The sequence below is a fragment of the Juglans regia genome, chromosome 5 (genome assembly GCF_001411555.2).
Source record: "Juglans regia cultivar Chandler chromosome 5, Walnut 2.0, whole genome shotgun sequence".
In the NCBI taxonomy this organism is placed as follows: Eukaryota; Viridiplantae; Streptophyta; class Magnoliopsida; order Fagales; family Juglandaceae; genus Juglans; species Juglans regia.
The window spans coordinates 21698501-21770589 of record NC_049905.1 but is presented as its reverse complement, the minus strand read 5'-3'; the positions used below and the strand labels follow the sequence as shown (position 1 = coordinate 21770589).

Sequence of the window (72089 nt, the reverse complement as noted above, 5' to 3'; positions counted from 1 at the left end):
TAGTGTATACAAACAAGTATATATAGATATATATATTATAATGATATAGTGATACTAATACTATATGTTATACATTATGTAATATAAATTATATAATATCTTATATATAATTATAATATATATTATGATATATAAATATAATTTATATTATTATATATTATATAATATAAAAAATATTATATATAATATTAAAAAAATTAATTTAAATATATAATATAGTAAACCAGTTTAGTCCTAAAAATTATAAAACCGAAACCAGACTTGTTCCGGCCGGTTTTTACAATTTAGAAACTGGTTCCGGAAGATTCCTCCGGTTCGAGCCGGTCCGATTTTTCAATTAAAATTTACATCCCTAATTGTTGACCATAGTCGCAAAAAATTAATTCCGATCTGATGCGTGTTTTAGTCTTTTTTAGTGATATTAGGTCGCCACTAAATACATTACCAATATGTAACTACTTGCAGAGACACTATATTGTCGCAAACGGATATTATTTAAAAACAAAAAACAAACAAAACGATGCATTTTGCAGCCTAAACACTTCCCCTTTCAATCTTTTTCCTCTTATTTCTTCTCCCCCCACAACTTACAGCCTCTTCATGTGCAAGAAGATCATACACTTAGATCCTCTTGTGCAATCTTTCCAAAGACACGACCAGTGTTACATAGATTTAGTCTTTTAAATTATGCAAAAAACAGAAGTACAAAACTCTCCAATTATGGCTAAAAGTCGAAGGACTATTGTAATAGACAGCTAAAAATTCAATGGTGGAATTTTTATTGGATTTAGAAACCTCATGAAAGCCTCCTAAGTTTTCATGAATCGACTGATTGCATAGGTTCTAATCTGTTAACATAGTCAGCGTTATCACTCACTATGGTGTCAGAAGTGAGATTTTAATTATTTGAGATAGTTAGAAGTGTCAGAATGGGTTATGGTCTATGCTATTAGACTCAATTGATTATTTAAGATTTTATGGCACTATAGTCAATTTTTATATTTTCAAATGAAATGTCTCAGTAAGCACACAAAGTGCAGTGTTTTCAAAATCACAGTGTGAAATGTCTAAATTAAATTAGAGAAGTTTTATTTAGGCAATTGGCAAGATCTTAACCACACATAGTGAATAGTATTAGACACTTGGTACCATGAGTAACGTTTGATGGATTTGAAGGGATCAAGCTGTGAATTCATGCTACCTAAGCAAAAATCATATTCCATCCAACCAATCAAATTGTGTCAAACAAAAGAGGATTTCCACCCTAGTAAATTCCTAAATAGTTGGGATCCAACCAAGAACTCAAAAGCATGGTGGAAATCAAAATCCTAAGAGGTTTTATCCAAACCATAAAGTTGACCTCTAAAACCTAATTGAATCGGTTTCTAGTATTGTGTTTAATCACTTGATTAAATTACTTCCAAATGCTATTAATATTTCAAATTTATGTTATAACATCATTATCCAACCTTGTTAACCTTGGATAATTGATTGGGAGAAGAGAAATTAGATTTGGGTTTGATAGCAACCTAAATCCTCTTAAAAGCTGAAATTAAGGTCCATTCGGTTAAGGCCCATTAAAACCCATGAATTTGGCCACATTAGCATTGCTTCTTGGCTAAGATTTTTTTACCTCCACATGCCTAACCATATTGTTCAAGAGAACCTAGAAGACTCTTGAAGTAAAAAGCTAAAGAGCCATGTCACTTTTTTACTTCTGCACTCCACTTAGAGAAACAATCTTGGGTTGATATTTGTATATTATATTGGGAAGAAAAAGCCTACATTCAAGCTTCATTTTAGACTTATCATCTTTCATAACTAGTATAAAAAGCCATTAAGCCCCCTTCCAATGAAAATCATCCCTCCTTTACACTTTGCTTTGATGCCTGATTATAAGTTTTTTTAAGTGTTTCCTCACCACATTTACTTCATTAAAGTTGTTCTTTTTTTAGTCTAGTTTACGTGGAGATCTTATTTGTTTCATATGAAGATCATTGGGTCGGTCGAAAGTTGTTTAAACCACAAAAAGGTCATTCTAAGCGATAAATTGGAGAGTGTGTTATATTTTGGAGTTTTTGACCAAGTTAATAGATAGATCTTGGTCTAAACTTTTTATGGAATACTGTTAACATGTGTATATGATTATTGGTTGGGGATTTGTTGCATGATTAAAGGTTTGGACGAAATAGTTTCTTAGATCTAGAAACTTGGAAGAGAGGAAAAACCGTTTCTGTTTTAAGAAAGTTTGGATCTTTTGTGATTTAAACCTAGTCCAATGATTTCGATAATTTTATTGGAGGATCCTAAGCCTCTTATATACATGTTAGAATATTAGTTTTAAGATATTTGATGTTTTATTCAAAGTTATGAATTTTTATGCAAAGAGATATTCATATAGACCAAGTGATGATGTTCTTGACTAAATTCATGTTTTGGTTATTTTTAGCCATATGATCTTGAGTTTAAAGCTTAGATCTATTTTAGGACACATTTTAAAACTATTTTAAGTTTTGGTTTGAAGATCACATTTTTTTAAGTTATGGATCAAGAGGTTGATCAAAACAAGTTAGAAACAAAAATCTGTTTTTGATTTTAGAAGAAAACTGAAAAGTTCAACTATGATTTTAGTGATTTTGATGACTTTTGTTTGTGATTCAAAGCATGATTGTTCTTAGAAATATATTATGAATATGTTAGAAGCAAGATTTGGTTTTTTACAGTTCTTGGAGATACTTTGAAATAGATCAAACCATATGATTCAAGGGTTTGCCTTTTTAGTTAAAAAGTTTGGATCATTTTTCTAAAAAGTTTGGTATTGATGACTAGCATATTTTTAGTTGATGTTTTGAGTATATTTTTAAAATTAGGATAGGTTGAATTTTGTTTCAAAATTTGATTTGATCATGAGTTTTGAAATTTGAAGAATTGCAACAAAAATTAAGGGAAAAAACCTATGCAAGTTTCGGCCACTATAGAGTTTTAATGGTTGGGTTTAGTTTTAAGTTTTTCAAAATTGATATTTGAGTTTAGGACAAAATTTACATGAGGTATGTGAAATTTGGTAATTTTTGGACTTAGGATGCAAAATCCTTAAGTTTGGGGTAAAATGGTCGTTTTTTCACATGTAGAGGGTAAAATGGTAGTTTTACTCTAAGTTGATCTTTTTATATATTTCTAATTGTTAGTGATTAAGTTCTACTTTCTAGAAATCACTACTTTCAGTTTCTCGTGATCGCGCTTTAATTTTGTTTAAAAAAATGAAAATCGAGGTAAGTTAGATTTTAACTTTCTAGTAGTTTAATGTGTATGGATGATAAGTAAAGGAATTACAGTATATGTATGTATATGTGTCATGCCAGTCATTACATATTTATTTGTTATACAAAATTTATTCTATCACGAATTATTCATCTATTACACTATATATTCTGTCACGTATTACTATACATTGCAAATAGTGTGAATACATACAGTATAAGGAGGTTCTGTCTTAGAGATTGGAACTTAAGCAGATCAATATGACCCTTCAATCTTTCATGAGAATTTACTTAGTGAGTATTATTCATTCATACAATAAAATTCATCAAGACAATGTCAGAAAGAATGAATATGTCAAGTATGTCATGTTAAACTAGGTATGTCATCTATTACATGTATGTCATGTCATGTAATATGCATTGTTGCAAGTATGTTATGTTAAGTATGTTATCTGTTACATATTATGTCATGCTACGAAATATTTCTATATCGAGTAAGTCATGTCTTATGAGTTATGTTCAAGTCATGTTGTATTATGTCAGGGCTTCTGTACTTTCGTATTTCAGTCATGCTTCGTCTTGGATACAATTTGTGTATTTCGAGAATAGTCATGTCAAGTGATTTATGTCAATCACAAACCTAAGTGCTAGGATTGGGTAATATCTCAGTGAAACACCTTTGTTCATGCTGGAGTGTTCAAATAGGTGTAAAATTTCCTGAGTTACAAAATACAGTCAACGGGTAATGGGCGGGGCCTAACAAGCTGGTTATTGGAGCACGCCAGACACTAACGCCGATGGAGCCACATTTAACCCCTCTCCTCTTCATTCTCTGTCAAGCTCGCTAACGTAGCCAGCCTTCTGGCTTCCCTTCCTTTGTATGTGCAAGTACCAGCTGTAGGCTCTACTGCCTCACGTGATGTTACTGTGCCATCATCTTCTTCACTCAACCATGCAGCTTGTAACACCCGAGCCTAGTCAGGCTGCTTTACAAAATTTTGGATTATAGTTATGAAAAATCGTTTGGGATTACGAGTAAAATTTTTAAAAGAGAGTTTGGGCCTGAGATATTTTTGGCAGTATATAAATTTTTTTAATAGGTTTGATAATTAGGTTTTAAAGTCTTTAATGGATCAAATGGATGTTCATCAGAAAAATTTATGGGATAAGTGTATTTGTTTTAGGTTGAGTCGAGACTCAAAACATAAATAAAACCCATACAGTAACCGCATGCATGATCAGAGTCGTGGGCCAAGTCTATTTATTTATTTATTTTTTTTTTTTTATTTTTAGCCTAAGGAGCCCAGTCCCGTGGGAGTACCCAGAACACGTCGCATGGTTCCATTTCCATGCATACCCTTTTCATCCCCTTCCTCTAGGTTTTCTCTTCACTATTTATATCTTCAATATATATTTATATGTTAAACATCTCAACCCTAGTTTATGTGCCACTGCCATCTCTTCACGCTCTCAGCCCTCCATACTTATATGAGCCTCCACCCCCCAACCTCAGTATAGACCACAACCATTCTCTGTAAAACACCAACCGAAGGGCTCTGTTTGCTTCCAGTAAACCGCCACCCCAAAGCTAATCTGCGTGCCGCGATGCCGCCAAGCACCGTCCGTGTCAGTACCTCAGCCTCTCTCTGTTCACCACCCAGGTTGTGCGCCACCACCCCTCCGAGTACCCCTTCCAGTTCTCAGCTATCCCCACCCCCTGTTTTTACACCAAGAAACAGAGGAGTGTTTTCCCACCATCGTGCGCCATCAACCTGCCAACCCGCACCACCAACCATCGTTCGGTCACCTTCGGTCTACCGCACGCCACCTTGGTCTCTCGGTAAGTCACCGACACCCCCTCTCTATAGCTCCCCTTTCAGCTTTGCTCTCCCTCTATTTTCTCTCTCACAGTATCCCCCTCTCTCTCATTTTCAGCTCTCTCTCTCGCTCTCTCTCTCTCTCTCTCTCTCTCTCTCTCTCTCTCTCTGTGCGACGCCATCAGAAAGACATCACCACCTTTGTCCAACGTCCGTCCCACTCCCGTGGTGCCGTTGCCTCGATTTTTTTCGTGGGTATGTCCTTGTCATCACTCGTGTGTTGCCTATTCTAATTTTAGTTTTGTTGTTAATTACAGTTACTTAAAAAGGGAATTATGGTTGTCTCGGGTAACTGGTAGGTGAAGGGCATTTTTACCATTTCACCCTTTTTGTTTAAAACATCAGCTAAGTTGATATTTTTTCAACTGAAACGTGGGCTGCATGCGATTTTTTATGGTTACACGAAGGCACATGTGAGTTTATTTTGCTAAGCTGGTATTTTCAAGAGACTACTATTTTTATCGGATTGGTTATTAAATAAATATTGATAAATTTTTTTGGAATGATCAGTAAGTGCAAAATCTTATAATGAATCCTTGTAAAAGAATATTTTTTTAAACAAAAGTATGATTATCTACTTATAACGATTTCGATATACTTATGTTATTTTAGTTTTATAAATTATAGTTAGATCTCAATTGTAAATAAGTTAGAATCTTATAAATAAGTTAACATTTAATGTTTTAGTTGGACTAAGTGCCTTAGGGTACAAGGACTTTTAGGAGAGTCATTTTGGTAGTGTTGATATGTTATGTGGCTATGGTATTTTGAGTAATGATTATTCCTAGTCTTTGTAGAAATGTTTATGAATTTTATCTAGGCACTTATGATGTGCCCTTATGTAGGAACATGGATATTTGTGTTGAACAAATATGTTAATATGTTATGGAGAATCTGGTTTATTTTTAAAAGTGTTATTAGAGATGATTTTTGGCGACATGAGTTAACTCTCCGGATCCTCAAAGACGGGGTGTTACACAGCTTTTCCAAACTCATCATCAATATCATTGCCACCAGCTCCTCAAGCTCCTTCCACAGCTCCATCTATCCATCCGATGTGCACAAGGCTACAAAATAAAATTTGGTGTCCCAAACAGTACACTGATGGTAATATTCCATACTCTAGCCAAGTCCTTACGGTGATTTTCGCATCTACCCCTATCAAACCAATGTGTTTCACCACTGCAAATAAAGACTCAGCATGGACGCAAACCATGAACAAAGAGTTTGACACTCTTCTCCAAAACCGCACCTGGTCACTTGTCCCTGCCACTTCCACCATGAACATTGTTGGCAACAAATAGGTCTACCACCAGAAGTATAATGCCAATGGTACTGTCCAGCACCACAAAGCCCGTTTAGTGGCCAAAGGGTTTCACCAACAGCCAATACTTGACTAGAGTGAGACTTTTAGTCTCGTAGTCAAGCTACAAACTATACAGCTCATTCTCTCCATTAGCGTCATTCGTTGTTGGCTCATTCGACAGTTCGACGTTTCCAATGCCTTTCTGGATGGTAATCTCTTTGAAGTAGTCTTCAAGGCCCAACCACAAGGTGTACATATCATGTGTGCAAGCTGCATAAGGCCATCTACAGCCTTAAACAAGCTCCATGCTCATGGTATTTCAAAATCAGCAGTCGTCTCCTTGAACTTGGCTTTGTTGCCTCCAAAGTGGACAATTCCCTTTTTATCTATTGTTAACACTCACTGGAATTCTATGTTTTAGTTTATGTTGTCGGTATACTTGTTATTGGTTCCTCCATGACTGTCATGCATACACTACTCCAAAGCCTATGCATTGGTTTTCCGATTAAAGACTTAGGGCAACTTCATTTCTTTTTGGGTGCAGAAGCACATTTCCAACACAATGATCTTTTTTCTCTCTCAGTAGAAATATATCCAAGAAAGACCAACATGCATAATGGTCTATTAAGGGTTGCAATATGTGATATGACCCGTGGATCCAACACGGAATTAGTAAATTTGGATTTGATGTTCTATAGAACTCATTTGGCTTCAGGGAATTCTCAACAATCTTGGCATTTCTCTACATCAACCACTAGGGGTGTAACCAGTCCGGTTCGGTCCGATTTTGGACAAAATCTAGGACCGAACCGGTATATAGCGATTTTGTATTTTTCAAAACCGATTATGCATCGGTTACCCTCCTAAATCGATACTTCCGGTTTTATCGGTTTTCGGTCCTGTTCGGTCTGGTTTTTCTATTTTTTTAAAATGTAAGTTTCACAATTTGTTATTAAAAAGTTGTTTATAAAAAAAAAAAAAACTGATTTAAAAAAAACTGTTTTATACTTTTATTAATATATTAGACTATATAATAATATTAATATTAGAATATTGGTATAGTTATAAGTTATATATTAGTATTAGTTATAAAGTATATATTTAATATTAGTATTAGTTATAAACTTTTAGTAAAAAATTTTAGTATTAATTATAAGTATAACTATAGTCATTAGTCAATATTAGACTATTAGTATTAGTTAAAAACTTTTAGTGATTTATTATTAATATTTTATGTAATAATTTATAAATTATAATAAGAAATTATTTGCTTTTGACTGTCGTCACGAAGCTTTACTCGAGAGGTAAAAACATCTTAGTACCATCTATAATCTGACATCTGATGACAGCGTAGATTATTTAACTGGTCGCTTACACGACTGGTTATGTTTGATGGTGTTCCAATTAAATGCTTTAAAATAGTGTAAATCAAAGTATTAATACAAAACCTGAAATAGCCAGATTCTCTTCAAAAGGACCCAAACTAATGAGTCTGACGAAGAATTGGTATTCAAGACCTACTCCTCCTGATTTACAATTTGAAGAAAAAGTTTTTCAAAACCAATCTTCTTATTCTGTAGATAAAGTTTATGAATGGAATATTGATGGATTATCTGAATAAGAAATCCTCAATACCATGAGTAAAATATCTTTAGTTGCGAATGCTTATATTAATAACAATATTAGGCAACCTGATATTGTTATGATTTTAACACAAGAGTTTTCCAGTATTTTAAGACATTGGTGGTATAAACACCTACCAAAAACAGCGGAAAGAGAAGGGGAGACTGAAGAAGAAAAGAAGGAAGGGAAGCAAGTAATCAAATTAGAGTATGCACAATTAAATGCATGCGGTTAAACCGACCATATGCATGTATGCAAAACAAAATAGATAATATGAACAAAAAAATTAACATAAATCTTAGTGAAATTACAAAGCTTTCAAAATAGGTAGTGCAGATTTGCACTTACAATGATCAGAATAAGATGAGAGCAAAGTATGGTAAGAGAGAGTAGGAGGATAGAATGAGGCGAGTGAGCTCTGCCTGATTCTGAAGCAATGTTCTCCTTTTATAGCACAAGGAGTTCCTGTTTACAATAATTAAAGAGAATAGTGAAAGTAAGTCCGTGAGTGAACAGTAAGTACTGTTTGAGCACGGGTATGAACTGGTTGTCAACTTTATGTGTTCAGCTGTCTGGGTGACTGCTTTTGGCATGTAGTGACAGTGCAGAGACCATTATTGTGTCGTTGCGGAATCTGCTTTTGGCACAAAATGTTAAGTCATCAAAAGAAGGGCTCGATCAGTCTGAGATAGTCAGCCTTTCAATAGTGAACTTTTGTTTGAAGAGCTCGATCAGTCTTTTGGATGGTCAGTCTTCAACAATAGTATGATCAATCTTTAGATAGTCTTGGAGTATCTGGAGAATCATGGCCAAAATATTTGTAAGGATCATTAATGGAAGCCTCTGAGGATGCTTCTGAATTATCTTCTTCTTCAGAATATTTTCTAGAGATTTCCTTAATAGCTAAACTAAATTCTTTTTTGAAAGTCCTTCAAGAGCATTCTTCTTAGAGGACTTTTTCTTAGAGGAACTGCTGATAGCTTTCCCTCTATGGGAAGTAGTTGGCGAAGCAGGGGCCTGGATTTGTGGATATCCAGTTGAAACAAGAGAACCATATGTGATTTCTGGGAATTCCTTTTTGTCCTGCAAATTTGGAGCAGTTTGGGGGAAATCTCTGATCACATATTCAATTATTTGTTGGGTATAGGGAAACCTATCCCACCACTTTGTGCAACAATACCTAACCATGATATCAGCATGTCTTTCATATTTCTATTTCATTATTCAAGGTACTTTGTACTTCTGACAAAAATGGAGAATGTAAGGAAATTTTTGCATATGCCTATGAAGTTTAGTGGTTGCTACATTGCAATAACATTTGTAAGCTCGGAGGAGCTCATCAGGAAAATTTTTAGAGATTGGTCCGAATTGGTCCCACCAACGGAGGAACCAGTAGGGCAGTTTTCCTTTGAACTTCTTGTCAAAATTGAAGAACCATGAATGACCCATATCTGGTACTTGGAAAAACATGAATCGATGCCAGGCAGTGATATAGTCATGATAAGTGAAAGTAGTGTCTGTTTTTTCCAGTCTCTTAGAAGTAGATGGGTTTGTTCCCCGTTGTTCTTCATTGAGTACTTGGAGGATGTAGGCACTGTGATAAATTAATTTGTTGTTTTCAGTTTTATCATAAATTGGCTTTATGATAATCGAATTAGTCTGGATTAGAATACTAGAGTAATATTGGAGGTTCTTGGTAGAATCTTCAGGAATCCAATGAAATCTAGGGGGAAAATAAGATGTAGCAATTTTGAATAAATCTGTTTGGGCAGATCTATTCGGCTCAATGTAAAATAAGTGAGTGGGGTATGCTTTTTTAATGTACTCAGCTTTTTATTTTGGGAGGAAATACTGAGTGGTAGAGGCAGGAGTAGTTTTTGACGCAATTAACTTGGCATAGGGGTCAAAACTAGTAGCAAGTGTTGAAGCAAAAGTGGGTGGCTGGATTATTTTACCAAGAGGGATAAACTTATTGGCAATTTGCAAACTGTTTGAAGCAGAGGTTGAAACAGTCTCATTCTTGATAGTCTTCTTATTAGGAATGGGCGGGGGAGGAGCAGTCTGTTTTTCTTTTCCTTTTTTCTTGCTCATCTTGTGGATTCTGCAAGAATTCACGAGTAAGAAAATCAGGAATAGAATTTTGAGATCCTTTGATATATTCAATATCAAAATAAAAAACACTTAAAATAGCTTGCCAGCGTGCAAAAATATGTTTTGATGCAATGTTTTGAACATCTTTTTCTAAAACAAATTTAGCACTTTTGCAATCAATCATTACTAGGAATTTTTTATCAAGTAAATTAGATTGAAATTTGGAAATACATAGTACCATAAATAAAATTTCTTTTTTAATAGCACTATAATTTTCTTATGCAGGGTTCTAGACTCCAGAATGGAAGCGAACAATTTGTTTAGAATAGCCTGGTCAAACATGTTGTTTCAGAATGCCTCCATAACCAATGTCTGAGGCATCAGTTTCAACAATTTTAAATGAATCAAATGTAGGGATTCCAAGACATGGAAGAGTTTTAACATGTGCCTTGATTTTCCTTACTAGAATAGTATGGGTTTGTGTCCAAGGAGGAGGATTGGAAAGAAGTCTTTTGAATAAAGGACGACATTGTTTCCTCATATTCTTGTAGAAATCAGCAACATAATTGAGAGATCATAAGAACTTCTGCAATTGTTTTGTTATCAGTGATGACATCAGGAAATTTGTCAACAAATTCAATAGCTCATTGGATGGGCCTGATTTTGCCTTCAAAAATATCATAACCAAGGAATCTAATGTTGGTTTGGAACAATTTGATCTTTTTTGCAGAAACAACAAGACCATTTAACCTAATGATGTCAAGAAACGAATACAAATGTTTTCAATGTTCATCAATAGATTTTGAAAAAAAAGAACATCATCTATGTAGACGATGGTAAATTGGGTGAACGAATTGAAAATGTCGTTCATAATATTTTGGAATTCACTAGGGGCACTTTTGAGACCAAAAGGCATCACATTCCACTCGTAGTGACCAAAAGGGGTAACAAAAGCAGTCTTATACCTATCCGACTCTGCTATCTGGATTTGCCAAAATCCAGATTTTAAGTCAAACTTGGAGAAGACTATGGCATCACTTAACCTGTGAATTAAGTCATTTCTGTTTGGAATAGAATACCTAATCCATTCTAAGATTTTATTCAAAGGCTTGTAATTTATGACTAGATGAGGAGTACCTCTCTCTAACTCAGCATTTTTTTGGATATAGAAGGCAAGACAAGACCATGGGGACTTGCTTTGTCTAATTATCCTCTTTTTAAAAAGATCTGCAATTTCTTTTTGGCAAAATTCTAAAGTCTTGCTATTCATTTGAATAGCATTGGCTTTAGTCGAAATAGTATTTTCATCAAATCCTTTGATATAGGGAAGAGAAACGATGTGTTTCTTTCTATACCAAAAAGCATTGGGTAAATCAGAACAGACATCAAAGACTAATTTTTTGTTGAAATCATCGATTTTTGAAAGTAATAAAGAGGAAGATAATTAATCCGAAATCTTTTTATATTTGATCTCCTGTTGGAGGAAGTTCAAATGTTTTTATTTTGCAAGAATCAACGATTTCAAACTTTTATCTTGATCAATTTCAAAACAAGAAGCAAATTTGAATTTAACTTTCTGGCGCCGAAAGGATCAGTAGTAATACCATCTTTCTGAGTCAAAAAGGGATATAAAGAAGAGATAAAAAGAATACCCAAAATTACTTTGTCAGACATATTTCTGACCAAGACAGAAGGTATTTTAAAACAAACTTTGTCTTGGCAAACATGAGCATTATTAAGCTCATAATTGATCTTCATTTGAGATCCATTTGCTGAAAACAATCTTTTAGTAGATTTCTCAAAAGTATTTGCTAGGGATTAATCATTCCTGAATGCAATTCAGGTCTGATCCGGAGTCAATTAACTACAGAAAAGTGAAAATCATGAGAAACGACAATGGTAACTCTTGATAACCATTTAGGAGGAATGATTTGACGGATTAAACATATCTGGTTGTCAGTGGGCACATTATTTTCCTTGAACCAGAATCATTTGTTTGTTCATTGTCAGAAGGAATATCTTGATCAAGTTGTTTGTCTATTTTAAACAACAAAAATTCTTGTTTTAAAACTTCATTTTCAGATTTGAGGTTCTTTACCTCAGATCTGAGTTCAACAAGTTCTTTTTTAATAGAATTTATTTCATGTTGTAATTCAGAGGTGGAAATCTCCTTGGGTTTTTTCTTTTGAAATCTCTCCAAGGTTTCTTGAAAATTAATCATTTGCTTAGAAGCCTCTGGTTCTTGGCGAACCATTGTCTTCTTTAATTTAAGAAGATATTCTTCTTTAAGGTCAAGATTAGTAATTTGGGAGATCAGGGTTAGCAAGAGATTCTCTTGTTCCTCAGCCTTTGTTAAAACATTAATTGTCTTACTAGGAGGCTTACAACAAGTATTATCACAATTGCAACCCAGCTTTGGGTCAGAAGGATCAGGAGTTTCAGTTTCAGAGTGATATTCTAAATCACTAGAACTGAACTCGAAGATATCCGATGATGAAGACGAGGCTATTTCTAGGAGTCGAAATAGTTCTTCTTTATCATGGTGATCAATATCCAACTGATTAAGCTTCTTTTTTAATTTTTTGGCTTTCTTGGCATATTTATCTGCAAAATGCCCAGTCTTGCCGCAATTAAAACATTTTCCTTATCCAAAATCTTTCGTCTTCTTTTTCTTAGAAAATGTTTTAGGAAAATATTTTTTATAAGTTTTCTTATAAAATTCATCACGGGGTTTTCTCCTTGAACCACCATGAGGTTTAGAAAACCTATACTTTCTTTTAGATGGAGCAAAAAATGGAAGGCCAAATTGTTCACAAAAAGTTCCCATTTCATATTTGGCTTTCTTGCTATTTTTCATCTGTTCCCGAAGCATTCTTTGATCATTACACATACTAATGCCAAGTTTCTTAATTACACTGAAAATATCACCATAGGTGTAATTTTCGTAATTGAAGAACCCAAAGGCATTAGTAAGTTCTTCCTTTCACTTTGTAAGCAAATAAACGAGGTAATTCATTAATAAATTTCTCTTTCCAGTAAGGCTTTTGACTGTCGTCACGAAGCATTACTCGAGAGGTAAAAACATCTTGGTACCATCTATAATTTGAGATCTGATGACAGCGTAGATTATTTAACTGGTCGCTTACACGACTGGTTATGTTTGATGGTGTTCCAATAAAATGCTTTAAAATAGTGTAAATCAAAGTATTAATACCATCAGGGTGTGCCATCTCAATAGTTTCATAAAAAATAGTTAACCCTTCTTCATTACGCTTAATAGCTTTCTGAATGGTTTCCTTGGTGTCATTAGTTAGGTGTTTATCCCACCAATGTCTTAAAATACCGGAAAACCTTGTGTTAAAATCATAACAATATCAAGTTGCCTAATATTGTTATTAATATAAGCATTCGCAACTAAAGACATTTTACTCATGGTATTGAGGATTTCTTGTTCAGATAATCCATCAATATTCCATTCATAAACTTTATCTGCAGAATAAGAAGATTGGTTTTGAAAAACTTTTTCTTCAAATTGTAAATCAGGAGGAGTAGGTCTTGAATACCAATTCTTCGTCAGACTCATTGGTTTGGGTCCTTTTGAAGAAAATTTGGCTATTTCAGGTTTTAAATCAAGATCTTCAAAATTTCTATCAATTAAGTCCATGTCCTTTTCTTCAAAGGATTCATCGTTGGATGATTCTTCTGTGGTTTCAACGAGAACAATTTCTTTTCCATTGCTATTTAAAGCATTGGTAGAAGGCTGTTCTTTCTTAAGATCAGCAATCATTTGATCTATTTTTTCCAGAGTTTTGGCCTGAGGGGTTTTAAAATCAATTTTTGGCCGTTCTTCTGGTAAAATTATCAAAGGTTTTTCAATCTTTTTCTTTGACTGATCTTTGGGAGGAACCAAAGGATTTTCAATTTTGAAAACAAGATTAGAAGTAAAAGTAGGATTTTCAACCTTTTCTTCAATCCTATCTAACTGTTGTCCGATCGTGTGGAGAGCAAGGTTTACAAAATTATTCTGATGAATAATCTTTTTTGTTTCTCTTATAACCTTGTCCTTATCAGAATCTCTGAAAACAGTTTCAAGGATTTTGAAAGGAGAAACAACTACTTCTGATCCTTTAAAAGGAATAAGTACTGTCTCTAAAGGCGGATGACTGGCTTGAATGACAGTCTTGCTTTCTTCTTTGACAAAATCAGTTTTAACAACATTTAAAATATTTTTAGAAACATAGTAATTTTCAACAAAATCGAAGAAAAGAACATGCCTTTGGAGCTTATTCATTTCTTCTTTCCATTTGCGTTTGACACGTTGCTTTTCAATTTGTGAAAATTTAGTATGATAAGCTCTTTGCTTATCACGGTTTTTATAAGATACAAAATCTTTAAAAAGAGTTATCACAGTTTTTATAAGATTCAAAATCTTTAAAAAGAGCAACCAAATCAAATTCAAATGGTTTGTTTAAAACAGTTAAACTATGGTGTATAGGAGCAACAGGAGCTACCATATCTGAAGCTGTGGGAGACACAGAAGAATTATCTTCTTCTTTGTCAGCTTCATCGTGTATGGGTTTACTACTAGAAGATTCTCCTTCTTTAGTAGTATAATAAGCCGATGTGACCTGTGAGGACGTGGATAGTCCTTTTAGCTTTAAAACAGGATTAACAAGTTGGGCTGTTTGGACTGAGTCTTCCAGAAATTATTTGAGATGTTGATCTCGTCTAACTGGATTTTCAGAAACAGAACCCGCAAAAGAGGATCGAGATCCAGCAAAAGAATTTCTTCTTAGGCTAGATTGATCAAAACTAATTTTAACAGTCTCGTTAACATATTGTTTGATGTAATCAAGATTACAATCAATAGTAATATTTTTGACAGGAGGAGCTTCATTTTCCAAAGTCCATTCGCTGGGAAGGGTTATATCTCTCCAGTAAATTCTCTTTGGAATTTGGATATTTGCATCTGGTGTAGAACTCTGGATCAGGAGAGTGCTACCCGCAGAAGGTTTTGCAATTGCTTTTGGATCTAAATTCGTTTTTAAAAGACGATAATAAATCTGAAAAATTAAACCAAGAGGTCTACTGTCTTTGATCATGTCATAACCAGAGGTTAATATGTTCAAAGTCAAAGCCTTAATAATATGTTCATCATCAAGAGAAAGAGTTAAATCAGGAAAACAACTAAAATGAACTAGTCCTTCAGAAAGAGAGGACTGGATCATTCCAAGAATACTAGTTTCAAAATTGTTGAATCTAACATCTCTTAAATAGAAAAGTACAGATGCATTAATCCATCTTCTGGTTAGAGGTTTGGCTACAATCTTTACAGAACCAACATGCAAGTATTTGTAACCATTTTTCAAATATTTCTCAATGTTAGACCTTTGAAAAAGATAACATTTTTCTTGAGATTTTAAAAGAGCATAAGTTTGTTCGACCGTTCGAACATTTTGAGAAACATTAAAAGTTTTTTGGACGCAAAAGGTCTGGTAAATAGTATTAACAGGAAGTTTGGGAATTTCCCAATTTTCCAAAACAGGGGGAATAGAAATTGCCTCTTCAAAAGAGCAGTCTTCTTCATTCACTATGTCTGGTGGTCTAGACGACCTGGAACTAACAGTTGAATTAGATCTGAACATCCTATTCATTTTGTTGCTAGACAACATCGACCTTCGCACTTCAGAAGCCTGCGAACATCATCTTTTCCAGACCCGACAACCCAAACTGCCCTCACGCCCTCTGGCAAACGGGACTTACCAAGGGTACTAGACAGACAGAAAAGATATTGAACCAACCAAAGTAAGAACTCAGGGTGAGAGTTGTGGAACAACAAAATAAATGAAATGAAAAGAAGTAATTACAACAGTTAGATACCAGATTGGCTCTGATACCAACTTCTAGAAATTGATTGAGATGTTGATCTCGTCTAACTGGATTTTCAGAAACAGAACTCGCAAAAGAGGATCAAGATCCAGCAAAAGAATTAATTCTTAGGCTAGATTAATCAAAACTAATTTTAACAGTCCCGTCAACATATTGTTTGATGTAATCAAGATTACAATCAGTAGTAATATTTTTGACAGGAGGAGCTTCATTTTTCAAAATCCATTCGCTGGGAAGGGTTATATCACTCGCCTCATTCTATCCTCCTACTCTCTCTTACCATACTTTGCTCTCATCTTATTCTGATCATTGTAAGTGCAAATCTGCACTACCTATTTTGAAAGTTTTGTAATTTTACTAAACTTTATGTTAATGTTTTTTGTTCATATTATCTATTTTGTTTTGCATACATGCATATGGTCGGTTTAACCGCCTGCATTTAATTGTGCATACTCTAACAAGAAATTATTTCATATATGAATATATATAATTTTATATAATCACATAAAAATTTATTATTATACATAATATATAAAACTTATATATATATATATTAATATATATAATATTTTGTATAAAACTTATATATACAATAATACAAATATTATTTTTTATGTGTATTTTTTATCAACCGGTCTGGTCCGATCTGAAAAATCATAAAACTGGAAACGGAATGGAACCAGCCGGTTTTCACATTCTAAGAACCGGTCCCGGACCGGAGAGGTTCAAAACCGGTAAAACCAGTCCGGTCTGGACTGATTTTCCAGTTTTTCGGTTTGAATTTACACCCCTATCAACCACCTATTTTTGGCATGACAATATTGATGCCACATACCTTTTTGTCTATCTCATTTTTCATGTTCGCACCAAGCATATGGCTATTGATTTTTACTTTGTTCGGGAACGTGTTATTCGTGGTCATCTCAAGGTACAATTTATCTCAGGCATGGACCAATCCGTGGATATTCTTACTAAGCCATTGGTTGCACCCAAATTTGTTATTTTACGAGACACGCTCAATATCACTGCTACTTCATTGAGCTTGAGGCGGCTTATTAGTGCTCCAACTAAAGGACCCGACAATCATGCCAAATTAATAGCCAAGAATTTCTCTATAGTTGGTGACAACTTACTCACATATTCAAAGTCACCTGCATAGCTTCAAGTCTAGCCACGAATGAAATCTCCATGATTCTAGAAGCTGTCTCTCCAACGTCCACTTTGTTTTTTTGTAATATATTATTCCATTAATTGCATTATTGACTCTGTATTTATCATAGCACGTGTACATGATATTGTGTGTGTGCAATAAATCACTATTTTATACCTTCTTTAATTAGTTGTTGTGAACTAACCCAAATAAAACTAATCATCATACTCCACATGCAATAGTTTTCAGAGTTAGTAGGTGGTTCCTCAAGTTTAGCTATATATACAATTAACTGGTTATTGGAGTAACATGAATTTGGAGTGATCTGGGGTAGCCATGCATTTGTTAGTTTAGAGGTTTCTAATTGGAATTTGGCCTTTACTTGTGTTGGATCGAGATTAGACTGCTGGGGGAAACACATTGTGTACTTATTGCAAACTGAATGTGTGGCGCCCTTGACCCCCACATGTGATTTGGTGAAAGTCGTAACACCTGGATGATGACTACACAGATCATACACCCATCGCCATGTGCATGTGTGTGCAAATAAGGAAAATGTGTACAACATAAATAACGTAGCGAAAAAAATAAGGCAATCATAACTAAGTACCAGAAAGATTAAAAATGATACAATGCGAAACAAAATCCTCCAAGAGGTTAATACAGTAACCCAGCTGAAATAAAGGAAATGAATACAAAGAGGTCCAACAACAAATAACAGGTAAAGTCCCAAGCCATCACTCTTTAGGTGGGGCAGGTTCCACCTGCTCATAACCCTCCTCTGCATCAAAGTCTGCGATTCCATATAACGAAACTGTAGGTAGGAATATCAAAATGAAATTTCACAATCATTTCCAAAATGCATTTATTAGAACCACTCACACGAAAAACCCATCCGTACCTAAAAACACATCCATTTATTATGCATGCACCATGGTCTCCCCTAAGGACCATGTACATACCCTGACTCCATTCATCACACCACGAGTAATGACCGTGCATGTGACTTTGTAACGAGCGAGGTCCAGTTTCGTGCCCGATGGCACGAGCTTAATAAGCAACACACGCTAATTATATAATTAATCATCATAAGTGACATACAGGTGCTGTTGAATGATATATACAATATTGTGCTAGTGATTAGAGGAATATAAATCCTAATTAGATACATTTATTATGAGATTGTAAATATCATATGACAAACTGAAAAAAAAGTTTTAACATGACTCAATAAATCTCATTAAGCAAGCAATTGTAGTGAAAGAATGCACTTTTGTTTATGCGTATACAGTAAATATAGTTCATATAAGTTATAATATGTTAGTCAAGTGATTAAATTCTACTAATTGTTTTATAGAATCTATAGTAGTTAGTGGATAGGTTTTAATTGTTTCATTTACTAGTTATAGAATTTTCATTAAATTTTAAAAAAAAATTGTAATTTAATTTATTTTTAATTATTCAAGTTTATTGAAAAAATAAACAAGCTTGATCAGTTCGTTCTTGGTAATTTTAAAGATTTTGCAGGTACAAAATAGCATATAAGTATGTAATAGCTAACAAAAAACAAAGAACTCGAGATAGAGGAAAAACTACTGAATGCCACATAGAGGAAAAACCTGATCCTTCTGTGCAATCTGGCCAAAGACACTGTGAATGCCACATAGAGTTGGTCTTTTAAGTTATTTAGGTATCGGAAATATGAATCTCTCCAATTACGATTAAAAGCCAAAGGACCACAAACCGCCCCAAATCCCGTAATGAAGCTAAACATCACAGTAATATGAAACCATGGAATTGTACGTCCATCTTTCTCATTCTGGATGTCCTTGTCTTTGCTGCCATTAGTAATATGGTCACAACGAGGAAGTGGGGCGCCACAAAGTCTAAGATTCCCCTCATATGCAGAGGTATCAAAACGTTGGAGTTGAGTGCCCGAGGGTATTTGCCCATGGAGATTATTGTTAGCTACACTAAACGTAGCCAAGAAATGCAGACAAGCAAGTGATGCTGGTATTTCACCAGATAACTGATTTGTTGAGAGGTCTAGGTCTTCCAAGTCTGTAATTTCTGATATTTGGTCTGGAATGTTACCTGTGAAGTTGTTATGACCAAGTTGTAGTGCACGAAGCAACTTCAAACGTCCAATTTCAATGGGGATATTGCCACTAAGACTATTATTCTCAAAGGATAATTGTCGGTACCAGTAGGAGAGGGAGTTGGACTGGCCAATTACCTTATTATTTTCTATGAAATAAATCGGTAAAAGCAAATAATCATTGTCTCGTTGATAAGCCTGTGCTGATACCAATGAGGGCAATGCACAAAGTTCCTTAGGGAATTCACCTGATATGAGGTTGTGACCCAATTTTAAAGCCTTGAGCCTCGGAAGGGTCGACAACCAACCCGGAATTGAACCTGTGATACGATTGCCTGTTTGTCCCAGAATTTCTAGCTTGTTGAGCATAGATAGCCACATAGGCAATTGACCGGTCAGTTGGCATAAACCAATATCCAAAAGTCGAAGATTTTGAAAACCAACTATGTCATCATCATTCGGCAATCTCTCGTGCAGAAAATTGCTTCCTATTAGGACAACTTCGAGACTATTGCTACGCATCAGAATTTTGATTGCCGCCGTGATGTTGGTTAGATTTTTGAAACTAAGTGAAAAATAAGATAAATATTTCAGTTGAGCAATCTCTGATGGGATTTGCCCCTCTAGTTGGTTTCCGGAAAGTCGAATTGCACTGAGGGACTTGTAGGATTGAAAGCTTATTGGAAAGCTACCAGTGAAGCCATTATAACCGAAGTCAAGAATAGTAAGCTGTTGAAGACAGGAGAAATTAAAGTTGGAGATATTTCCTTCAAACAAATTGAATCGTAAATTCAATTCAATGATATTTGTGCAATTCATCAATGATGAGGGCAAAGAACCTGGAAAGGAGTTTGTATGAAGAAGCATGTGCTTTAATTTGGAAAGCCTCCCAATATTTGGAGGTAACTTGTCGCTCAATCGATTTGCATACAGCTCAAGGAGGGTGAGTTTGGTTAGGTTCACAATGTCATCACTAATGGGTCCGGAAAGATTATTGGAAGGTAAAGATATTTCTTCTAATGCTGTCACACTATATAGATCATTTGGAAGTAACCCAAAGAGAGAGTTAGAGCTTGCTCTGAAAATCTCTAGTTTGGAACATGCTCCTAGTCCCAAAGGAATTTGGCCAGTATGATTATTGAAAGAGAAATCAAGGAGCCTGACAAAACGGGAATTCATGCAAAGATGAGAAGGAATGGGGCCTTGGAAACTATTGTTGCTGACATTGAGCTCGATCAAGTTCCAAGCTCGTTCGAGGAATGATGATTGGATTGTACCATGGAAGTGATTGCTAGACATGTCAATTATTTGAATAGAGGGAGGCCAACCATGATGAGTAGATGAGCCATTAGATGAAAATAGCAAAGATACATCTCCAACTAAATAGTTGTAACTTAAATCAAGAATCATGAGTTGATTCAAGGATGAAAAGAATCCACTAGGGAGAGAACCTGAAAGTGAATTGTGGGAAAGATTTAGGTGTGAGAGATGCATAAGGTTTCCAAGAAAATTAGGAGATACACTTCCTGTTAGGCCTTTAGAAGGCAACCAAACATGGGTGACCTGACCTTTGTGATCACAAGAAATACCTTCCCAGTGGCAGCAATCGTTCGAAGACCAATTTAAAGGAGGAGAGGACGTACTGACCTTTAAGGACATGAGAGAGTTGAGATATGCTTGGTTGCATGCATTATTTGCAATGAGAATGACAAGGAGCTGAAGCAAAATGAAAAGGAGATCATGAGGAGTAAAGCAGAGCATTTTTTTGTTTGATAACTAAATTGAAGCACACAAGGAAATCAGTTTGATCCTACTATTTATAGAAATTTGATCATATTCTTTTTACCATGCAGTTTAGGTCTTTCATTAGGGCATTATAGGGACTTGGCTCATGCCATTTACGTAGGACTGGCCAGACGAGAATATTAAGAATATAAATAGGGATATTGTGATGATGCCATATTCTGATTAGTAAAAAGGTCATAGGTGATCATGTATGAGATCTCACATTACTTGACAAGAAAAAATTCTTGATCTCCATAATGTTCCACCGGAGCTCATTACAATTTTAACCAATATTGGATCGACTCATTTAATTAATTAATTAAGTATTTTCTTATTAAAAAGGTAGACATTTTTATTGACTTTAGTCTCATTTGGGTGGGAGCAAGACCATGATACAAAGCTAAGACAATAACAAATTAAGCTTTCCACTTCTTACGCGACAAAATAAGGGAATCCCTTCCTTCATTCCCAGTTTTTAAGTGCCCTTCAACACTTTCCCAAGAAAATTACCAACTATCTGATCAGTATTCGTCCGTGGATGGAAGTTCAAAATCCCAGCTGTGAAGATTACACGAGTGATTTGGATTTAGAAATAGGTTGAGATGAGTTGAGATGGTTTATGAATCGTAAAATAAAAGTTAAATTATTTATTATATTTTGTGTAGAAATTTGAGAAAGTTATTTTAAAATTTGAAAAAGTCAAATTATTTATTATATTTTGTGTAAAAATTTGAAAAAATTGTAATGATGAAATGAGATGAGTTGATGTGGGTTGAGATGAGTTATAAATACAAATGAGACCTTAAATTGGGGTTTGGACAGTGAGATAAGATGAAATAATTTTAAATGAAAATTAAATAAAATATTATTAAAATATTTTTTTAATATTATTATTATTTTAAAATTTTAAAAAGTTGAATTACTTATTATATTTATTATGAAAAATTATAAAAATTATAATGATAATATAAAATGAGATTAGTTGAAATAGTTTTGATATTCGTCTTGAGAAAATTACATAAAATTTGAAATTCGAGAAATTAAACTGATTTAGTTAGATAAATTATTTATTATATTTTATATAAAAGTTTTAAAAAATTATAATAATTATATAATATAAATTCAAATAATTTTATATAACAGACCAACCAAATTACTAACAAAAAAGTATAGGGAGACAAATCTATGATAAAAAGAAGGGCCATACACTCGTAAATCGCGTCAACGGTAGTTGGGGCCTGACACTGACGGCCGAATGGCAACGGGGACGGCCCGAATTCGAAGAGTGGGGCACGAATGACTGTATCAGACCGACTTTTTGTTTTTTTGTTTTTTTATGGCCACCTAATACTTAATTCTATGTCTTTAATCTTACAGATAATCTTATCTGTAAGTCATCTCAGCTCATCTCAATTCATCTCAATTCATCTCACTACTATTCATTATTATTCAGTAACTTTAACTCACAAATCTCACTACTATTCATAACTCATCTCATTATTATTCACAACCCATCTCATTACTATTCACAACTTATCTCAACTCATCTCAGCTCATCTCAAGTCATCTTCGAATCCAAACGTATCACATCGATTTTTTTTTTTTTTAAGGCCACCTAATATTTAATTCTATGTCTTTTAATCTTACAAAGACAAAATAAAATGAGATGAGATATAAAGAATTGATATAAAAATTAAAAATAATATTTTAAATATGATTTTGTTGATTGTTTTGACTGAAGTATTGAAATAAGATATTTTAAAATTGATATCATTTCGAAAATTGTTTTGAAATAATTAATATATAAATAAATTATATATATAAATATATATAAATTATATTTTAAAATAATAATCTATATATATGAATAAATTATATATATAAATATATATAAATTATAAATAATTTAATCTGAATTGAGAGTTAAAAAATGAATTTACATTTTGAAGAAATGAAAAAAACAAGTAAAGATTGAAATATCGGTCGGTACAGATCGAAATATAGGCTGGTATAGGTGGAATCGACCGAAATTTTGACCAGTACGAAACTATATCCTTCTCTTTACTGGCTAACTCATGAAAACGAAATATTTCGACCATATCCGTTAGTACAGTACGAAATTTAAAATTTTAGCTAAAAGTTGAATAAAATATTATTATAATATATATTTTTATTTTAAAATTTAAAAAAATTAATTTTTTCTATATAAAAATTTCATAAATTTATAACAAATATATCAAATGGAATAAATTAAGATGACGTGTGAAAACAAACAAGTTCTAACAGTATAAGGATAACTATTACAGTAGATTTTCAACGCGAAAACTGTGTGTGCATACCTTCAACGTCCATCTTTATCAATGCAAGTCTAATCACAAGTCGCACATTAAAATAAGACGCATAATGAAACGCGTAAATGAAGTAATTTCTTTGAATGGTACGGTTCTGTCGACTCTTTATACAATTCATTCAAGGAAAAAGTTATGCTTATAGTTGGTCTGCTGGTAATTTATTTTTTTTAATTTTTTTTTTACTTCGTAATTAAATAAATTTTTTTTAATAATATTTTAAATTATTTTGTTTTTTTAAAAATTATGTAAAAAAAATATAAAAATATAAAAAAACACATAATACATTAACAGGAGCCCACAACGGAGCTCCCACCAGTGGGCGTAGACCCACCCTTTATTAAAACGCGTACTTTGGACCTATGAATGCATGCGAAGGTTCTGTACAATTTCTCTACATGTCTTGCATTCAATAGGATGATGCCAAATAGCCTCTGATTTGACTTCAACTTTGACTTGCCTGAGCAAAGTTGGATTTAGATTTTTTTATTCTATATTTTTTTAGCTCATTTAAAATTTTAATTTGATAATTTTAAATTTTCACTAATCAAATTTAGGCTTTCAGATTTCAATTTTTTTAAAAAAATATTTTTTTAATTTCAATTTTATTAAAGCATAATCAAAATTAAAAAAATAGATCATTGTACAAATTTATATATTAATATTATATGTTATTATATGTTAATATTTATACATTAATATTATATGTTATTATATTTAGTTATTATATATTAGTAATATTACTTGTTATTATAAATTTATATATTTGTATTTATAGATAATACATTAGAATTAAATGTTATTATACGTTTTATATAATTGGTATTATATGTTATTATACCAAGAAAGAATGTAAGCCCTTATTACATAATTATACATTACTAGTACATCTCCTTTCATAGTCGTCAACATTAATAATGCATGCAAAAAGAAAGAAATTTAAAACGCATAGGGCCAATAAATTTGCACACCAAGATTCTACGTAATTTCGTTTCTCCTTGACTCAATAGGAGGATAAGGATAGTCTTATTATTCTTCTATTATCTTTTTATTATTTTTATAGTATATTTGAAATTTTTATATTTTTTTAACATTCTTAATCATTAAAAAAAATATACGATTTCTCACTTTTTTAACTATTAAATAAAAAATAAAAAATAAAAGTTATACTGGTAATGGTCAACCTAAGAAGAAAAGTTCAAAATAGATGTAGCATCAACTCGGTTATAGAATGCATTACTAGTGCGTATGTACGCAATTTCGAGGGTGGCTTCCACCCACTTTAGAACTTTTCAACTAAAACATAAATAGTCACGTACACTGTTAGACCCGTCGAGCGTGTTGGACAATCAAATGATTGAGTGGGTTTGGATAAAGAGATGAGATAAGATATTTTTTTGAAAGTTGAATAAAATATTATTAAAATATAATTTTTTTAGTATTATTTTTATTTTAAAATTTGAAAAAGTGAATTGTTTATTATATTTTTGTATGAAAATTTGAAAAAATTATAATAATAAGATGAGATGATATATGTTTTGGTATCCAAACAAATCCTTAAGCTCGTTTGGATAATAAGATATTGACATGATATGAGATGAGATGATTTTAGATTAATTGAATAAAATATTATTTTTTAATATTATTATTGTTTTGATATTTAAAAAAATTGAATTGTTCATGATAGTTTATATGAGAGTTTAGACAAATTATAATAATAAGATGAGATGGATTGATAGTGTTTTTATATCCAAACCGAGCCTTAAAGTTAACAAGAAGTATTTGAGCCTTTTTTTTAGTATTTTTTTTAATTTTCTTAAATGATTATTATCATATTAATCTTACAGAATATTAATATATGAGTAGTGTTATTATGTCTTCTCAATTTGTTCACTTGGTGTGCCCCTAGTACAAATTGTACTTTTTTAATTTTTATTTCGAATATTTAAAAAAAAAAATATCAATACACTAGTAGTTTTCAATGTATGAGCAGTTAAAATGTATAATAGCATTATTCTTAATATACATACAGAATGTGTCTGTCTTCCAAGCAGATCATAAGATAATGATGCAATTTCATTTGCACGTTCTCATTGATGAAATACCATATCATAACATTATTCTTAAATACATATATATGTTTATTTAAGCCTTGTTTATGGTAACCTATCACAGGTCTTTCTATGTTCATTCACTAGTCACGTGCTCAATGAGTAACTGCTATTTCGGAAATACCATAATTTAAAAAATAAAATCATATTGCATTGGTCTTGATTTATTTATTAAAAATGATGTTTTAATTGAGAAAGTTTTTAAAATTGTTTTTATCAATATTTGGAAAAGAATGGGACTTGTTAAAACTTATTTTTAGGAAGAATATTTGAAACTTATTTTTAACCAAGAAAGCCTGAGCCTAAAAGAAGGGATCGGCTCAACCTTCACCAACTCCATTGGATATATAATAATAAAAAAAACCATAAAGCCTGAATCCATACGTTTTGCCATTGACCCAATATATATAGTCGTACGTATTGTTTGGAGTAGCCAACAATCTATATATAGATTGAACATGTCCGATACCCTGAACAGAGCATTCTCAGTAAAATTTTTATTTTTGTAAAATTTGAAAGAAATAGTTCAATATAGTCTAATGGATTATGTATTTTATAACTAATATCCAGTTTTTTACAATACCATCTCTACATCTATAGAATACTATTTAGTATTTACACTTGAATAAATATTTAATTCATTTCTCTCTTTACTTTTTATTCTTCATTCATTTCTTTATCTACTTTCTATTTTTTTATTTTATTTGAAATAAATATAATATATTAAAATGTATAATATTTAAATGATATAAAGAAAAAATAGATAAATTGATATATAATATATTGTAAAAATTAATATATAAAATAAAAAAAAATAGATTTTGATGATATATTTTAAAAAATGGGATGAAAAATCCATTAAGAGTTCTATGTATCAATTTGCAAATCTAGCGCGAATAAGATCTTAATCATGGACTTTCACACACACTCTCTCTCACAGTGTCAGGGGAGGAGGCTCCTTTCGGTGTTAACACCTACATGCATGCATACATACATACATAATCCGGGGTGCATTGTTATCTTGATATATAGAGGATGGCAGCTTCCCTCATTACTCATTGAAATGATGTTGTGACAGTACAAGAATACCATATCATGTATATTTCAGAATACTTAAAAATTTTATATCCAAAATTTGTCCTATATATCTATGATCTATATATGCCATGTTATTATAAATTAGTTCTTACAGAAAATAATTCTACTAGTATGCAGAAAATAAGAGATTTTTCCCTTCAATATTTGCTTGTTTAAAATCAGCAATTGGAATTGAAACATCATCTATCAACATAGCGCGCAGTCTCCTTTCATAGTCATCATCGCTATGAATAATGCCAAAAGGAAGAAATTTATTGTTTTTAAGATTATTAATATCTTTTTGTATATTTATAATATTAATCGAGTTATCCGTGTTTTTATAACATTCATTCACCTCATTAGCGGCCTAGCTAATAGTGGGAGATTTTATATGACATTATTGACAGAGCATGAGAGTGAAATAGCATCTCTAACTATTCCCCAAAATGCAAAATCACACATCTTTAATGATATCATGCACGGTAACTTCAGCAAGCCTAAACGGTGAGTGCTTTTTTAAGTCCCCATGAACTACATATCAACTCACGAGAATGTATCTCAAATGAAAAGGAATTAAGAAGATGGTTGGCACAGACCAAATTACTAGATTCCTCTACTTTATATTTAAAAGAATAACGTTAGATATAATTTTAAACTGTTTAAATCTTGCATACTCTTAAAAAAAAAAAAAATGAGATCCATTATTAAAAAATAATTTTTATGTATGACATCTTATATGTATCCATTTCTTCTAAAAGTAGTACTATGCTGGACTTATACACCAGGACTATAAATATCATTAAATAGATGAAAAATAAGCAGTGTTACTCTTGTCATGATGGTCGGATCTTAATTGAAGCTGCTAAATATCTTGTTTAGATAGTTTTAGTGTGTTGGTTTCGATAATTTGGAGTACATGAATTGTATAAATTACCTCTTACACTTTGAGAATATAAAGTCTACCTATTCCTTAATTAATGTCATAAATGATCAAAAGCAGGAAAACTAAAGTGATTACAAATTAAGTTGCTGAGTGAGAAAAAGAAGTGGTCAAAGATTGAAACATAAAGTCACACTTATAGCCTTCTCTTCAATCTTGCTAAAGATACTGTTATTACATAGAGTCTATCTTTTAAGTCATTAAGAAATCGAAAATATGCAATTCTCCAATCAGTGCTAAAAGCCAAAGGGCCACAAACCGCCCATAATCCAGAAATGAAGCCATGCACCACAGTTATATGAAACTGTGGAAAAATATAAGAGATGGGAAAATCTAAGAGCACTCTCATTGGATTAGTTAAATTAAAGTATATTTTTGATGAATGCAAGATGAATTTAACATTTAGCTATTACATTCACATAAGTTTCTACATTGGAATAGCCATTTTTTCATTATATGATAATAAAATAATATAAAATGAATTTAACTTTGACTATTCACATCAAATCTCCAAATTGAATTATCCATTTATTCATTATATAGTAATGAATAATTAATAATTTTGAAAATTTTTTAATTTTTTTAATTATGAATTTATTTTATTTTATCATATTTTACTATTCATAATATTATATATTAATTAGTAATTGTATTCTAATTATATTTTTTCAATTTTCATTTAAAATAGAGAGAGAAATAATTTATATTAAAAGGAGAGAGAAAGAAATAATATAAAAATGATTTGATGAATGAATAGTGTGTTCCAAATTTGAAAATTAGTTTAGACTTTACTGTAGCTATATTCCAAATATTTGAAATATAGCTAATTCAATGTGAGAGATTTTATGACCTAATAGCTAAATTCTCATTGGATTTAACTTTTAGCTAATCCAATGAGAATGCTCTAACCACCATTATTAATAATTCATTGAAGCCAGCTGATCATCTTTAAATGGTTGACCTTTCGACTGAATTGTAATATTTTGAAAGAAAAAAAAATCACCGAGTTGTTTACTAATTTGAGGATCTAAAGGAATAGAGAAATAAATATATATAAAGTGAGCTCCACAACATATATTTATTGTTGCTAGGGGTGCAACCGGTTCGGTCCGGTTTTGGACAAAATTTAGGACCGAATCAGTGTGCACCGGTTTTACATTTTTCAAAACCGATGATGCACTAGTTTTCCTCATAAACCGATACCTCTGATTTTATAGGTTTCCGGTCCGGTCAAATTTTCATGTTTAAATAATTTGCACTTTTTCATAAAAAATCTGTTTCATTAAAAATCTGTTATTATATAAAAAAAAATTTGCTATGTAAAAAAAAATCTTCCATAAAAAAACTGCTATAAAACAAAATATTATACACTTGCAATAAAAAGAAAATTATTTATGATGTTAGTTGTTAATTTGTTACTAACTTAAAGAATGTCAATGTACTAATATTATATGTAATATATTATGGAATATATATTATATATTCATACATTGATACTAAATTGTTACTAATACTATATACTATACTAATAGTGATATTAATACTATTTATAGTTATAGTGATATAAATATTATTTGTAGTTATAGTGATGTTAATACTAACATATTAAGTTAACTATACTATTATACATATATTATGCTATAAATCTTATAATATATTAATATATACTAATACTATATATTATACTATTTTAGTGTTACTACTACATATAGTGTATATATATATATATATAGTTTTCTCGGATATGCAATTCGAAGTGTATACAATGCATATAGGCCTCGGATAGTCATTAAAGACGAAACATATAATTTTATTAATATCCTTGATAGGATAAATTTTCAGAAATTGTATACTAATGTAACAGTCTCTAGTCTTACTTCATGATATAGTCTATCATGAATTTTCAGACGAAACGAATAACCATTAGAATTTTCTTAACAATGTATACAAAGAAATATATATATATATATATATATATATTATAATGATATAGTGATACTAATACTATGTGTTATACATTATGGAATATAAATTATATATTATATAATAATACATTGATACTAAATTATTACTAATACTATATGCTATGCTAATAGTGATATTAATACTATATAATAATATATGGTCATAGTGATAATTATATAATATCTTATATATAATTATAATATATTATGATATATAATTATAATTTATATTATTATATATTATATAATATATAAGTATTATATATAATATTAAAAAAATTAATTTAAATATATAATATAGTAAACTAGTTTAGTCCTAAAAATCATAGAACCGGAACTAGACTTGTTCCTGCCGGTTTTTACATTTTAGAAACCGGTTTCGGATGATTCCTCCGGTTCGGGCCGGTCTGATTTTTCGGTTAAAATTTACACTCCTAATTGTTGCCCATAGTCGGAAAAAATTAATTCCTATATGATACGTGTTTTAGTCTTTTTTAGTGATATTAGGTCGCCACTAAATACATTACCAAATATGTAACTACTTGCAGAGACATTCTTTTTTCTCTTATTTCTTCTCCCCCCACAACTTGCAACCTCTTCATGTGCAAAAAGATCGTACACTTATATCCTCTTGTGCAATCTTTCCAAAGACACGGCCAGTGTTACATAGAGTTGGTCTTTTAAATTATCCAAAAAACAGAAGTACAAAACTCTCCAATTACGACTAAAAGTCAAAGGATCATTGTAACAGACAGCCAGAAATTCAATAGTGAAATTTTTATTGACTTTAGGAACCTAATGAAAGCCTCCTAAGTTTTCACGAATTGACTAATTGCATAGGTTCTAATTTGTCAACATAGTCAGTGTTATTACTCATTATTATGCCAGAAGTGAGATTTTAATTATTTCAAGTAGTTATAAGTGTTAGAATGGGTTATGGTCTGTGCCATTAGAGTCAATTGATTATTTCAGATTTTATGGCACTATAGTCAATTTTCATATTTTCAGATGAAATGCCTCGGTAAGCATACCAAATGCAGTGTTTTTAAAATCACAGTGTGATATATCCAAGTTAAATTAGAGAAGTTTTATTTGGACACTTGACAAGATCTTAACCACACATAGTGAATAGTATTAGATAATGCCACCATGAGTAACGTTTGATGGATTTGAAAGAATCAAGGTGTAAGATCATGCTACTTAAGCAAAAATCATATTCCATTCAACCAATCAAATTGTGTCAAACAAAAGAGGATTTCCACCCTAGTAAATTCCTAAATAGTTGGGATCCAACCAAGAACTCAAAAGCATGGTGGAAACCGAAATCCTAAGAGGTTTTATCCAAACCATAAAGTTGACCTCTAAAACCTAATTGAATCGGTTTCTAGCATTGTGTTTAATCACTTGATTAAATTACTTCCAAATGCTATTAATCTTTTAAATTTATATTATAATATCATTATCCAACCTTGTTAACTTTGGATAATTGACTGTGCCAAGAGAAATTAGATTTGGGTTTGATAGCAACCCAAATCCTCTTAAAACCTGAAATTAAGGCCCATTCGGTTAAGGCCCATTAAAACCCACGAATTTGGCCACATTAACATTGCTTCTTGGCTAAGTTTTTTGCACCTCCACATTCCTAACCAGATTGTTCAAGAGAACCTAGAAGACTCTTGAAGTAAAAAGCTAAAGAGCCACCTCACTCTTTCACTTATGCACTCCACTTAGAGAAAAAATCTTGGGTTGATATTTGTATATTATATTGGGAAGAAAAGGCCAACATTCAAGCTTCATGTTAGACTTGTCATCTTCCATAACTAGTATAAAAAGTACTTAAGCCCCCTTCCAATGAAAATCATCCCTCCTTTACACTTTGTTTTGATAGAACACAAATGACACTCTTGGGCAACTTTTCTGAAGTCTATTTGAATCATGACTATAGGTTTTTTTAATTGTTTTCTCACCACATTTATTTCAATAAAGCTGTTCCTTTTTTAGTCTAGTTTACGTGGAGATCTTATTTTTTCCATTTGAAGATCATTTGGTCGGACAAAAGTTATTTAAACCATAAAAATGTCATTTTGAGTGATGAACTGGAGAGTGTGTTATATTTGGAGTTTTTGACCAAGTTAATAGATAGATCATGGTCTGAACTTTTTATTGAGTATTGTTAACATGTGTATACGATTATTGGTTGGGGATTTGTTGCATGATTAAAGGTTTTGATGAAATATTTTCTTAGATCTAGAAACTTGGAAGAGAGGAAAAAATAGTTTCTGTTTTAAGAAAGTTTGGATTTTTTGTGATTTAAACCTAGTCCAATGACTTTGATAATTTTATTGGAGGATCCTAAGCCTCTAATATACATGTTAAAATATTAGTTTTAAGATATTTAATGTTATATTCAAAGTTATGAATTTGTATGCAAAGAGATATTCATATAGACCAAGTGATGATGTTCTTGACTAAATTCATGTTTTGGTTGATTTTTAGCCATAGATCTCGAGTTTAAAGCTTAGATCTATTTTAGGACACCTTTTTTAAACTATTTTATATTTTGGTTTGAAGATCACATTTTTTTGAGTCATGGATCAAGAGGTTGATCAAAACAAGTTAGAAACAAAAATCTGGTTTTGAATTTAGAAGAAAACCGAAAAGTTCAAGTATGATTTTAGTGATTTTGATGACTTTTGTTTGATGATTCAAAGTATGATTATTCTTAGAAATGAATATGTTAGAAGCAAGATTTGGTTTTTTGCAATTCTTGGAGATACTTTGAAATAGATCAAACCATATGATTCAAGGGTTTGCCTTTTTAGTTAAAAAGTTTGGATCATTTTTCTAAAAAGTTTGGTGTTCATGACTAGCATATTTTTAGTTGATGTTTTGAGTAAGTTTTTAAAATTAGGATAGGTAGATCTTTGTTGCAAAATTTGATTTGATCATGAGTTTTGAAATTGGAAGAATTGCAACAAAAATTAAGGGAAAAAGCCTATGCAAGTTTTAGCCACTATAGCTTTTAATGGTTGGGTTTAGTTTTAAATTTTTCAAAATTGATATTTGAGTTTAGGACAAAATTTACATGAGGTATGTAAATTTTGGTGATTTTTGGACTTAGGATGCAAAATCCTTAAGTTTGGGGTAAAATGATCATTTTTCCACATGTAAAGGGTAAAATGATAATTTTAATCTAAGCTGATATTTTTACATATTTCTAATTGTTAGTGATTAAGTTCTAATTTTTAGAAATCACTACTTTTACATTCTTGTGATCGCGCTCGAGTTTTGTTTAGAAACACGAAGATCGAGGTAAGTTAGATTTTAATTTTCTAGTAGTTTACTGTGTATGGATGATAAGTAAAAGAACTATAGTATGTGTATGTATATGTGTCATGCCAGTCATTACAAATTTATATTTATTTATTAAACAAAATTTATTCTGTCATGAATTATTCATTTGTTATACAAGATATTATGTCATGTATTGCTATACATTGTAAGTAGTGTGGATACGTACAGTATAAGGAGGTTTTGTCTAGAAGATTGGAACTTAACCGGATCAATGTGACCTTTCAATCTTTCCTGAGAATTTACTTAGTGAGTACTATTCATTTCTATGAAAAAATTGATCAAGACAATGTCAGAAAGAAGGAGAATGTCATGTATGTCATGTTAAACTAAGTATGTCATCTGTTACAGGTATGTCATGTCATGTAATATGCATTGTTGCAAGTATGTTATGTTAAGTATGTTATTTGTTACATGTTATGTCATGTTACGAAATATTGTCTGTTATATGTTATGCTATGTTACAAAATATTTCTATCTCAAGCAAGTCATGTCTTATAAGTTACGTTCAAGACATGTTGTGCTATGTCAGGACTTCTGTCCTTTCGTATTTTAGTCATGTTTCGTCATGGATAAAATTTGTGTATTTCTAGAACAGTCATGTCAAGTGATTCATATCAATTACGACCCTAAGTGCTAGGATGAGGTAATATCCTAGTGAGACACCTTTGTTTTACACTGGAGTGTCTAAATAGGTGTAAAATTTTCTGAGTTGATGAAATACAATCAATGGGTAGCTGGGGGGGGCCTAACAAGCTGGTCACAAGAGCACGCCAGACACTAACGCCGATGGAGTCACAGTTAACCCCTTTCCTCTTCATTCTCTGTCAAGCCCGCTAATGCAACCAGCCTACTGGCTTCCCTTCCTTTGTTTGTGCAGGTACCAGCTGTAGGCTCTACTGCCTCACGTGATGTTACTGTGCCATCATCTTCTTCCCTTAACCATGCAGCTTGTAACACCCGAGCCTAGTCAGGCTACTTTACAAAATTTTGGATTATAGTTATGAAAAATCGTTTGGGATTACGAGTAAAATTTTTAGAAGAGAGTTTCGGCCTGAAATATTTTTGGTGGTATATAAATTTTTTTAATAGGTTTGATAATTAGGTTTGAAAGTCTTTAATGGATCAAGTGGATGTTCATCAGAAAAATTTATGGGATAAGTGTATTTGTTTTAGGTTGAGTCGAGACCCAAAACTTAAGTAAAACCCAAACAGTAACCCCATGCATGATCAGAGTTGTGGGTCAAGTCTATTTATTTATTTATTTATTTTTAGGCTAAAGAGCCCAGTCCCGTGGGAGTGCCCAGAACACGTCGCATGGTTCCATTTCCATGCATACCCTTTTCATCCCCTTCCTCTAGGTTTTCTCTTTACTATTTATATCTTCTATATATATATTTATATGTTAAACATCTCAACCCTAGTTTATGTGCCGCTTCCCTCTCTTGACGCTCTCAGCCATCCATACTTACCTGAGCCTCCACCCCCCAACCTTAGTACAGACCACAAGCATTCTCTGTAAAACACCAAATCGAAGGGTTCGGTTTGCTTCCAGTAAACTGCCACCCCAAAGCTAATCCGTGTGCCGTGACGCCGCCAAGCACCGTCCGCGTCAGTACCTCAGCCTCTTTCAGTTCACCACCCAGGCCGTGCGCCACCACCCCTCCGAGTACCCCGTCTGGTTCTCAGCTATCCCCACCCCCTATTTTTACACCAAGAAACAGAGGAGTGTTTTCCCACCACCGTGCGCCATCAACCTGCCAACCCATGCCACCAGCCATCGTTCGGTCACCTTCGGTCCGCCGCACGCCACCTTGGTCTCTCGGTAAGTCACCGACACCCCCTCGCTGTAGCTCCCCTTTCGGCTTTGCTCTCCCTCCGTTTTCTCTCTCACAGTATCCCCCTATCTCATTTTCAGCTATCTCTCTCTCTCTCTCTCTCTCTCTCTCTCTCTGCAACGCAATCAGAAAGTCATCACCACCTCTGTCCAACGTCCGTCGCACTCCCACGGTGCCGCTGCTTGATTTTTTTCGTGGGTATGTCCCTGCTGTCACTCGCGTGTTGCCTCTTCTGATTTTAGTTTTGCTGTTAATAACAGTTACTTAAAAAGGGAATTGTGGTTGTCTCGGGTAGCTGGTAGGTGAAGGGCATTTTTACCCTTTCACCCTTTTTGTTTAAAACATCAGCTAAGTTGGTATTTTTTTAACTGAAACGTGGGCTGCATGCGATTTTTATGGTTACATGAAAGCACATGTGAGTTTATTTTGCTAAGCTGGTATTTTCAAGAGACTAATATTTTTATCGGATTGGTTATTAAATAAATATTGATAAATATTTTTGGAATGATCAGTAAGTGCAAAATCTTATAATGAATCCTTGTAAAAGAATATTTTTTTAAACAAAAGTATGATTATCTACTTATAATGATTTCGATATACTTATGTTATTTTAGTTTTATAAATTATAGTAAGATCTAAATTGTAAATAAGTTAGAATCTTATAAATAAGTTAGCATTTAATGTTTTAGTTGGAGTTATTAAGTTAGATATTGATGAGTTTAGAAAGTGATATTGTTATTTTAGGAATAATGAGAATTTTTAGATTTTGAGGAATTAAAGAATGAATTATTTTAGAAGTTTGGGCTTGAATATCGAAATATGAGATTGATTAGAAATTTTCGTGATCATCTTATAGGTGACAATTAATTTTTGTACGGCATTGTTGAGGAAATTTTTGAAAGGCTAAGAAGTTTAGGTAAGTGGGGTTTCTATGCTAGACTTTGCATAAAAATAAAATAGAGTGAGGTCAATTTTGAAAATGTGCATGTTTTGTTATGAAAGGAAATTTTGGAAACGACCTCAGTTATTTGTTCAGCAATACTCATGAAATTCTGTATAAGAAGGAAATATTTTTTTGTCATGACTAGTGTAGACATGAGCTTATTTTGACATTTTACTTCTGAACTGTGCAAAAGAGAGCGAATATGAAATTTTGTGCATAAATTATATTTTTGTGATCTGATTTTGTTCTGTTCTGAAAATATTTATACTATGCTATGATAAGATGTGATTTCTGAAACCTCTGACATGACATTCTGTTTCTGTTCTGACCTTACCAAGGTTGTAAAACTATGGTCTCTGTTTGGGTTGGTACCAACTTTTCTGTTTCTGGTGCACCCACTTTGGAAACAAAGTGGTTTTCTGTGTAGTCTTTCCTATGTGCACACTCGGGGCTGCGAGAATGATAAGGGGAAGATTCACATTCTATTTCTGCTCGGTTGGCCGCCAGGTTTTGCACAATCCTACCACGGGGGTTAAACATGGAATTATATTATGATATGATGTTTCAGTTATGTAGTGCCAAGAAAAATTTCAAAAAAAATATTTTTGAACTTTCGCTCTTATATTTTTTATAACATGTTCTGGTTCTGCATTCTGAATTCTGTAAATGCTCATGTTTGCATACTAGTATATGTTCTCTGCTTATTGAGTTGTTGATAACTCACCCCTATCTCTATAATATGTTTCAGATAATTTTGATGCACAAACTGGAAGTCAGGAGTAGGGAGTACTTGCAAGTTTTATTAATCATAGAAGACTTAATGCCTTATGGTACAAGGACTTTTTGGAGAGTCATTTTGGTAGTGTTGATATGTTATGTGGCTATGGTAATTTGAGTTATGATTATTCCTAGTCTTTGTAGAAATGTTTATGAATTTTATCTAGACACTTCTGATGTGCCTTTATGTAGGAACATGAATATTTGTGTTGAACAAATAGGTTAATATGTTATGGAGAATCTGGTTTATTTTTAAATGTGTTATTGGAGATGATTTTTGGCCACATGAGTTAACTCTTCGAACCCTCGGAGACGGGGCATTACACAGCTTCTCCAAACTCATCATCAATATCATTGCCGCCAGCTCCTCAGGCTCATTCCATTGCTCCATCTATCCATCCGATGTGCACAAGGCTACAAAATAAAATTTGGTATCCCAAACAGTACACTGATGGTACTATTCCATACTCTAGTCAGGCCCTTACGGTGATTTTCGCTTCTACTCCTATCGAACCAATGTGTTCACCACTGCGAATAGAGACACAGCATGGACGCAAACCATGAACAAAGAGTTTGACACTCTTCTCTGAAACCGCACCTGGTCACTTGTCCCTGCCACTTCCACCATGAACATCTTTGGCAACAAATAGGTCTACCACCAGAAGTACAATGCTAATGGTACTGTCCAGCACCACAAAGCCCGTTTAGTGGCCAAAGGGTTTCACCAATAGCCAATACTTGACTAGAGTGAGACTTTCAGTCTCGTAGTCAAACGACAAACTATACGGCTCATTCTCTCCATTAAAGTCATTCGTTGTTGGCTCATTCGACAGTTCAACGTTTCCAATGCCTTTCTGGATGGTAATCTCTTTGAAGTAGTCTTCATGGCCCAACTGCAAGGTGTACACATCATGTGTGCAAGCTGCATAAGGCCATCTACAGCCTTAAACAAGCCGCATGCTCATGGTATTTCAAAATCAGTAGTCATTTCCTTGAACTTGGCTTTATTGCCTCCAAAGTAGACAATTCCCTTTTTATCTATTGTTAACACTCACTGGAATTCTATGTTTTAGTTTATGTTGCCGGTATACTTGTTATTGGTTCCTCCATGACTGTCATGCATACACTACTCCAAAGCCTATGCATTGGTCTTCCGATTAAAGACTTAGGGCAACTTCATTTCTTTTTGGGTGCAGAAGCACATTTCCAACACAATGATTTTTTTTTTCTCTCTCAGCATAAATATATCCAAGCCTTTACTCCTTATGACCAACATGCACAATGGTCTAGTAAGGGTGGCAATATGTGACATGACTTGTGGATCTAACACGAACACAACACGTAATTAGCATATTTGGATTTGATGTTCTACTGAACTCATTTGGCTTCAGGGACTTCTCAACAATCTAGGCATTTCTCTACATCAACCACCCATTTTATGGCGTGACAATATTGGTACCACATACCTTTTCGTCAATCTCATTTTTCATTTTGTACCAAGCATGTGGCTGTTGATTCTTACTTTGTTCGGGAACGTGTTATTCGTGGTCATCTGAAGGTACAATTTATCTCAGGCATGGACCAATCCATGGATATTCTCACTAAGCCATTGGTTGCACCTAAATTTGTTATTTTATGGGACAAGCTCAATATCACTGCTACTTCGTTGAGCTTGAGGTGGCGTATTAGTGCTCCAACTAAAGGACCCAACAATCATGCCAAATTAATAGCCAAGAACTTCTCCACAGTTGGTGATAACTTACTCACATATTCAAAGTCACTTGCATAGCTTCAAGTCTAGCCACGTATCAAATCTCCATGATTCTAGAATCTGTCTCTCCAACGTTCACTTTGTTTTTTTGTAATATATATTTCGATTAATTGCATTATTGACTCTATATGTAATCATAGCATGTGTACATGATATTGTGTGTGCAATAAATCAATATCTTTTACCTTCTTTAATTAGTTGTTGTGAACTAACGCAAATAAAACTAATCATCATACTCCACATGCAATAGTTTTCAGAGTTAGTAGGAGGTTCCTTAAGTTAAGCTGTATATACAGTTAGCTGGTTATTGGAGTAACATGAATTTGGAGTGATCTGGGGTAGCCATGCATTTGGTAGTTTAGAGGTTTCTAATTGGAATTTGTGACCTTTATCTGTGTTGGATCCAGATTACACTGCTGGGGGAAACACATCGTGTACATATTGTAGACTGAATGTGTGGCACCCTTGACCCCCACATGTGATTTGGTGGAAGTCGTAACACCTGGATGATGACCACACAGATCGTACACCCATCGTCATTCGCAAGTGTGTGCAAACATGCAAAATGTGTACAACATAAATAATGGAGCGAAAAAATATAAGGCAGTCAAAACTAAGTACCAGAATGATTAAAAATGATATAACCCGAAACAAAGTCCTCCAAGAGGTTAATACAGTCATCCGGCTGAAATAAAATAAATAAATACAAAGGTCCAACAACAAGTAACGGGTAATGTCCCAAGCCATCACTCCTCAGGTGGGGCTGGTTCCTTCTGCTCATACCCCTCATCTGCATCAAAGTTTACGATTTCATGAAACGGAACCGTTGATAGGAATATCAAAATGAGATTTCACAATCTCATTAAATAAATCACTAGAGCAACAATGAAGAGATTTAGGCATAAAATTATACAAACAAACAATGCACAACAGTCATGGAAGCATAAAAAAAAAAAAAAAAACCCCAAAAATGTCCATTTTTACAACCATTTCCAAAATGCATTTATTAGAACCACTCACAACAAAAACCCTTTTGTACCCAAAAACACATATATTTATTACACATACACCATGGTCTGATCTCCAATGGACCAAGTGCATACCCTGGCTCCATTCATCACACTACAAGTAACGACCGTGCATGTGACTTAGTAAAAGTTGGCCATGCAAGACAATACACGATAGTAGTTGATGTAGAGTTTGTACACAGAAAGAACTTGGACGAATAGCCTAATTTATAAGCATTAATAATATAACTAGATTATAATTAAGAGAAACCACAAAATATGCTTTCAAAGTTTTAACATTTAATATTGGACTTATAATAGTTCAACTGATCATATATATATGTCTCCCTGTATAGAGTATTAACAAAGGAAAGGCTGAAGTCCATGCAGGTTTTAATTGTGAAATTACTACTAATTCGAAAATTTTAAGTTAATAGAAAAAGATAAATTTAATTATTTATAATACTATTATTTTTTCAATGGAGATTCTATCTTAATTATTTGTAGAAATAGAAAAGATCAAAAGGAAGTCGCGAATTACATAATCATCATAAGTGACATTCACGTGCTGTTGAATGATATATACAATGTGCTAGAGATTAGAGGAATATACATCCTAATTAGATACATTTATTATGAGATTGTAAATATCATATGACAATCTAAAAGAAAAAAGTTTCATCATGACTCAATAAATCTCATTAAGCAAGCAATTATAGAGAAAGAATGCACATTAATTTATGCGTATACAGTAAATATAGTTCATATAAGTTATAATATGTTAGTCAAGTGATTAAATTCTATTAATTGTTTTATAGAATCTATAGTAGTTAGTGAATAGGTTTTAATATATAGTTTCATTTACTAGTTATATATAGAATTTTTATTAAATTGTTGTAATTTAATTTATTTTTAATTATTCAAGTTTATTAAAAAGATAAACAAGCTTGATCAGCTTGTTCTTGGTAATTTTAAAGATTTTTCAGGTATTGATGCAAAATAGTTCAATTTATAGTACTAAAGAAAAATGAATCATCATTACTACTGATGCGGTCTTTGCTTCACATGCATGAAGACAAAACTTTGCCTAGACTTTTGTGTAAGAAGATCATAAACTAATTACCTCCTTTTGGCCAAAGACACTGCGAATGCCCCATAGAGTTGGTCTTTTAAGTTATTTAGGTATCGGAAATATGAATCTCTCCAATTACGATTCAAAGCCAAAGGACCACAAACCGCCCAAAATCCTGTAATGAAGCCAAACATCGCAGTAATATGAAACCATGGAGTTGTACGTCCATCTTTCTCATTCTGGATGTCTTTGTCTTCGTTGCCATTAGTAGTATGGTCACAACGAGGAAGTGGGGTGCCGCAAAGTCTAAGATTCCCCTCATATGTAGATGTATCAAAACCTTGGAGTTGAGTGCCCGAGGGTATTCGCCCATGGAGATTATTGTTAGCTACACTAAACGTAGCCAAGAAATGCAGACGAGCAAGTGATGCTGGTATTTCACCAGATAACTGATTTGCTGAGAGGTCTAGCTCTTCCAAGTTTGTAAGTTCTGATATTTGGTCTGGAATGTTCCCTGTGAAGCTGTTATGACCAAGATGTAGTGCTCGAAGCAATTTCAAACGTCCAATTTCAATGGGGATACTGCCACTAAGACTATTATTATCTAACGATAATCGCGGGTAAAAGTAGGAGAGGGAGCTGTACTGGCGAAGCTCATTATTTTCTAAGTAATAAATCGGTAAAAGCAAAGAATCATTGTCTCGTTGATAAACCTGTGCTGATACTAATGCGGGCAATGCACAAAGTTCCTTAGGGAATTCACCCGATATGAGGTTGTGAGACAATTGTAAAGACCTGAGCCTCGGAAGGGTCGACAACCATCCTGGAATTGAACCTGTGATACGATTACCATTTAGTGCCAGAATTTCTAGCTTCTTGAGCATAGATAGCCACATAGGCAATTGACCAGTAAGTTGGCATGTAGCAATACCCAAGAGTCGAAGATTTTCAAAACCAACTATGTCAACATCATTCGGCAATCTCTCATGCAGAAAGTTGCTTCCAATGAGGACTATTTCGAGACTCTTGCAACGCATCAGAATTTTGATTGCCACCGTGATGTTGGTTAGACTGTTGTAACTAAGTGAAAAATAAGATAAATATTTCAGTTGAGCAATCTCCGATGGGATTTGCCCCTCTAGTTGGTTTTGGGAAAGTCGAATTGCTCTAAGAGACTTGCAGGATTGAAAGCTTATTGGAAAGCTACCAGTGAAGCAATTATATCCGAAGTCAAGAATAGTTAGCTGTTGAAAACCGGAGAAATTAAGGTTGGAGATATTTCCTTCAAACAAATTGATTCGTAAATTCAATTCGATGAGATTTGTGCAATTCATCAATGATGAGGGCAACGAACCTATGAAGGAGTTTGCATGAAGAAGCATGTGCTTTAATTTGGAAAGCCTCCCAATATTTGGTGGTAACTTGCCGCTCAATCGATTTGCATACAGCTCAAGGAGGGTGAGTTTGGTTAGGTTCGCAATGTCATCGCTAATGGGTCCGGAAAAAGTATTGGAAGGTAAAGAGATTTCTTCTAATGTTGTCACACTATATAGATCATTTGGAAGTAACCCAAAGAGAGAGTTAAAGCCTGCTCGGAAAATCTCTAGTTTGGAACATGCTCCTAGTCCCAAAGGAATTTGGCCAGTATGATCATTGAAAGAGAAATCAAGGAGCCTAACAAAACGGGAATTCATGCAAAGATGAGAAGGAATGGGGCCTTGGAAATTGTTGCTGCTGACATTGAGCTTGATCAAGTTCCAAGCTCGTTCGAGGAATGATGATTGGATTGTACCATGGAAGTGATTGCTAGACATGTCAATTATTTGAGTAGAGGTAGGCCAACCATGATGAGTAGATGAGCCATTAGATGAAAATAGCAAAGATACATCTCCAACTAAATAGTTGTAGCTTAAATCAAGAATCATGAGTTGATTCAAGGATGAAAAGAATCCACTAGGGAGAGAACCTGAAAGTGAATTGTGGGAAAGATTTAGGTGAGAGAGATGCGTAAGGTTTCCAAGAAAATTAGGAGATACACTTCCTGTTAGGCCTTTAGAAGGCAACCAAACATGGGTGACCTGACCGTTGTGATCACAAGAAATACCTTCCCAGTGGCAGCAATCGTTCGAGGACCAATTTAAAGGTGGAGAGGACGTACTGGCCTTTAAGGACATGAGAGAGTTGAGATCTGCTTGGTTGCATGCATTATTTGAAATGAGAATGACAAGGAGAAGTAAAATGAAAAGGAGATCATGAGGTGTAAAGCAGGGCATCTTTTTAGCTTGATAACTTCTCAAAAAGAGGAATGATATCGACTAAACTGAAGCACACAATGAAATCAGTTTGATCCTACTATTTATAGAAATCTGATCATATTCTTCGCGTATACGCATGCATACCTAGCTTTCCGTTTTGTTTGTTGATTTAGGTGCGGTTTGGATGGTGATATGATAAATTATATATATATATATTTTATAATAAATTATATAAATTATATAATAAATTATATATACCGTTTCGAGATAGTATATATATAATAAATTAATAATATATGTATAAATTATATTTCAAAATAACATCAATACAAGTCTTATAAAGTTAAAACACATATTTATAAAACTAAATAATACTTCTAAGTTCTCAATCCAACTATTTAAAAATAATAATAACTCATCTTCATCATAAAAAAGGAAGTAGGGATTTGATTTTCAGTTCTCAAGAAAAGTGAATTAAAAAAAAGTTGAGAAAATAGTCTCCAGATGTGAGAAATTGAGTAAAAATTATGAAAAATTTAGAATTTTTACATTAATTACAAAAAAAAAAAAAAAAAGATTTGGGGTGGTACATAGAAAATAGGCCGGTATTGACCGAAACACACTGGTACAATCGATATTTGACCTGATACGAAATGCATACATCAACTTTACCGGTCAGTATCCTAGTATGGTAAATATCAACTGTACCAACTGGTATAGTACGAAATTCAAAACTTCTTATATATACATCACAATTTTTAGAACTTTGTTGTCCTACAATAGAGTGGCAGCTAGCTAGCTAGCAAAAAGAAATAAACTAATATCTATCACATATGCATTATGACATTTGCCTTTTGGAAAAGAGCTATAATATATTTAATTCTATAAATTGACTTGGAAGTCTTTGTTTGTTCCAAGTAATTTCCTGGTGGCTTCCAATCGCTAATCATGTTAGATTAAAAAATAAAAGAATTAAGAATGATTACATATTTTATTGGGAAGATGGTTTTGCGCAGCTCCGCTTCTTCTTCCCACTTTTTTAACTTTTTGACTAAAACATAAATTAAAACACGTAGTAATTCCTCTTAATGACATCTAAAGAAAAAACATTTACATGATCTAGTACAAGAAAACGAATTATTTGTTGCCAGTTATTTTTATAGTTATTTTTTATAAAAATAATTATTTCCTAGATTTATTTCTTCTTCTTTCTTCGCCTACCGCGATCCTGCTACAGTGACATAACACTTTCCATCTAGACCAGCATCTCTGTCTACACTTGTTTTTGAACTTTAATGCGTATTCATTCCTCCTGATCTCTTTGTCGCTTCTGCAAATATGCCTCTAAATTGGACTGTCGTGATAAGAGAGCCTTCAACTCTTGCTGTCTAGACTTCATCTGCTTAATTTCTTGACGTGCGGTTTCCAAATCCTTAGTAAGATTATTAACTTTTGAAGTCTAGGCAGTGTAGGATGAACAGACATGCTTCAAAGAACGTCTCAAGCCTCCTACCAAACCAGAATTGGTCCCGAGGACCTGCATAAATATGTCCATGTCATTAGGAGAAGATTCCTTAGAGGCTGAGTGCATCTAAATCATTTTTTCCTACAATAATTAGGAAGAAAACACACAATAAAGAGAGGTTTGGATTCAAAACTCGCCTCAACCTACCTCAACTCATCTCATCTCATCATTATAATTTTTTAAATTTTCACACAAAATATAATAAACAATTCAACTTTTTCAAATCCCAAAATAATTTTTCTAAATTTTCACACAAATATAATAAATGATTTAACTTTTATTCTACTATTCACAAACCATCTCAACTCATCTCTGAATCCAAACCTTTCCACTTACATAATTATTATAAAACATAATTATTACGTAATATCCATATTAAAATAAATAGTAAGAAAACATAATATCTATTGACAAGTTGGCATAATTTATTCACACATTTAAATAATTATTTTTGGCAACAAGATCAATCTACTCCTTATGTGCATCGGTATGAGTTGCAGCATAGATATGAATGAAGGAAAATTTTTTAGGATCATTGTGTTTCTAATAAAGCTAGTGATAATTTTAAAAAGTATTTAAATAAATAATATGATAAAAATGATTGAATTTAATAAATAATTACCAATTTATTTGCAAGGCGTAGAGTGGCAGCTAGCAAGCTAGCTAAAAGAAATAAACTAATATCTATCATATATGCTTTATGACATTTGCCTTTTGACAAAGAGTTATAATATATATCATTCTACAAATTGACTTGGAAGTCTTTGTTTGTTCCAGGTGATGTCCAGGTGGCTTGTTCTTCCCACTTTGCTAACTTTTTGACTAAAATACAAATTAAAACACAGTAATTCCTCTTTATGACATGCAAAGAAAAAACCTTTACATGATTTAGTAAAAGAAAAAGAATTATTTGTCGCATGTTATTTTCTGTAAAAATAATTATTCTTACGAAAATGAGTATAAATTTTGGTCTTAAATAATCATTATTGTTACAAATAATCTGTCAAAATATTCATTTTTTTTGTAGCATGGTAAGTGCTTCATGTTGATCGTAGCAATTCTAGAGTGGTTATGAAATGGATTCAGTGATTCATTGGACTAAACGATTATTTTATGTCACTATCTTCTATCTATGCAAAAAATGATTAGATAAAAAAGTTAAAAATTTGAAATTAAAATTACTTGTATTTAAACGATGTTTGAGAATAAAATAAGATGGGATAAAATGAGATAACTAGGATGAGATGAGATGAACCATCCCATCAAGCAACACCATAGTCCTACAAGAGAGTGGCAGCTAGCTAGCATAAAGAAATAAACTAATATCTATCATATATGCATGATGAACATTGCCTTTTGGAAAAGAGCTATAATATATATAATTCTACAAATTAACTTGGAAGTCTTTGTTTGTTGCAGGCAATTTCCTAGTGCCTTCCAACCTCTAATCACGTTAGATTAAAGAACAAAAAAAAATTAAGAATGATTACATATTTTGTTAGGAAGATGGTTCTACGCAGCTCCACAACTTCTTTTTCCACTGTACTAACTTTTTGACCAAAACACAAGTTATTATTATCATAGTTTATCATTTGCAGGCCCTTATAATCACTACAACCGATTTCATTTATTCTCACAGATGAAACCATCTTAAAAAAAATAAGAAAATCATCATAAAATTTTTTTTGTGACGGTTTGAAATCATCACCACAACCGTCACAGAAAGTATTTTATGACGATTGGAAGCCCGTGATGAGATGCAATGTTTGAATGTGATGAGATTTTATAATAGACAAATTCTGTCACAGAAAATACGTTCAAACATATCAAATAATATTCGAACGTTTACTTGACCGATTAGGATTCGAACGATAAGTATCTAACGTTAGATATTTTTCGTTGGAATGTTTGATTTTTACATTCGAATATACACATCTTGAAATGTTTGTGATGTAACGTTTGAATTTTGCATTCGTAAATTATTGGACAATTGTTCAAATGTCAAAGATTAAACGTTCATACGGTTGAACAGTTACAAGCAGTATATGTCCGTACTAACCGTATTCATGACATAAATCATCGGATCGTATAGGCAAATAACGGTCATTCAATATTGACCGTTATATTTGTCTTATTTCTCGTTGCATCGGGCGAGCTCATTGCTCGGGATGAGTTAGTGACACGATTCATTGTACAATTTTTCTTGCAATTTCGCCTACATTGTTAACTTTTCCAAAGGCAGATTAAACAATACTAAATTCGCATATTTCAATTAAATAAACTCACATATTAGAGAGTCACAAAAATAATTCTAAATTCCAAAGTCTGTTTCAAAAGAGCCCCTAAGATACGTATTTAAATAATTATGTAGTAGTGATTGTTAACGGAAAAGATAACGTATGGATCATTCCAATGAAATCTTTAACACAATTTATTCTTAAAAAAATTGCGCAATGAGCTAATCCTAAATGGGTGAAAGCTGAGGGAGGTTAGCTAGACCACATATATAATTATATATAAAAAAAAAAGTGTTTGGAGATCATTTCATTATTTATTTATTTTAAAGGCCGTCCTAAATATATGTAAAAAGGAAAAAGAAAAGATAGGCTGGACTTTTGTGTCTCAAGAATAGGTTAACTAACTACTACTTATTTTACTCATAAAAAAAAAAAAAAGAATAGGCTAACTACTACCACAAATAAATCATGTACTATAGAGGGCACCTAATGTAGTTTGACCTGTCATTTGACATTTGAAGCATCAAAAGTATTAAAATCCTCATTAATTCTCGTTTATTTTTACAACACATCTCATCTCATTTCATTTAATCATTATAATTTTTTTAAATTTTCACACAAATTAAAATAAACAATTTAACTTTTTCAAATTTCAAAATAATAAGAATATTAAAAAATATATTCTAACAATATTTTATTCAATTTTTAACTTTTATCTAAACTCATCTCATCTGCAAAATCAAACGAAGCTTAAACTCAAATATCCACCGTTTATGAGATTTGGTAAGGAAGGAAAGTCACTACAACAGAATGTGCCTTTTGTGACGGAGGAAACTGTCACCAAAAAAGGGCAAACCGTCACTAAACATATTTGGTGACAGTTTGAAACCGTCACCACAACCGTCACCTAAAGTGCGTCACAGAAAGCATTTGGTGACGCTTTACTGTTCAACCGTCACAAAAAATATTTTTAGTGACGGTTGGAAGTGTTCCGTTCGGTACAACGTTCGAACGTTCATGTTTTTGTAACGGTTATAAACTGTCACAGAAAATAACGTTCGGACGTAAAATAAAACGTTCGGACGTTATACCCGACCGATTGGCGTTCGAATGAGATAATTTGACGTTCGCTGAATATCGTTCGAACGTATCATATTTACATTCGGACGTTCACCCGACCGATTGGCGTTCGAATGAGAAAATTTTACGTTCGTTGAAAATCGTTCGAACGCAATATATTTACGTTCGAATGTTAATGCGTCCTAACGTTAACTACAATAAACGTTTGAATATTCGTTCGAACGTAAACGTAAATGTTCAAACATAGCGCGTATAATGTTCGGACGTTATTTCGAATGTAAACGAAGGAGCGTTCGAATGCAAGTTCCTTGTTCGAATGTTAATCGCTTTACCGTTCGAACGGTTTGTTCGTTTTAGCGTGAATACATTCAAACGTACAGTTTGACGTTCGAACGATCAAATTGTATTTACGTTCGAACGTTTGTTAGAGTGTGAACCAACGTTCGAACGATTTTTATTTACATTCGAACGTACAAATTAGAAATACTAATTTCATAAAATTTAAAAACATAATACCAATGTTATATCATATTACATACCCAATTAATAATAACAATATCTTATAAAAGCACAAAATTAGATATTAAAACTAGTCAGAAATATTGATAAAATTTATTTCTTCTTTTTCCCTCGCCCACGGGGATTCTGTTGCAACGACATAACACGCTCCATTTGCACCATCATCTCTCGTTGCACTTGCTCTTGCACTTCATTGCGTATTCTTTCCTCTTGGTCTCTCTGTTGGTCCTGTAAACGTGTCTCTAAATGAGACTGTCGTTCTAAGAGAGACTCTAACTCTTGCTGTCTCGACCTCATATACTCATTCTCACGCCGTGCAGCTTCTAAATCTGCCGTAAGATTATTAATTTGTGAAGCCGATGAGGTTGAGGAGGATGAACATTTATGCTTGATAGATCGTCCCAAACGTCTTGCCATACTAGACTGCGGCCCGAGCACTTGCGTGAATATGTCTATGTTACTAGGAGATTATTCCTCAGAAACCGACTGCATCTCCATAATTTTTCTCTGCAATTTAAAAGGTAATGATCGTAAATAATTTAGTAACGTATTAAAAAAAATAAAAATAAAAAATAAACTATTAAAATGTTATATAAATAATTTATTGAACAAAATTAACACTGCTTACATAATTATCTGCAGCGACATGATCCATCCACTCACTATGCTCATTAGTGTGAGCAGCAGCATAGACATGAATGAGGGAAAAATTTCCAGGATCATCACGTTTCTAACAAAGCGACAATATTAGCAATTTTAAAAAGATAATGTTAGTACTTATCAGAAAGAATATCAGGAAAATAAATGAATTTTAAAATTTTTTAATTACCATTTTTTCAGCAAGACGGTGGAATGACCTTGAACCGGCACGATGATGGACAATCAGAGCGGATCTATTATGTGCATTTGTAGAACTCAAGTGCTATAAAATATATTAAAAATATTAATTGTAATATGTACACATGCATATAATATATAGAATGAATATGAATGTAAATAATTAAAAGATATAAATATAAAATACCTGATAATCTGGAGATGCGAAAAGATCACAACACTTTCTCCAATCATCTAACTTCATCTGCTGAAAAGGAGACTGCGCAGCCTCTTCCAACGTCTCAAACTTCTTGAAGTGGTCATGACATCGTCCTTTGTGACGTCGGAATAGTGTAGCCATCAACTCATTCACGGTTCTCAAATCCTCGCTACGGCCAAAGTCAAGGTCGAATTCATCCTAACAAAGGAATCAGGTCAAAAATATAATATATTAATCTAGGTGAAAAAAATGTACTGAAAAGTAAACTCTCCAGCACACGACTTCGAATGTGCTCTTTAATCTCATTCGGAACATCTCGCCATGAGCGCACATAAAATGGAGCATAAGCTCGAACTACTGTGCCAATATAGGAAGAAAGCGCTGCTGCACTATCATCCACTCCTCCAGTGGAATTATCAGGAATTGTGACCTTTAGTTTACCGTGTCTTCTATTTTTTTCAAGAGAGATTCCACGTGTATAGCCACGACCGCGACGTGCAGATGCATCAACTACATGATAATAGATATACTATAATTAAAATTATATAGTTATTGAGAAAAAAGTATTAACTATATATATAATTATCAACGACAATATTTCCTTACTGGCAGGTGTCGACTGACTGTTGTTCTCTTCTGTGTTAGATTGATCTTCAGGAACGGATTCCTCAAGTGGAGAGTCCTCAATGGATTTAGGACTTGGACTTGGTAGAGACACATTTCTTCGTGCTCGTTTTGGCGGCATTCTTGAAAATAATTAATTATATCAAAGAAAATTAATTAGAAGAAATTATGAAAATTGAAGATATTTTATAGTCACCTAGTTATATGAATAAAATATTTAGTACTTTTATTCTTCATTTTCAGATGAATTCTCCATGCTTGTTTCAGAATCTCCATCAATAACATCTTCATCATCATCATGCACCTCTTCTTCATCATCCTTATCCACCTCCTGCCCGGATTCTGATTCGTCTTCATCTTCTGACTCGTCTTCATCTTCTTCCTCCTCACTTACTTGAATTAAATGATCATTTAATACAGACGGGTCGAGATGGACGGGTGGAACATCATCTCTACACAAGGGGAGCAACTCGAGTGCATCGAGGTCAACAAACAAGTTAATACCCTCTCCATCTTCCTGGTATGCCTCAACAATTGGAGTGTCATCTTCTTCTCCACTATTCTTGTAATCTGCACTAGTTCATGCTTCATATATATTTCGAGGAATAAATTTTTGTACGACTCGTCAAGTTATCTCTCCACTATCTTCATCAGCACTTTTCATTAGATCAATCAAGTAATAGACTTGAGTAGCTTGACAAGCCAATACAAATGGATCATCTTAGTACCATTTGGGGCACTTGAGGCATTGTCGTTAACCTCATCCATAAACATCACAGCTCCAATGTTACCCAACATCTCCTCCATCTCATCATGCTCATAATCATCATCCATGTGTCACAGATAATCCTGATGATCGACCAATACATCTGCTGACCCTTCATACGGCTCACCATGCAGTACCCACCGCGTATACCCCAGATCCATACCGTTCACAAATATATGACGCTCTACTTCATCCAATCCTATCGCACACAAATTTTTACACCCTCGACATGGACACTTAATGTAACCACGACTATCAGCAGAGGCCCGTGCAAAATCAATGAAGGTTCTTACTCCACGTGCATAGGGTACGTAATCCTTTCTAAGTCTATCGTCCAGACGCATCCAATTTTTGTTCATTTCTAAAAACATCTATATATTAATAACACGTATATTGAAAATACCACATGCATGTCATGCTCCAATTCTCATTGCTTCTTTTTTAAGGTAGTTGGTCCTATCCCATTCGAGATTATATTCTCCATATTGCACAAATCTCGTCACTCTATTAATTTTCACGTTAGTAGAAATTTCGGCAGCACCTCCCCATAGTTCTCCATGTATACATGTTCAAATATCGGGATTGTAACCCTATGAACAGTATACCCGAAAAACAGTAGAAGAAGACACCGAAACTTCATATTAAATGTGGAAAGTAGCGAGTAACAAAAATGTGCAATACAAATAATATAATCTCAAACTGTCCACACTGGACAATTCAGGAATCAGTGGACACATAAATGTACACTGATTCCCAAACGGGTCTAAGGGTATTTATGCAATGTCACACGCATCTAGCAAAAAATCATACTGACAATATCTCCATGTTGTTTACATTAACAATGTCACCTTCAAGTAGTGTTATATTGTTAAATTAAAGAGAGATGGAATATTATGTGACCCTAAGTTTCGTGTCTTGTACACAACGAGGGAGAATTATCTTGAAGAAATGTTTAAATTTTAGTCTAATTACTTAACCGTCACAAACTGTCCGACCTTGACAACTCTCAAGGCCGGAGAGACTATGACAGTCAAGCAATTAAATTAAAATTCTAACATTTCTTCAAGATAATATTCTCTCGTTGTGTACAAGATCATCATTCTTAAAGTATAATTTTAATTGTTATACTTAATTTCAAAAGTTATACTATAATTGTTATATATAATTTCTGAGATTATTAAATAATTTTATTTATTATCATTCCACAATTATAATCTTAATTGTTATACTTAATTGAGTGAGTTATTTATTTATTATAGACAATAAGTATATAATTTTTATATAAGCATCTATTTGATCCTTATTTTCTTTCTCTTTAGTTTATAATAAATAAGTATATTTACTTAATTCCAACTCTACTTATTTAGTAGGTTCAAGACTTTTTTATTGAAGAATATTTTAAAGGTTATATTAAAATTTTAATTATTATCATTCTTAAAGTATAATTTTAATTGTTATACTTAAATTTCAAAAGTTTTAATATAATTTTAAATATTATAATTTTTAAAGAGTTACTTTTATTTGTTATTACTTAATTTCAAATTATATTATCAATATTTAATTATTACTATTCTTAAAGTTTCTTATTTTAATTATCATACTTAAATTTCAAAGGTTATAATATAATTTTAATTATTATAATTCTTATAGAGTTACTTTTATTTGTTATTACTTAATTTGAAATTTTATTATCACAATATTTCAAATTCATACTTCAAGATATTCCCAATAACTCACAAACTATTTACAAACTATACAAACAATAATCACAATATATTCACAATAACATTGTATATATTCACAAAACATGTATTAACAAAGCTTAAGAACAATATATTTGTAACAATGTAAACATATTCAAACGTCATTCACAAATAATAATTTAAATTGCTCAAGTTCATATCACAATATATTCACAATAACACACAATATATTCACAAAATATATTGTCACATGTATTAACATATTCACAAAATAATATGCCACATGTATTAACATATTCCATATCACAACAAACTTTACAATAATTCACAAACTATTTACAAACTATACAAACAATAATCACATTATTTCAAGAGTAAGCATAAAATCACATGCAACAACATATTGATAAAGTTTAGAAATATACCTAGCACTCACAATGTTCTAGCCTCTTACAAATCAAAATCTTCCAATTTCCCAAAACAACCAATCCTTCAAAAAAATACAATACTAATTTATTAGAAATATTCTATAACAAAAACACAATATAAATATCATAAAATTCATAAAAGGACAATAAATTAAAATTTTTTCTTACCAAGACTCAACTCTCTCTCACTCTAATCCTCTCTCTCTATCTCTCTCTCTCTCTCTCTCTCTCTCTCTCTCTCTCTCTCTCCTGCAGAGCCTCGGGCCGTAAGGAATTTCTAACCCTCTCACTCTCTGTTGTGCGCACGGGAGAAGAAGAAATGATCTGTTTCTCCCATGCGCGTACTGATTATGTTCTAATATATAAGTTCATACGTTTGAACGTTTAAGTTGTACGTCCGAACGTTATATTCTAAAATTTTCCCGCCCAAAACGTTCGGACGTTTAAAATACATGTTCAAACGTAACCTTCTTCTGATGTAACATAAAATGTAGCAGGAAAGTTCCCGCACTTTCCTTCCCTATGTTCGAATGTAGCACAGTTTTCCGTTCGAACGTTCTAAGATTTTCAGATGAACGTTTGAACATCTAACTAAGACGTCCGAACGTACATTTCATCAAAGTGTTGCCATATTTGAGTGGAAAATTTGCCGCACTAATTTAACTAACGTTCGGACGTTAACAGATTTGGTGTTCGGATGTACATAATTTTCTGGTGATTTTCATCAAATAACGTTCGAACGTATAGTATAAACGTCTGAATAATCACGCAAATACCTTAATCGAGCGGGAAATTTCCCGCTCTTGGTTTAACGTTCGAACGTTAACTTGAAAGGTTCGAACGTACTATTCCTACTATACTTATTAAATGAGAACATAAATCATGTATATAATATATAAACTATACTATATATATATATAAATCTTAAGGATATATATTAAATTGTTATTTATTAAATTCTAACTTATATACTAACTTATAATATAATATATATATTACATTGTATATATTTATAACTATATACTACATTGTATAGTATGATAGCATAATACTTTAAATGAGAACATAAATGTATATAATATATAAACTATACTATATATATAAATCTTAAAGATATATATTAAATTGTTACTTATTAAATTCTAACTTATATACTAACTTATAATATAATATAATATATATATATATATTACATGTATATATCTATAACTATATACTACATTGTATAGTATGATAGCATAATACTTTAAATGAGAACATAAGTGTATATAATATATAAACTATACTATATATATAAATCTTAAGGATATATATTAAATTGTTACATATTAAATTCTAACTTATATACTAACTTATAATATAATATATATATTACATTGTATATATCTATAACTATATACTACATTGTATAGTATGATAGCATAATACTTTAAATGAGAACATAAGTGTATATAATATATAAACTATACTATATATATAAATCTTAAGGATATATATTAAATTGTTACTTATTAAATTCTAACTTATATACTAACTTATAATATAATATATATATTACATTGTATATATCTATAACTATATACTACATTGTATAGTATGATAGCATAATACTTTAAATGAGAACATAAGTGTATATAATATATAAACTATACTATATATATAAATCTTAAGGATATATATTAAATTGTTACTTATTAAATTCTAACTTATATACTAACTTATAATATAATATATATATTACATTGTATATATCTATAACTATATACTACATTGTATAGTATGATAGCATAATACTTTAAATGAGAACATAAATGTATATAATAAAGAATATTTATGTATTAAATCCATATCACAGAATTCGGGCACAATATTCTTACAACAATATTTATACACATATTAATTCATCAATAAACACCATAAACTCATAAACTATTCACAAAATTTACAAACAATAATCACAATTATTTCAAGAGTAAGCATAAAATCATAACATGTATAAACATATTGCTAAACTTTATAAGTATAACAAGTACTCACAAACGTCAAACCAATTTGGCTTAATTGTCAATAATATTATATAATATCTTAATATATAACATAAACATTTATAATATAATATATTATAGATATTATTTTTGAAATTAAATTGACAAACGTTCGAACGTTATGTGTATATAAGGCAAAAACCGAACGTCAAAACGACATTTCCAAACCATAATTACAAACGTCCGTTACGTTGCACGCCGCCACGTCTCCGTCACCGCCGCCGTCAACTCCGCCACAACCGCCACAAAAAGGTAGGCATTCATCTTTTATTCAAATAACATATATTTTATTGAGATTTGGATTGAGTTTTGTTTAAAATCGGATAAGTGGTGGTCGGATATTCAACTTCATTTTCCGGCCACCACGGCCAGCCATTGGCCGAATAGTCACCGTAGAAATATTTCTTGAAGTGTATACTTCATTTCTACAATGACGTTTCGGCATTTAGAACCTTGTAGAGAAATTTTCGAGATTTCAATAATGGCTGAGTCGACTCAGCTCTGCGTCGTAACGTTCGAACGTACGACGTTTAAATTACAGAGCCGTTACGACTTCTACGTTTGAACGTAACCTTCTTACATTCAGACGGTTTATTCATCAATTTTCATAAACGTTTAATGTATACTTTAAATATTATTAAACGACATACGTTCGAACGTTAATATTTTACTTTCAAACGTAAATCACATACGGTCGGACGTTTAATTATAACGTCCGAATGTAGTAATTTTCTACATTATTCATGCTTCGACGTTCGGATGTTCGTATTTACGTTCACACGTAAAACAAATACGTTTGAACGTAAAACATAAACGTCCGAACGTACTTCAGCCAATATTTATTTACTGTTTATGTTCGAACGTCTATGTTTTACATTCGAACATCAATTTATTTACATTATTGATCGTGCGAACGTATAAACTAACGTTCGAACGTTTATCTTTACCGTTCGAACGTGAAAGACAAAATGTTCGAACATTAATGCAGAGCAACTTCAAATTAATACAAAAAAATGCATTAATGTAAATAATTTTTTTTTCCTTTTCTATTTTCAGGATATGGCTCTTCCACTGCATACTAGGAAACGAGGGAGGGAAGGAGCCACGTCGGACACTGCCCGTATCGGAGCTCGTACTGTTATGGTAGAGCGAGAGGTCCTGGTTAATGAGTTCAACGAACTCTATTGGCAGCTGACGAACCTGAGAGATGTTTTCCTCAGTAGAGGCTGGGGAAATATTTGCACATTGAGGGGGAAGGTGTACCCCTCAATGGTTCAAGAATTTTATATGGGGATGTGTGACATGCCTCATGATGCATCCTCTCACACCGTGACTGTACGCGGTGTTTCCATTGAGCTATCACCAGATGTCATCGGCGAGCACCTTGGGATTCGTCGAGGAGTTGAGACATTTGCACACTCAACTCCCCGTGAGGATGTAGGCACTTCTACATCATCTACTGGCCAGGCATTTGAGCCAGCATCAGCCAGAGATGCAGTCCAGTTAGAGGCTGAGGATACTGGCGTCGAGGCTCGGGATGATGACCGAGACGAGGATTTCTACATTCTCACCGGGAGGGACCGCATGCAGATCGAGCGGAAGAACGCCTTCAACCAGAACCATCTGCTGCATTTCTTCCGCATGTTGCACCTTATTATTGCAACAAATGTCGATCCCGTGGCTCATAAAACCACATTTAGTCGGCTTCGGGCACAATTTTTGATACGAGTGGCATGTGGAGATCCTATAGATTTTCCACTGCACATCTTTGAGAGGATCCGTTACGAGGTGAGCATCGTCTCCATGGATAATCTCCCATACGGTGTCTTCATCAGCCGACTATTACTTGCAAGGGGAGTGCCGACCCAGCCAGAGGAGCGGGTCAAAGATCAGATGAGCCCCCTCGACATGACCACGCATCGACGTAGCATTGGACAGGCGAGGGGACGTCAGCCACCCCTGTAGAGGATCTAGTTCCTCCGACGCAGCCTGAGCCAGGTCATGTCGGGAGTAGTAGTCAGCATACGCCGAGTACATCTGCAGGAGATGTGCGGCCTGCTTGGGTTGATGCGGTCATCTCACAGCTGACTGCGCATATCGATCATAAGATCGATCGATCGCTCGAGGCTATATCGGCGTCTATTGCCGAACTCACCCATCGTGTAACTATCCTCAACGACAAGGTTGATACCTTGACTGAGGAGGTACGGAGTTCAACTTTTGCTGATAACGTTATCATCTGACTGTTGTTTACTACATTTTATTAAATCTTGTATTTTATTTTTCATATTTGTAATGAAAAATATTATTGAATATTTCTACGTTTGTTAATTTCAATTTTTAATCTTCTTTGATGTTATATTTTTCAACTTTAATACTAAATCACTGCATTTCAAATATATATAAACATAAATATATATTTATATATTACAAATTGTGTATATATAAATATATACAATTCAATTTTTTAGACTTGTTCACAAATTATGCACAATAAAAACCACATAATTTTTAAATTAAAGTCATTTAATTTAAATTTACAATGAACGTTCGAACGTTATTACTTAACGTTCGAACATTGGCGAAAACTTTTTACGTTCGAACGTTAATTAATAACGTGTGAACGGTTGCGCCAAAACATTTTACGTTCAAACGTAAACAGACATAACGTTCGAACATATATGTGACGTTAAAACGTATATTTCCCATACGTTAGAACGTAAAAAAATCTTATTCTATCTTTAGTGACGGTTTCCAGAAACTGTCATAGAAAATGCCTTTTAGTGACGGTCTATGGACTGTCACAATTTCCCAACCGTCACTAAAAAGCAATTGTGTTGTAGTGAGTTGAGTCACCGTTATGTAGGACCGTTTGAGATTTTGAAAAAAGTCAGTTGCTTATCAAATTTGCATTACCTCCTGCACTTTCTAGAATACATAGATGACTTCTCCCGTTATAGCTAGTTGTATCCTCTTCAATCCAAAGATGCAAGTTATGAATGTTTTATCAAATTCAAAACCCTTGTTGGAAACCAGTTTTGCTAAAAAAATCCAAAAACTTCAATTTTATGGTGGTGGGGGGGTATACTTCTTTCGGTTTCAATCCTTCTTGACCCACCATGGCATAGTTAATAGAAAGTCATGTTCTCGTGAGTAAGGGAGCTTTGGGCAGAGGGAACTGCTGTCACGTATATCGGTTTAGAGTACTTGATAGGGCGTGAGCGCATGCAGCGACGTAAAGCAAGAGATTCTGCCCTTCTATATATCAATATTGCTTGTTTAAAATCAACAATTAGAATTGAAACACCATATATCCATCAACATATGGTCCTTCTCCTTTCGTAGACATCATCGTTATGAATAATGTAAAAATGAAGAAATTTATTCTTTTTAAGATTATTAATATTTTTTTGTATATATATAATATTAATCAAGTTACACGTGTTTTTATAACATTCATTCACCTCATTAGTGGCCTAGCTAATAGTGGGAGATTTATATAACATTAATGATAGAGCATGGGAGTGAAATAGCATCTCTAACCGTTCCCCAAAATGCAAAAGTATCAAAATCATACGTCTTTAATGATAGAGCAATGCTAGGTACAATCTCCATTTGAGGACTGCAATGTAAGCCTAGGCTATTTTAACTTTAAAATTTTTTAAAATTACAAAATTATTCCTCATAAAATGATATTTTCTCTCATCTAATAATGTGCCTGCACATGCAGTCCCCACTTGAAGACTGCAAATAGAATTTCTCTTAATGATATCATGCATGGTAACTTCAACTAGTCTAAACGGTGAGTGCTTTTTTTAGTCCTCAGGAACTACATATCAACTCATGTGAACGTATGTCAAACGAAAAGGAATTAAGAAGTATGGTTTGCACAATCCAAATTATTAGATTCCTCTACTTTATATTTAAAAGAGTATATGCTAGATATAATTTTAAACTGTTCAAGTCATGCATACTCTTTGAAAAACAAATGGGGTCCATTATTACAAAATAATTTTTATGTATGACGTCCTGCGGGATGTATCCATTTCTTTCAAAAGTATGTAGTACTATGTGGGACTTATACACTAGGACTATACATATCATTAAATAGATGAAAAATAAGCAGTGTTACTCTCATCACGATGGTCGGATCTTAATCGAAGGTGCTAAATATCATGTTTAGATAGTTTGAGAGTGTATTAATTAGTGGCAACCTAATATCACTAAAAAAGACACGATCAGTGTTACATAAAGTTGGTCTTTTAAATTATCCAAAAATGGAAGTACAAAACTCTCCAATTACGGCTAAAGTCAAAGGACCATAAACTCCCCAAAAATCAATGATGAAGCCAAACACTACCTTAATACAAAACCGTGGAATTGAGGAGGAGTTCATATCTTTCTCATCCTCAATTCCCTTCTAATATGTGTTGTCCGTAGTAATATGGCCACAATCAAGAAGTGGTGCACCACAAAGTCCAAGATTGCCCTCATATGCAAAAGCATCAAAACTTTGGAGTTGAGTTCCTGTTGGTATTCTTCCATGCAAACTATTGTTTGTGTTAGAAATACTAAATCAAATTACATAGAGGAAGTGATATTACCTCGTTGACAAATTGTAGATCAAGTGTGATTGTTCTATGGATTCTCCGTCATAGCTGTTGTTCATCCGAAATGCCCTCTTATCGATGGTGGAGTATGCTACATGGAAATACAAAAGCAACGCTCACAAATTCCACTACTTAGATGTCGGGACTAGAGAGAATTCTTTTGAGAGAGAGATCATTTTCTATTTTGTTCCATACACACACACTTCTCATCCAAAAGGGGGAGGGCTATTTACATAACCCCTCTAAGTGTAACCCCTGGCCCATTAAGGGCCAGCCATCAAGGCTCATAAAGTGGCTTAAGAGCCACTTCATAACCTCCAAAAGAAGGGGAAGGGGTGCCTACTATGGGTACCCCTTTCTTACATCTCCCACTTGAGTGGAGTGTCGAGCGAATATCAAGCGAACACTAGGAGTTTGCTTCGCTCGAATGAGAGTCGAGCGAATAATCTGTTTGGACTTTGCTCGAGCTAACTGTCTAGCACACCTCGAGCGAATTCTCTGCCTGAGTTTCACTCGAGCCAAGGTTAAGCAACAATCGAGCAAAAAATCTGTTTGCACCTTTTCCAACTCAAAACCAGACTCCACACAAAACCCAATAGGAGATTTACGACAATAATAGATCAACATGGGAGTGAGATAGCTAGCATCTGATCATCTAAGTATCGTTCCCCAAAATGCAAAAAGTCTCAAAATCATACATCTTTAATGATATCATTCATGGTAACAACAGCTAGCCTAAACAGTGAGTGTTTTTTTTAGTCCTCATAAATTACATATCAACTGTGAACGTACATCATAAACCAAAAGGAAGAAGTATGCAGGTTTGCATCAACAAAATTACCATATTCATATTCTTTATACTTAAAAGAATAATGTTAGAAACAGTCTCAGAATATGCAAGTATCGCGTACTCTATTTGAAAAAAAGGGTCCACCATTAAAAGATAAATTTTTCATGTGGATCCTAAATTTATCCATTTTTTTCAAAAGTAGTGTGCGGGACTTATACATGACCTGGGATTGCAAATATGATTAAATAGATTAAACATAAGCAATGTTACCCTCATCAAGATGGTCAGATCTTGATCGAAGGTGCTAAATATCATGTTTTGATAGTTTGGAGTGTAATGTGTTGGTTTTGATATTTGGATTACATGAATTGTGTAAAACCTCTTGCAGTACTTTGAGACTGCAAAGTATATTTATTCCTTAACAAAAAGGATCAAAAGAAGGAAAACTAAAGTTAAAACATATGTGAGATATTGGATTGACGACAAACATTAAAAAGACCAAGTATATTTCTTATTCAACGCATAAAGTCACACTTATAGCCTTCTCTTCAATCTAGCTAAAGATACTGCTAGAGTTACATGGAGTTGATCTTTTAAGTCGTTAAGAAATCGAAAATATGCAATTCTCCAATTAGGGCTAAAAGCCAACAGGCCACAAACCGCCCAAAATCCAGTAATGAAGCCAACCACCACAGTTATATGAAACCATGGGATTGTGTGTCCATCTTCCTCATTCGGAATGTCCTTATCAGTATTGTTGCCATTAGTCACATGGCCACACTCCGAAAGTGGGGCACTGCAAAGTCCATAATTGCCCTCATATGCAGAGGCATCAAAGCTTTGTAGTTGTGTGCCTGATGGGATTGGTCATGGAGATTATTGTGTGCTACACTAAACCTACGCAAGAAATGCAAATGAGCAAGTGACGTAGGTATTTCACCAGACAAGTGATTTGCAGAGAGGTCCAATGTTTCCAAGTCTGTAAACTCTGATATTTGGTTTGGAATCTGGCCTGAGAAACTATTCTGGCTAAGATCCACTGAACAAAGCATCTTCAAATGACCGATCCCAGTTGGAATGTTGCCACTAAGACTATTGTTTTTAATATATATTGTTGGGTTCCAGTAGGTGAGATAATTGTATTGGAAAACTGTACGATTGAATATGTTATAGACTGGTAAAAGTAAGGAACTATTGTCTTCTAGAGCTTGTGTTGATGCTAATGCTGGAAATGCATTAAGTTCCTTCGAAAACTCACTGAAATGAGGTTGTCCGACATGTCTAGACAAATAAGTCTTGGAAGGGTCAACAACCAACTTGGAATTGAACCTGTGATAGAATTGGCATTTAGGCTTAAGATTTTCAGCTTCTTAAGCTTTGATACCCATATGGGACAACTGGCCTATTAGTTGGCATCCACCTATATCCAAGAACTTAAAATTTTGGAATCCATTAAAAGCAATTATGTCATCATCCGTTGGCATTGTCTCGTATTGAAAATTTGTTCCAATGAGCACAGTTTCGAGAATCAAGCAACGCATAAGAATCTTTATTGCCCCAATGATATTAGTTATCTTGTTGCCAGTAATTGAGAAGAAATTCAGAAATCTCAACTGAGCCACTTCTGGTGGGATTTGTTCGTCTAGTTGGTTCAAGGCAAAATGAACTGCTCTTAGGACTTGCATGAGTGAATGCTTACTGGAATGCTACCCCAATGAGGGCATTATACCCCAAGTCAAGTTTAGTAAGTTAATCACTACAAGAAAATAAGCCATTTCCAGCAATTTTAATATCGTAGCAAAAAAAATTGTTGCAAATAGTCCTTATTTGCGGCGATTTTTAGTTCGCCGATGATTTTTTTCACAAAAGTGGGGAATGCTGAGGCAGACCACTTTTTGGGCCGATTTTTAGAGCTATTGGGGCGATTTAGGTCGTCGCAACAAGTACGGTGACTGTAGCATCAGCTTATTTTCGTCGAACTAAGAAAGTCGCCACAATAACTAAATTTGTGGCAAACATTGTCGTTGTAAAATTTATATGCAGCGAATTAAAAAGCGCCGTAAATATTCTTTTTAAAACTTGTATTTTCCCCCCTTTTTTCTTTCTGTCCCAGCCTGATCCTCTCTCTACTCTTTGAAAAAATATTTACATCAGCCCTGCAGTCGCATCACACTTTACGTTTTGGATTAAAAAAAAAAGAAGAAAAAGAGATGCCACATAAGGTGTGTGGAGGTATTCTTCTCCCCTCCCCTGAAACCCCCCAACAAGCCAGCGACGTTGCCGACGACGATGCCACCTCCACCGCCAGCAGCCACTAACACGCTGCCTCCCTCCTCCAAGCACAGTATATCGGTAAGCCAACCTAAGACGCCTCTTCCTTCCTCTCAAGCCCCTCTCTTTCTCGAGATCTCCCTTTTCTCCCTCACTACTTCTCTTCGTCTCAGCCATGGACGATGGAAGCTCAGCCACCAGCCACCGGGAACAGTAGCCCAAAACCCCCGACGCCTCTGTTACCCTCTCTGTTTCTCTCTCTCTCTCTCTCTCTTCTCTCCTCCATACGCCACCTCACAGTCCCCTATTTTAGCAATCTGAATGGTGTTCATTTGATGCCATCTCTCTGGTAAGCAGCTTAATTTGTTCTTAAATTATTTGCTTTGGAATAATAATATCATGGGTGAATGTGGATCTTAAATTAATAATTAGTGGTTTTCCAAGTTGATCTTAGGGTATAGATTTGAAGACAGATACACATTACTGATGTAGAAGCTTTTCACATTTTATGGGCACGAACAAATAAGCTATATCAGTTTTGTATTTGCACTGAGTTTGAAAATTACATGTTTTGTATTCTAATGTTAAGTTTTATTTTTGCACTGAGTTTGGAACTGGCTATTGTTTATATTTGAGTACTCTTGAAACTTTAGTTTGATATATGGTGTGTAGATAGTACGCTTTAGTTTGATATATGGTGTGTAGTGTATCATCAAATGGCTTTGTTTTATGGATGGGGGAATTGTGTATTTCTTGGTAGTGAGGTTTTCTTGTTCCTTTGTGCAGGTGGGATGAAGTCATTCCCAATGAAGTTATATACGCCTGACATATATAAGAATTGAAACATTAGAGTAAACAAATAATTAATCGGTCTTTCTTAATTAACATGTATGCGGGGCGTGAGTTTAGTCATGTTATATATATATATATATATAAATATATATATATATATATAGTACTTAGTTAGTTAGTTAGTTAGTTAGTAATTCAAGTTAAAGTCTAATGTACAAGCAACCGATTGGTTTTGATCTCTATGTTATACAATATTTGTTTGTGGGTAGGTCATGTGTTATGTTAGAGATCTCTTATATTATTTAAATTCACCACATATCCTATTCGACACACACAGGGGCCTTTAACTCTCAGGATGATAAACTACAATAAGATTTTAACTTTGTTTTTTAACTTGCTGGAAGGCTTATGCAATATCACAAACACTGCAGAGTATCATTTTATTGAACCTTGTTGAATTTAAATAGTGGTAGGAAGAAAACTTAACACAGGTGGAATTTAAAACTCATGTGGACTAGGATGGTTAGTCTTAAGTATAACTAGAAGTTTAAACGAGTAGAGTTAGAGCAAATACTGCATCCTTGTCTAATTAATTTTTATTCGAACATGACTCGCCAATCGCATTGCAAAAAAGGCGGCATCCACATAAACAAATGTGAGATAGTCTAGACAAACAGTTTAGCATAGGATACATTTTAGAATACCACAGTCTCAATGTGTGCTCATTTTTTCACTGTCCTCTGTTCTGTTGCTTCCAAGAATTATAGAACTTCTTATTTTTTAATAAGTGAGACTTATAGGAACTCTAACAAAGACAAACATGTCACATATAAACTCTCAGTTTTCTTGGTAACAAAACAGGGGTTACTGTGAAGTGCATGGTTTGTGTATTTTCCTCAATTTTTGTTGTGCTATTTGTGGTTCTTTGGTTAATTCTTAACACCTTATCTTTGGTTCTTTCTTAACACCTTATCTTTGTTTCAAATATCTTTGGTTCTTTCTTAACACCATACACTATCAATGCTGTCGTGGCAGTTTTGTGGGGCAAATAGGTGCATGAACTCATTATCTGAAAAATACTAAAATGTTATATTAGAAGTTAAGACCCATTTCTTTCAATTTGGGGATTCAAAGCAATAAAGGAATGAAAATAATGCTGGGTGGAACTTGGTTGAACCCTTCAAATACTAATCAGGTATGATTCAAATGAAAATTGGAGGAAATGGGAGCACATGGACATGTACATGTACTGCCAAAGGGTTCCCTAAGTTAGCTTCTGAAAATCTTGATACCAACTGTTTTACAGTATGCCAATGCACTCTAGTCTGTCACATTTTGTTTCGATGTTTTTCTTTTCAAATCCTCATCAAGACTCGACACCTTTTTCCACAGCTTAGCAGGTTAATTGCTCATAACAGGGTTCTTCCAAGACATTCTCAAATTAGATTGTAATCTTTTGCTTTATTCTTTGGTAGTCTATGCTTAGAATTATGGATTCAAGACTTAAACTCAGAATATTTAGATGGCTCCACATAACTCATTCTACTACTCAACTTATTATTATTCATAAAGAACTGAGTTCAGCTCAACATTCAAATACAGTCTTAAACTCATCGTAGGTAGACCTTACAAAACTCACTCTACCATCTCAACTCACTATTATTCATAAAAAAACTTAACCTAACTCAACTCAACTCAATATCCAAACACAACCTAAATTTTTTATATACAATACTTTTTGTACTGACCCTCTCCGAAGACCTTTGATGCCCGGTATATCACACAAAAGGTGATTTATGACCAGGCGGGAATATTTATTTGTAAGAAGTGGGATTTTAACATTGGAGAGTAGGTGAACTCGCGCCAGTCTCTGACCTTGAAGTGATAGAAGCTTTACATTATTTCTTTGTGGGTACCAAAGGCTAGAATGTGAGAAGGTGCTTTGGGTTCCAGTGGGATCAAGAAGTAAGCAAGGAGAGTTTTTTTTAAAAAAAAAGAAGAAGAAGAACTAAGCAAGTACAAGAGGGTTAATAGTATGCATACCAAAGGATAAGTACTCACGGGGCAGTGACTGACTCTTTCTTGCCTTGCTATCACCACACAGTTCACCCCTTTGGCTGAAGAACTAACCAGCAGAGGCAAGAAAAGGTAAATCCTTTTGTAACCCTACAATCATATTCTTGCCTTCACGAAGCAAAGACATTTTTGGTTGATGGTTTTTCTTTGTGATATATCTTCTTCATAAAAACCAGGGATTTTTCAAGAGGCAAATAGTTGGAATTAAATCTGAATGTTGTTGTTTTTTCCTCTTATAGCTGTCATCTATATATATACATATATTTAGTTCTATTGAGGCATTGAGTAATAAGTGTAGTGCATGAAAATATTTTTTTTGAATTCTTTCAGGAGCAGTCTCGTAGAAACAGTAATAATAAGAAAAAACAGAATGTGAAATATACAAGTGGGAGGAAATCCTTTGTTAGGCTTATGGAAGAGGGGGTAAGTTATGTAGTGTTTAAAGTGAGTGTTATGTGTTTTTATAAAAGGGATTGAGCCTTAATTACATACATTTTAATTGAAGGGTGAGGAGGCACTGAATATGATTGCATTTTACAAAGAAACACACTGGTCAAGTAAAAAGTGGAAATTCATCAATGCAGCAAGTGGAACACAATTATGTGAGTTAGCTTATCTGTATTCTGATTTCTAATTATATAATGGACTATGCATGGTTGACCTGAAATCATGGTTTCCTTCTTTTTGAAATTTCAGAATCTGATGGTAGAGAGGTTAAATGAGAAAGACATTGAGGATGTTGATGAAGCTGTTGCTGATGTTTTCAAAGAGGCCTTAGGGTTCAAATCTAGTTATGCACAAGGGTTGGGCCACTCAGTCATACCTGAGCCCTCCCCGTTCTTGCAAAAGAACAAGGCATTTAAACGTATGGCCAAGGAGAATGAAAGGAACAAGACTTGTGCAGACATTTACAAGAGTAAACTAGAGGCACTTTTGGGTGATATGGCTGATCTGCGCAAACAGTTTTCTGAGCATGACAAACAACTGAACATGATATCATCGCAGTTGGAGTCAAGTAGGGAGTCTCAACAAGAGACTCAAGGAGATGCATAACATCTCTCATATGGGCAAGTTTTTTGAAGAAGGTGTTGGGGACTTTTGTGTTTTTTGTTCCCCCAATGGAAATGGCAGTGTTATAAATGTTTTGCTGTGTAGTGTGGGCAGGTTGGGGGTGTTTTGATAAAAAGGGTGGGAGGTGGTTACATAAGTGGGCTTTTGTGTTGGGAATATATAACCTGCTATAATATGGAAGTAGGTATTGATGTTTGGTGATGGTATGTATCAGGTAATGGTTTTCACCAGCATGAGTGAGTATCTTCTCCTATACAATGATAAGTAGTGTTTGTAGGGCTCTGGATATTCATTACCTGAGTGGGTACAATTGACTTATGTTTTTTTTTCATGCAGGGATACACCAGCATGCATGTAGGTAGCTGCATATCCAAGGGTTCCAGTAGGGTACATTTCTGTGACGGAAGGCCATTGTTTCATCACAGTTGATATTGAAATGGCAACCACCAAGAGAAGTGAAAAATATTACATATTGCACAAGTTCCTGATCCAGTGATGGTATATGTTAATTTCTGACTTTCTTGGTTTATTACATAATTAACTTCATAGGTCATGATGTTGTTATATGGAACTTGGGATAGACCACATGTTTGTTTAAAATATGTTGATTTTGGTATTGACTGGTGTATTGAAAGACTAATTAGTTGGAATTAATAGTTGTCACTGATGTTGGTGGAAGATATCAGTCAGTTTTTGACAATAAATTTGGCTGGTAGCATTTTTATAATATTCTAACAAATATGTCAATTTTACATCTTTATATCAAGATTCAAGTTATGTATAGGCAATTGAAACAGTTCCATAAAAAATAATAAAGTCATGAACTTAAGAGCAGTTTTCTTTCAATTTAAAATAAGGATTGTGAAGGAACCTTCCCTTTTAGTCTTTCACGTGTACAGCACTCCCATGGTCACCAAAATGATGGCATTTTTATGGAATACTTGCAGACATGAATAATGTACTGTTTTTGGTTGGTTGCAAAGCTGGTATATTGGAGTTGTCATGCATATTCATTGGACACATATGTTTCCTTCATGTCATATTTCATACTGGATTGATGCTCTGATAATATGGTGTTCTCCCAGCATTGTTTCTTGTTACTCTTGAATTAGTCATATAGTCTGAATTGATCACTTGTAAATGACCAAAGGATTTTAGGGAGATTTAAGTCAACAGATTTGTTTTGAATAGTGGGAATCATTGATTTGTTGTTCACTTTTGAGGTAGAAAACCAAACTTGAAGTTGGAAATAGGTTATCCCTAGAACCATTGTATGATAATAATAATATCTTGGTCCTAGCTATTTTGAGTATATATGTTTTTGTCAACTATATCGAGCATACTGACATATATAAATGCCATCTACCTTTGTGGTGTACTTTATTGTATACTAATAATGCAGGAGGTAATTTATATCAATGTGCTATATAACCTGACCTTTTCTAGGGAAATCTTGTATTGGCATATAAATTATTTTTTTTCCTGAGTTGTTGGATAATTTATATATTGCAGCAAGTATACATTTATCAGCTATCATGGGATTTTACCATATACATCCCTGGGTGAAATATTGTAAATGACCAAGTATATTAAGGGAGATGGTATGTCAGGATTTCATTCTCAGATTGAAGTCAGGTTGTAATTTGTTGTATTGTAAGGCTATTACTGCTGAGGCAAGAGTTTGATGTGATCATAACATCATGTATGCTATCTTTTCAGGTCTTTTTCATTCAGCCCTGAAAATCTCCTGATATAGAGGCTACCGAAACAGCTGGTGCTTCATTTCTAGTCAGATCAAAATGAGTTATCTCGTACATGAATGCAATTGGAGCTATCGGGAGATTTAATTTGGAGGAAAGTTGATCCTTGTATATATAGAACTATAGTTGTTATATGGGTTATACAATCATGCTGATGACCCTTTTCTCCTTCCCACACAGTAAACATTAATGTATTTCCATTTCCTTCAATGAAGAGTGGAACATGCGTGAATGTTGTAAATATTGATATAGAAATTATGTTATATGGTTATGAGTGTATTTTGGAGTAATTTTACCATATATCTCACCTGGGTATCAACCAATTTGAGGCGAAATGTAGACAACCCCAAAATATTGTCTACGGTCCCAACTAAGTGGGGAAAACTTGCTTTTCCCCAGGAGCTACAAGCTTTTGCAACAGGATACTTCCATGGAGAATAACTGATTTACATGGAATGTGGTTGTGGGAATAAGCATAAAATTGGTTTTATTTAAAATGCATTTCCTACTCTGATTACCTTCATGAATATCACAATTTCCTACGGATGAGGTTTTGTGGGGAAAAAGTAATTTAGCATTATTAAGTATTTTCCACAAGATCGCTTCATGGAAATCAAGTAATTCCCACCATCACAATCATGGATAATCAGCGAACATGTTTAAAAGACATGCTTATTTCCCACCAACGCTATTAATGGCTAATAGTAATACCCACCAAATGTTCTGGCGGGACTTGCTCCTATACCCACGAGATTGATACAAATGAAATTGATTTTTGCGATGAAGGTTGAAGGCTTTTCACGCAGAATGTGCCGTGAAAATATACGTGTAGTCCTTTAGAGTCATCGTGGGGAATAATACTTTTTGAGGCGAATTATACGTCACGAGTCTCGCACGAATAAAATTGGTGTTATAATAATCCAACACATGTCGGTTTGGATTGATTACGTTGGCTCAGTCGGGTCGTGGAACATAGGCACATAATATTCCTCTTTTTATTTTAAGTTTCCGTTTTCGAAAGAACATAATGTCCTCCTCATGCTTTTATCTTTTTTATTTTTTTTAAAAAAAAAATTGTGGGAAATAGATTTCATTTCATTCAGAAAGGAAATTATAGCTGTGAAAAATTAATACAGAGTAAATTCTACCAAACTACACATCTATTGTACGCCTCTTTGCACATAAATTTCTTTGTGATAGACATTATTTTAACTTATAGAGACTCTCATAAGAGAGTATTACTCTATGTAATAAACAGAGATAAAACTATCCCCCCACCTCCAAAAGAGGTAGAGTATCCAACCACTCCATCCAAAAAGAAGGATTTTCCTATTATAGACATAAACCCAATAACCTATTTCTTTTATTAATAAATAAACATACCAACATTACAAAATTATAAAAAATCCTCATCTTCCAAAATGAGGAGAAGGAGATAAAACACACCAACTCTAAATAAACAACACATGGGTTGAAGAAACACATATACTTAGCCTAAACAAAAGGATCCAGCCTATATGCAAGTGGAAGGGCAGCTCTTAGGTTTCATCTCTATCATAACTGCCGCCACCCTTTTTCAACTTTCTTTTTCCTTTTTTCTTTTCCTTCGTCCTTAATCATAAGATTCATAACTGCCGCCACCCTTCTTCAACTTTCTTATTCCTTTTTCCTTTTTTTCTTTTCTTTTGTCCTTCATCATATTGGCTTCAAATTTTCGATGGAAATTTGAATTTGAAAATCCCGAATGGCCAAAAGGAGCAATGCTATTATAGAACTTTGAATTAGCATCATCTGGAAATACTAAATGCACCCCGCATTCTTTCACTTCTACTTCTTTTTCACTCAAAGTACAGCATGTTTTAAATGAAATCTTAATGACCTTCCGTATATCCAATAACCGCAAAACTGCCGGTATATACACCCAGAATCCAATTCGCTTACCAAAAGAGACGTTCAAGATAGGAGACATTTTACTGTAACTTGAACAATTATATTCCACATAATATTCTTCATCCGTCTTAAACACTATTGTAAGCCTCACCTCCTGCAAGTTTATCATAGGGATCTTGATTAACCAAGAAATTGAAGTACTAGGTCCATAATCATCAAAAAATAATTGATCAGAATCACATACAATAAAGAAAGCTAACCCCATCTCCGGATTTGTATTAGCATCCAAATCTATCTTTACAAAGGAGCCATTACTTTTATACTGGACCCAATCTGGAATCATATGGAATCCCAACGACCATCCACTTATCATGTTCTATAAAACCAACCCCAAAAAGAGACGTTAATTGCAGCAAAAATAAAGCAATTGCAAGGCGATAATTAATTTTTTTATTTGTGAAATGAAATACTTTTTTATTGAAGCATTTTTCTGACATATTTGATTTGTTTCTAAAGAAAAGAATGAGAGAACTCACCAAATCGTCATCTAAAGCCGAAATAACAACACCTGCCATGTCTAAAATATTTTCTACTTTGCTGTCAAAATCAATGCACTTTGCTTCTATGTAATCATATGTTCCTTCCCTCTGATATTCTACAAGTGATCCGATATCATAGATGGGATCCCTTGATTCAAGTCGCATCAACTTGCTTCCACTAAAATAAAATCGAACGCCAAAGTCATCAATATTGCTCTTAGGCCTTAGATTGACAGATGGTATTTGTGTCATAGTAGTTTCACTTGCTTCAAGATAGGTCAGGCATTCCAAACTACTCAGGTCTGGTAACTTCTCAAGGCTTGAACATTTGTCAAGTGTCAACCATTTTAATTTTTTGAGACTTCCGATGGATGGGTGCACCTCACACAAGCTTCTACAACCATCCAGGTTTAAACTCTCAAGATTTGGGATTCCAGTCAAATCTGGTGTTTCAATCAAGTTCTTAGAATTACTCGGATCAAATACCTTCAAATTGGGTAAAACCTGTAATAAACAAACAAGTAGTTAATTGGATCAAAATATAAATATAGTAACTTGTTTGGAAAACTAACGGGGAATTATTAAGATGAATACGTATTTATACGAGTGAGAAACTTACCATCGACCCCTTCCATAGTTGTTTGATACGACTGTCATACAACCTTAGAACAGTAAGATGTTTTTGTTGGAAACTGCTCGGCAAGGTTTTCAAATGATATCCAGGCCACTCTAGAAATCGCAACTCATTGGTTGGCATGTATTTTAAAGGATCTCCACTCCATTGTATAGTTCGAGAATCAGGGAATTTAAGATACCTCAATTTTCTCATCTTTGAAAATGCTTTGGCTTTGAGTACTTTCTGATCTTCCGTTTCAGCACAAGAATGCACGACTATGGCTTTAGTTGCATCAGTTCCCTGGTAATCAAGAAACAACAGATTAGCCAGAATTAGGATGAAAATATACCTTTTTATATTAATATCTACGCTAATCAACTTACAGTATCAGTCTCCAGTACGTGATAGAGATCCTCCACACAAAATAGTCTACTACGTCCTCCAGGGTGATCTCTACGGCATTCGCGGCGAACTATTTCCCTGCCCAGTTCTTTTAGCAAATCATGCATGGACAACCATCCATATTTTGATTTGCTTATGATGGACTTCTCGAGGAGAATATCAATGTCGATGCGATAATGACCAAAACTTTCTAATAACATCCCAGAAGATATGTGCTCATGTCCTCTGAAGACAAACGCTATATCCAAAAATAACTCTTTTTGCGATTCCTCCAGCCCATCAAAACTTATTTGAAGTACATCCATAATTTTTGGATTAGGAATTGCTTTTAGTTTATCTCTCACACTTTTCCATGCATCTATTTCTCTCTCATATAAGAAGGAACCCAAAACATTAAGAGCTAAAGGAAGGCCTTGAGCATAATTCACAAAATCCATAGATAGATCCTTGTAATTCTTTGGTGGATGGGTTTTGTCGAAGGCTGACAAACTAAAGAGCTGCAATGCTTCATCTTCTTGAAGCTGCTCAACCTTATAGATAACATTCACTCCATGCCTCTTCAACAGATGACTATCTCTGCTTGTTATAATCACCCTACTCCCTGGACCAAACCATTTCCGATCCCCTGCTAATGCCGTCAGTTGCTCGTCACTAGCCACATCATCAAGGACAATAAAAACCCTTTTATTACTCAGCATCTTCTTTCTCATCCGATATCCCTGGTTTTGATCCCATACATGTATTTCTTCTTCCATGATTGTAGAAAGGAGTTCTTT

General features: G+C 33.5%; 3 protein-coding genes and 1 long non-coding RNA gene across 9 annotated transcripts in view; 1 reads left to right on the top strand and 3 right to left on the bottom strand.

The window, feature by feature from the left end:
• Positions 1 to 18969: 18969 nt before the first annotated feature.
• LOC108994460 (receptor-like protein 3) lies at positions 18970 to 20593 on the bottom strand. Its single transcript, XM_035690103.1, has 2 exons — positions 19195 to 20593; positions 18970 to 19082 (listed from the first exon to the last, which is right to left on the bottom strand). Exons 1-2 carry the CDS (start codon positions 20591 to 20593, stop codon positions 18970 to 18972), a joined length of 1512 nt encoding a protein of 503 aa, XP_035545996.1.
• Positions 20594 to 38850: 18257 nt separating this feature from the next.
• Positions 38851 to 41344, bottom strand: LOC118348517 (receptor-like protein 2). The gene is made up of 2 exons (XM_035690404.1): positions 40330 to 41344; positions 38851 to 38989 (listed from the first exon to the last, which is right to left on the bottom strand). The coding sequence occupies exons 1-2, from the start codon at positions 41313 to 41315 to the stop codon at positions 38986 to 38988; spliced, it is 990 nt and encodes a 329-aa protein (XP_035546297.1). The 5' UTR covers positions 41316 to 41344; the 3' UTR covers positions 38851 to 38985.
• A 20748-nt stretch (positions 41345 to 62092) lies between these two features.
• Positions 62093 to 68135, top strand: LOC108994516. Of its 5 annotated transcripts, none has more exons than XR_001996703.2 (6): positions 62093 to 62516; positions 64881 to 65107; positions 65366 to 65458; positions 65541 to 65637; positions 65732 to 66604; positions 67826 to 68135. It is a non-coding gene; the product is annotated as an uncharacterized LOC108994516 (long non-coding RNA). The 5 variants fall into 5 exon arrangements; XR_004801505.1 differs by lacking the exon at positions 62093 to 62516 and having other exon boundaries at positions 63173 to 65107; positions 65732 to 66342; positions 66443 to 66604; XR_004801504.1 differs by lacking the exon at positions 62093 to 62516 and having other exon boundaries at positions 63173 to 65107.
• Positions 68136 to 69207: 1072 nt separating this feature from the next.
• LOC108994513 (TMV resistance protein N-like) overlaps positions 69208 to 72089 on the bottom strand; it is a 4054-nt gene continuing 1172 nt past the window's right edge. Inside the window, exons 2-6 of one of the 2 annotated variants that reach the window (XM_018969762.2) lie at positions 71295 to 72089; positions 70915 to 71211; positions 70293 to 70799; positions 70001 to 70132; positions 69208 to 69910 (exon numbers count right to left, since the gene is read on the bottom strand). The exon at positions 71295 to 72089 is cut by the window's right edge and continues 313 nt beyond it. In XM_018969762.2, coding sequence (XP_018825307.2) covers positions 69479 to 69910; positions 70001 to 70132; positions 70293 to 70799; positions 70915 to 71211; positions 71295 to 72089 — 2163 coding nt within the window. In that variant the 3' untranslated portion in view covers positions 69208 to 69478. The remainder of the gene's footprint in view (positions 69911 to 70000; positions 70133 to 70292; positions 70800 to 70914; positions 71212 to 71294) is intronic. The other variant, XM_018969763.2, reaches the window with a different exon arrangement.

What these genes read in the sequence shown, in the direction of transcription:
- LOC118348517 (XM_035690404.1), bottom strand. Translation starts at nt 41,315, where the DNA reads ATGCGTTGCAAGAGTCTCGAAATAGTCCTCATTGGAAGCAACTTTCTG.
- LOC108994460 (XM_035690103.1), bottom strand. Translation starts at nt 20,593, where the DNA reads ATGTCTAGCAATCACTTCCATGGTACAATCCAATCATCATTCCTCGAA. An exon ending in AATACCAGCATCACTTGCTT is followed by an intron (nt 19,083 to 19,194) that starts GTCTGCATTTCT and finishes GGGGAATCTTAG; the next exon opens with ACTTTGTGGCGCCCCACTTC.